Below are 64,353 nucleotides of genomic sequence, written 5' to 3' on the forward strand. Positions count from 1 at the left end.
TAACTATATACATTCTTGTATAAACTAGATTAACTAGTAAGTAATTAACACCTCTACTTTATAGTAAGTGAATGAAAATTTACATTTTCATTATTTTTTTAGAGAGATATGTTGTTTCTTTATTTCTTGACTTACGAGTTTAATCTCCCTACTTTTTTCGTCCAGACTCTATTTTCTATATTTAAAAAAAAAATTAACTTGGTCTGATATTTAATTTTGCCTGCATTTTATTTTTGTGAATTATGTATTTTAATTAATTAAATTATTTTTTATCTAATAATATATAAAGATATAAAGAGATTTCTTTTTTTATCCACATCTCAAAATATCAATTTTATCCTTTAAAATATAATTATTTATTAAATTTTTGAAAATTGACTGCTAGTTTTATAATTTCTTTTATAAAACCGTCTATCTCTGTTTTTCTCTATTTATCAACCATTATTCTCTCATCTTTACTAATATATTTCATTTTATTTTTAATAAATATAATTTTAATATATATATAATTTAATAATATTATATTATCGTCATTATCTAATATAATTTCATATATATTTTAAAAATTTGTATAAATCGAAACTAGTGATATTAAAAAACGTGTTCAATTAGAAAGAACAAATAAGTCCGTACTTATGATTTTTTCGGTCTGTCTTTTCAAATTACTCAAATACTTTTAATTTACTTTGAAATTTTATTTTAAGATGTATATAATTATTCTTTTTGGTAATTATTTATATTAAAAAGTTAACTATATATAATCTTTTAGTATTAAACATTAATATTATCATACTTTTTAAAAAGTACTTAATAAAAATTATATTCAAAACAGAAGAGAATGCGACACAATTCTATGACAATTAAATATGAAAAACAAGATAAATGTACCTTTTTTTTTTCAATTCAGAACAATAAAATATATATTCAAATTAAAGCATCTGGATCTTCAATTAATAAAGAATAACAAAAGCAAGTGTTACTTATTTTTATTAGTTCAAACTACACAACTTGATAATTATATTTGCACTGAAATTATCCATTCAAATTGCGCAAAAGATTAGTACAGTGGTTAAATTTTTTATGCCTAGGCAAAAATTAATCTTCTATTAGAAATGAAAAACTGATATTTTTATTAAATTAATGTTGGAGAAAATTATGAAAAAAATATACAATGACATCTCTAGTACATTATAGTAATTTTATTAGTCGTTTGCAAGAGAAACTTAATTAAATAGTATTGGGCCATAGTTTAGATTAATTTCTTCATGGCATGTAAATAAATAAATGATGCAGAAATTGATTGAGACAATACATAGATTGCAGTTCTAAATTATCTAATCATTTATATTTTAAAAGGCCCAGAACACGACCCTAACTTTTTTCTTGCTGCACCTCTATAATTTGTAAAAGGACCATTTCACTTTTTGTAAAATATATTTGAATTACCTGTCTGAGATTTTTTCTAAAAAGAAAATTTTTAGAATTTCCAAAATATGATTTTTGAAATAGAATTTCCAAAACAATTTTTTTTAAATATGATTTCTGTAACTTTTTTTTTTCTTTTACTCTGCAATGGAGAACAGAGGTACAATAGAGATGACGCAGCGGAGAAGACGATTATAGTGGCAGTGAAATCGGTTGCATGATTTATTAAAATAGGGTATTTAGTAATTTTAATTAGTAAATGGTGCAATTAGAAATAGGGGGTACAGTTAGTGATAAAGTGGCTGCAGGGGAAAAAATACCCATAACACTTCATATAAGGCCCACATTCCATTCATCTGTCCAGGTATCCAAAATACATAATCCTAACTTTTATTTTTCTTACAATTCAAACTTCAGAGTAGAATAAAATGAAGCAGATTTTACAAAATGAATTTCATTTAATAGACTAAAAAATGCAATTACAAATTTTATCATGTCACAACGTGATAGCAAAGGTTCGAATTCTCGTTGAAAAAGAGTCCAAATTCTCTACTAAAATTTTTTGGTGTTGTTCTCTGACTGAACATTAAGAACACATTATGTTTATATTTTAAATATTTTTTTAATATATTTTAAAACATCAAAAATTAGTGGTAATCAGTATATTATAAATATATAGTATAATAACAATAAAAAAAAAATTAACAGAGCATCCAAATTCGTTGAGAAAAATTCTCATGATTAATGTTTGATATCGTCTTAAACCAAAACTCAAATTATGTCACAAAATCCTTTCTCGACAATTGGAACATTGTAGATGCATATGAAGTAGAACAATGTTAAACCTAAGTAGAAAGTGAAAATAATATATATCATAAAGAATAAAAATGAGATAACTTAAGAACAAAAGAATAAATTTTACACTTTTTAATTATGTTATTTGTTTGGCTTTGTTAAAAAAAACCTATTTTCTCTCATCTTCATTATGGAAAAAGGTTTTATTATCTCTTATTGACGTATTTGAAGGAGTTGATGCTTTTGGTCTTTATTTGTTCTAACAAGTTGGTGAAGAACAGATAAAGTTTTGATTAGGTAAAACAAATATAGCCGAAAATATACTATTATTTTCCTTTTTAAACCCTTGTATACGTACCACAAGTACAACAATTCTTGTATGTTATCATTATATTCTCACTCACAGAAACTTCAACAATAGAATAATAATAATATTTTTTTTTAACTTTAACTATTATTGTCAATTTCTAGACTACTTCAACCAAGAAAAATACTTAATTTTTCAATTCTTAAATGGGAAACCTTAAAGGTTTGGTTTGGCGCATTTGTCTTTTTTTACGACCTTCCTTTCGGATAGAGTTGAAGTCACAATATGACATAGTCTTCTTTAAAGCTACCCTTTTTACCACTTCACCTTAGGAATAACGCAAACCAGGTTAAATATATTTTTTACTTCAAATTTTGGTTAAAATTAGAATTATTTCTTTTTAAAAAATTTAAACTAATTTAATATTTTATTTAAAAAAATTGTGAATTTAGTACTTTGAATCAAATTTTATTAAATTTATTTGATATTTTAAACATATTTTACTACAATATTTTAGTTTGTTGACACCGTTTGACATATTTTATTTTCAATGTTAGCTGAAAAATGTAAAATAAAAGGTAAATAAATTTAATAAAATTTGATTAAGATGACTAAATTCACGAAATTAGAGAGTTAAAGAACTAAATTGGTTCAAAAATTTTAAAAGAGATTAATTTCAATTTTCACTCAAAATTAAAAAATCAAAAATATATTTAACCCTCTATCTATATAAACTGTTCATGCATTTTTTTTTCTTTTTCCCTTGGATGATAATTAACCACGTTTTTTGAAAGATAAGGTTGTGTGTGAATTGTGTTTTGCTTCTTTTCATGACTTAGAATGTTCTTGACATTCATCCATGGTTCACGAAGCAGAATGGGGAAAACCTGCATTCTCGTGGGAACAAACACAAACGAAGTACTAAGCAATTATTGGCAACGTGATTTCTTTTCCCATCATGTATCTTGAATATACAAGTTATGAAGTTCTAAGAATTCTTTCTTGTACAGAAACAAAAAGTTATTAGTTTGAAATTCACCAACTTGCATGTTCGTCCTTTTTGTAAGAACAACGTGCTTTCAATATGCAACTATTCATATGGCTTTATGACACTTTGAAACCTGATACGGTTGAAGGAAACATCACATGACTAACTCTTCATCCATGGCACATGATCATCACATGTTTTGGTCACCAAAAGGCACAACACAAAAACGAATTCAGACATATTTGACTGACAAAGAAAACCACGATAAGAAAACACACAGACACACACATATTATTATATTTACATATGTCTGTGTGTGAAGAAACAGATAACTAGATGGATGGATGAAACACTACATGATAAGGTTTATTTAGATAACCTCAAATGGTTATCAAACAACATATCAAGATTTTCAAATGAAAGTCTATGAACACCACTTCCAAAGTTTTTACCAGAACAGAATAACCTGATACTTTGAAAAAATTGAATATACAGTGTGTTGGCAAGACAAGAAGAAAAGCATTTGAAGTTTTCAGCAATAATGACAACAACAGTGCTTGACCAGGTCAGGTAGTTGGGAAGATGGTAATTAAATAGAGTCCCGACAATAAATGTTGTCATGTTATTTTCAACATTTCTATTTTATTTGATTTAGAAACTACAAAATTAAAGTAGAGATTTATTAAACTATAAATTAATTATTGACTTACACTACTTCATGCTTATAAATAAACTTTAATCGATAATAAAATGTGCAGAAGACATTTAAGTTTGCAGAGATTAAGATTTTACGAGTATTGCTCTGAAATGTAACAGTTGACATTCTTTTTTCAACTCTGATGTCACCTTGGCAGCTTAAGGAAGCTGTCGTGTTCATGAACATAAGAGTCAAAATGTTAGCTATAATTATTAAAGAAAAAAACACGTATGATGCAGAGCCTGTTTTGGGGTGCTTAGCCCTTATCACACTTCAATCTTTGAAGAATCAAAGTGAGCAAACAAGTTATGTTTACATTGGTTCAGCGATTAACAATTTTTTCCTCTCATTGACTACGCTGTTTCCTCTGTTAGCCTTTGCTTCCACTTCTTTATCTAAGCTCATACACTGCACATTTTCTTCTTTCTTCTTGTAGATCTTTTCTTTCAAACCCTGTTCACCATTGGTGCTGTTGTTCTCTCCTCAGAAACAAAAAGATTAAAACTTTGATCATGGGAAACTGCTGCAGAAAACCAGTGGCTCATGTGTCTTCCACAAGTTTCTTTGGTCAGTTTTAATTTGGTTCTTTTAATCGTGTGTGTGTGTGTTTTTGTTTGTGTTTGTGTTTGTGTTTGCCCTCATTTTTTCTTTTCTTTAGTGCAAAATATAAATAAACCTTGAGTTATTTTTCTTCTGCTTTGATGTTATCACAACTTGGGACCGCTCGTGTCACTAGGTTGATGCATGATGATGCTTTGAATTTTAATATTTGTTTGTCATGGTGGATGGTTCCATTTTTGTGTCTTTGGTTTCCACGGAGAGAAGAAGAAGGCGATGGTTTCCAAAGGGTAAGAGTTAAAACAATAGTTCACAGGCTGTAACCTGAAAGATTATAGGACTAGCTGTATTTTAATGAACCTTCTTCTTCTGTTTTCTTGTTTTTTAGTGTTCTCAAGTCCTTGGTTTCGTAGAACTTGATGGAATTTTCTGTATTTTTGTTAACTTAAATATAAGCCTCCACAGATTGTGTTGGTATTGGTATGAAAATGATGGAAATTATGAGGCTTCTTCGCTTTGATTCAGGTTGTAAATAATGTTGAATGATTTTCGCCTTTTCTTTCTTCTTAGATGCAGTGACTGGTATGAATTAACATTGCCTTTCAACTCTTTGATTTCATCAAACTCAAAGAGTGACAATATTTGTGTATATACATGTGTGTTTGGCTATATGTTTCAAATTAATTGACAGTGCAATGTTCTGTACAAGAATATAGAAAAGTTACTGTGGTGGCTGACTGTAACTTGCATTTCATCTACTCTCAGGAGGCTCAAAGTCTCGAAGTAAGACAAAAGAGAACTCAAAATCTAGTGAAGGAAAAGCTCCTTTAAAAACTTCAGGATCAAATGTTGACAAACCCATCTCCAGTAACCTAAAGTCTTTCACCTTCAATGAACTAAAAGAGGCCACTAAGAATTTCAGGCAAGAAAACTTGATTGGAGAAGGAGGGTTTGGGTTTGTATACAAGGGATGGATAGATGAGAACACTTATGCTCCCACAAGACCAGGGACTGGAATTGTTGTGGCCATCAAAAAACTTAAACCAGAAAGTTTTCAAGGCCACAGAGAATGGCTGGTATGTCCAAGTTCTGTACAAAATCTTTATAAACTGAACTGCTTGTGTTGCTAGGCCTTGACTGATTTTCTACCCATTATGTTTGCAGGCAGAAGTCAATTATCTAAGCCAGCTTCACCATGAAAATCTGGTGAAACTTATTGGTTACTGTTCAGATGGTAAAAACAGGCTTCTAGTTTATGAGTTTATGCATAAAGGAAGTTTGGAAAATCATTTATTCAGAAGTAAGTAAAACATTTACTCTTCAACATATTTATTCTGAAATGATGCATTGGCTACCATTGTACAAAGGAGTAGAAATAGGCAAGACTAAGCTTTTGAGGTAGGCCTGAACCTAACCTGTTCTAGTTTGAGTTTAGACCTACTACCAAAGCTTAGTCTTGAAGAACAAAGGAAGTTTGGAAAATCATTTATTCAGAAGTTGTGCATTCACTCCTCAACATATTTAGTCTCCATTAATCCATTACTCCTCAACATATTTAGACTTAAACCTAGCGTAATTCATAATTGCAAAATCTGAGTCTGATCTGATTATCTATTACATGTCAATGTTTAAGTCTTAACTTTGCCTGTTTGAAGGCTCTGCTTAACCTCAAAACCTACTTACATGACCTGTTTTATATAAAGCCTATAAGTCTAGATACACTCTTATGTGCAACATGTTGTTTTTGAACTGAACCATAGTTTCCTCTTGATTCATAATACCTTAAATTTTGTTTTCTGTTTCTGCAGGAGGTGTTCAGCCTATTCCCTGGACTATCCGGATCAACATTGCAGTTGCTGTTGCAAGAGGATTAACATTTTTACATACCCTCGATGCAAATGTTATATACCGTGATTTAAAGGCAGCCAACATCCTACTTGATTCGGTATTTAACACTGAAAGTTAGGCTTGTGAATTTGTCAAGAAAAACAACACCTGTTGTTTGCATGTAAGTCTCCATTCTGAAAGAGTAGCACTATGATATATGCAGGATTTCAACCCAAAGCTTTCGGATTTTGGCTTGGCAAGAGATGGTCCTACAGGAGACAACACTCATGTTTCAACCAGAGTTATTGGTACTCATGGTTATGCTGCACCAGAGTATGTAGCTACAGGTAAATTAGCCTTTCCATTTTTCTATACCCTTTTATGAAAAATTTTAGGTTCTTAGCTTTTAGATGTTTAGATTAACAGTACCAAAAAAAGAAGCAAGGAACAATTGAGACACAAAAAGATGCAATAGTACACTGTTATTACTGTTACTGAACACTTGAGACTTACAAAACTCTAGAGAGTCTTGGAAATACTAATTAGTATTCCGGTCAAGAAGTGAACTAAAGTCTAAGTCAACCTTACAAAATTGACTTGTAAGATGAGATTTATACTGACTAATATACTATAGACTCGTTTTATCTCTGGTCAATGTAGATCAGTTTTATATACTGTGATGTTATGTGCGTGATTTGTAAAGTTTTTGAGGCTATGTTTTGGTAATGATAATAACTTGGCCTTTTGACTAAACAAACAGGTCATTTGACCCCAAGGAGTGATGTATACAGTTTTGGAGTTGTGTTGTTGGAGTTACTTACAGGAAGGCGTGTAGTCGAAGATGAAAGACCTGGATTTTCAGAAGAAACATTGGTGGATTGGGCAAGGCCATTCCTGAGTGATAGCAGAAGAATTTTGAGAATCATGGACACAAGATTAGGTGGCCAATACTCCAAGAGAGGAGCACAAGCCGCAGCAACACTTGCACTACAATGTCTAAATGCAGATCCAAAACACAGACCAACTATGGTGAATGTTCTAGCAGCATTGGAAGCACTAAGTTCCTCAAATTCATTTCCAAGGACCCCAAAATCTGGAACTGAGAATCATACAACAAAGCATTCTAGTCATTCTCAAAAATCAGCTGTAAATAATAACAGACTATGAGCTGTTTTTCCTCCCTCTGTTAATAATGCTTCTGGATCCCTGCTAGAAGTTTGTTCTTTCCATTTTTGGTGCTAAGTTTAAATAAAATTTGTTAGAAACACTTTTAGGAAGAGAAAACATGTATAAAGGAAAGATAGAATATTTTTTTTCTAGAAACTAAAAGTAGTTAAATTCTAATTTTTAAATAAATTAGTATAAAGATTTTTTTACTAAAACAATGATTACTTAAATTAGTATATCAATGCTGTTATGACTTTTAAGCTTAAAAAAAAATCTCTAAAATTTGATTTAAACACTGTAATATCCACTGTTGATGTAATCAATGATATATATTGAGTTTTTGTTAAATAAAAAATGATTTTAAGATAATATATAATTTTGGATTGTTTAGAAAAATACTTTTCATAGCAACGAAAAGAAGTATAAATTTATTTGCATTTGTATTAATTAGTTGGGCATTCAAAATAACCAACTAATGTAAGGTTAATATTAGTATATGGATGCTTTGTAGGTAACAACAATAACTTTAGGTTGGAACAATTGTAGAAAGTATAACCTGTGACACTACGAATTCCAATTATCCACGATTAAAAATAAGAGAAAACATGTCTTCATCGATAGTTTCAATTAAGCCAGAGGTTTATTTATTGTTTATGAAGCAAAGAGCAAAATACAACATTTGAACCTAGTGCATTCTTGAGTGGGTGGGTGGCTGGGTGGAGTGAACTAAGTGCATTATAATTATTTTAAAAAATAACAAAAAATAATCAATTATTTATAAATGTGTTGTAACATTTTCTAATGTTTTAAATCTGCTCCGACATTATAATAGGAAATAAGATATAAAGCAGAATGTACTAAGTTAAGTAATTCTATCAGTGGAGTAAACCTCTATTATTACAATGCTGTAATTCAAGAAAATAAAATGAAATAATGGCAATAATTAGAAAGTAGAAACTAGCTCCTCACATGACGAACAATATAAAAACAAATGACAGAATTCCACATGTTGAAATTTGTTTACTTCTTCCACAATCTATCGAAATTCATTAATTTCAGTTCCCTACCCCACCACTACCATAACCATCCATATTGAGTCTATTTATTTATTTATTTATTACTACATATTGTGGCTGTCATAATAAAGTATAAAACTAACAAAAAGTTGTACAAGGAAGTATCCTGAAAAGAATATCAGTAAGCAGCTGTTTGTAACACATTTGAAATATGCTGCTATCGTCCATACATAATGCACAGGATTCAATGAGTATAGAGAAAAAAAAAACTATAAAATCGGAGGTTCACTCTTCTTTCGTGGAGCCCTTATGATTAGGAGCACCAAACATTACTGAAGGTGCATGCACGCATCACAAAGGTTTCCAGGTACTTAATGAGAATAGTATATCTCAATAGTATACAAACCATAGAGGTCAGATCTCATATCTTCTTCTAAATAACTTGATCCATTAATAGTCCGATCTGTCTCAAATTTATCAGGGTATTGCCAAATCATAGTGCAAATACTGATCATCGTAAGAAAGTATATTTACTGCTGCCAACCATACTGCTGTTGATTGCGGTTTCCACCCATCATGTTTGAGCCACGACCAGCTGCCGAACCCCCATATGGACCACCTTGTTGGGGATAATTTGGAGCTCCAACTCCATAGCCACTGCCCCCGCCGCCACCACCACCACCGCCACCACGGGGACCACCACTAGGCATGTTATTGGACCCATAAGGTGCACCCCGCCCTTGGGGAGGATAAGGTCCCGTGCCATAACCACCACCTTGACCTCCTCGATTTGGGTGATTGTATCCTCCGCCTTGGTTTCCATTGGGAGGATATCTTCCTGGTCCACCAGATGGACCTCTAGGCTTGCCATAATGATGAGTAGGTCCTGCAGCAACTGGGGGTTGAGAGCCATGAATCTGTTGGTTTGGTCCTGACCGCATTTGACCATGTTGTCCGGGCTGCTGAATGGGGGGAAGACGACTGTGCTGCTGTGGGTGCTGCATTTTCTGACGCTTAGCCATTTCTTCATTTTGCCGTTGTTGTTGGCGCTTTTTCTTTGTCTGAAACTCATGTGATGACTCGTACTTGGGTAAACTAAGCCGTAGAGAAGAGTAGGAAGTTGAAAAGTATGGACCAGAAAACGATTAGTCGAGAAGAAACAATAAAGTAAAAAGGAAAATGAAAGGAGTGAATGAGAAGATATTTATTCCTATTAAGATGACATAGTTTCACGCAAAAAAGTAGTATTCTGAAAATAAGTAACTAAAGTACATGGAAGGTCTCTTACCTCTTGGGGTCACATGGTAATGGATCTGTCCAGAAATACTCAGCATCAAGTGCATCTTTCGCAGTAATTCTCTGAAGAAATCAAATCGACAAACAAATTTTAGAAAAGGGATCACAAACAAAATTAATCGTCATAAAATCACATAAACAGGTGGAAAATAATTACTTTACAATAAATTTTCAGGTTACGCCAACACAACTTCATATTTATCAATTACAGCACAGATAATTACTTTACAGAATTAGTCTCAACTAGCAAGCAATGTGGCATTGATGTTTTTCCGTTTTTCACAAAGGAAAAAAACAGACGCATAGCACTTTCTCTTAAGTTTACTAAGATTTTTGTCAACATCCATGATATAATATAACAAACCAGCTATTCTAGACACAGTTAACCATGTCCAAATAAAATAGATGGAGTGGTAAAAAATAAAACTGGGAAAAACAAGTATTTGAACCCTGTAAAATAAAAATTCAAGATCATTAATTAATAAATCAGACTTATAAGTGAAGAAATGATACCTGTGCTGGATCAAGTGTCAACATCTTCTCCAACAACTCGAGAGCATGATGATCAAAACTGTAAGTCATAGGGAAACAAGCTATTTAGATATAAAAAAATCCCAGAAAATGAACTACAGGTTAGCTTTTCTGGTGGAAAGAAAAACATGTATATTTTGATACTTACTGCCGGAAAACTTCCCTCAAACGTCTTTTCATTGGCCTTGTTGGCATAAATTTATTATAATAAGGTATCTTAGAAACCCCAGGCCAGTTGATTTCAGTTGGTGCTCCACACAGCTCATATATTTTATTTAATTGTTCTGGCTACAATGGTCACAAAAAAAAGCCGGCATTACATTTAAGCTGGAAAAAAATTTATCACGAGGATGTACAGTAATGTCATATATCTTAAAAGAAAGATCAGGAGCGAGTGTAATGCAACGCAATGACTAAATTTCCAAAGTATTGAGCAGGTTAAATCCAGCAATGTACACAAACACCATCATTAGCATTTCATCTTTTCTTGATGATAAAAATATAAATCAGGTAAAAATTTAGACTCAAGACCTAACACTTGTCCATTTCAGTTTCTGCAGCGAAACACTCTACATTTGAGTCCCTACATGAAAAGTATTTACAAATGAAAAACCCGGCTATTTAATTGGTAGTAAATTTGTAATCTATATTAGATACTTTATTTTGTTCTAATTCTTATACAAAAAATACACTTTGTTTTGATCCCTCATGAGAAAAAAAAAACCTAAATATTGATATCTACACCTGACACAACATTTTTTTTGTTGTCCCTCAATAAAAACAAATATCTAACACTTGTATTAACTTTAGCAAACTGAAGAGACCAATTAATGTATGGAATGTAGAGCAAAATGTTGAGTTTTTACATACAGGGACTACAACAAAAACTGGTGTCACAGGTGAAGACTAAATTTTTACTTACAGGGACTACAAGAAAAACTCATGTCACAGGTGAGGACTAAATTTTTAATTTAACCTAAAATTAACTTTCAGAGAAATGCTTATATATTTAAAATCAAAAGAAATAAATCAATATTTATTTTAATGAAACAGAAAGGTAGTTTATGCTTGTGGCAAGTATCCAGACACTGAATATGATGAGCTACAATGTAAAGAATCTCTTCTTGATACCATTTATGCATAATCTCGCTGATAATAATACAAGATAAAACCATAACTAGTCCGTTGCACTCAGTATCACATCAATTAGTCACCAATTTAGCTTCTAGTTTCTCTCAACTTATCATACATAGAATATTACTAACCTCATCTTTTCCAGGAAAGATAGGCTTCCCCTGAAGAAGCTCAGCAAAAATGCACCCAACTGACCACATATCTACAGCAGGCCCATACTTTGTTGTCCCAAGCAGCAACTCAGGAGGTCTACATATATAACAAAAACAGTCAAAATATGCATCGTCCAATCAAAACTCATGACAAAAAATGACATTAATTACCTGTACCATAACTTTTTTATCAGCATTTTGGTAATTACCTGTACCATAATGTAATGACACGATTTGTAAGATTAGCATTTTGGTCATTAGAAAATGATCGTGCTAGTCCAAAATCTGCAAGCTTAAGGTTTCCCTCATTGTCTATAAGAAGATTTGAGCCTGCAACCGAACAAAATACATACAATAAGAATAATAAACTTTTACATTCTAAACTAAAACAATCTTTTCAATATACAGACCTTTGATATCACGATGGAGTACTTGATTTACATGACAATAGTGAAGCCCCGTCAACAGTTGTCTCATGTAACACTTACGAAAGGAAGTGAAACACAATTCAGACAATAAAACAAGCAACTATTAATATATGAAATAAAACTTGGTATTAAAAGTAATACTTTAATTTGGGGAACTGTAAATCTCATCCCAGGTCGGTCAGCAAGGCCAGTTAAATCGTGGTCCATGTATTCAAAGACCATATAGATGCCACCTCTATATTTGTTACCATCTGCAATCCCAAAACAAGAATGAAAAGCGGACAAACTAAGTTTAGTATGCTAACCCCAAAGCAAATTGATGGAAATATTCACACACTAGAACTATAAAGCATAGTATATGCTACTGTCAAGCAGTCGGGCTTATAAAACAAGAATAAATGACTTGCCTGGCCTCCCCTGTTCATCTTTCTCAGGACCTGAAAGAAAAAAAAAATAACAACATTTTAGATGTATAAATAAAACAAACTTTTAAATCCTAAGTCGTCTCAATTTGATAACAAAGCTAATTTAGATCTTGAAAAAGGGTACCTGGAGAAGTCACAATTTCTTTCAGCTTGATCACATTTTCATGATGTAGTTTCTTAAGAATTTTGATTTCTCGTATAGCAGTTATAGGAAACTGCAATGGAAAAATTAACAACACAGTTCAGAGGAAAAATTGTAGCAACAGAACGTGACTGTAACTTCTGATTTAGGTCCACTGTATGGAATGTGATACATTATGAAATTTTGTAATCAAAGATATACCCCCTCTCTCTCATTGTCCATACGTATTTTCTTCAGAGCAACAATTTCACCAGTTTTGATCTCTTTAGCCATGTAAACCTGACTGCAAGCATAAATGTATGAAGGTACAGATCAATTCACTTTAGAATGCATCAGAAAGGAAGCGGATAACATTGATATGAACAATGCTAGAACTAGATGACATTTTATGTGTGATGAAGTTGGAAGCTATGTCCAAAGAAGAAATTAATGCGGCAAAAAACACCTACTTCACATAGACAAGAGAGCAAGGGAAAATAAAAAAAGAAATTGAACAAGAGTAACACCCAACAAAACCATAGAAAATGGATCGAGGTTTTAATAAAAGTTTCTGTAACCGTGATCGTAGCCACAAACATCAAGGCTCTAAAGTCCTTGCAACCACGTTGCAACTGAAATGCGGCCCCATCAGCCTCATTTTTTCAAAATTTCACACAACATCAAGGATTGCCAACAAAACTAAAACGGTGGTCACAATTTTAAACCATAGAACCAATAAATAAATTAAAAAAAAGAAGAAGGATATATTACAATTAAACCCAAAGCATCCAACAATAAATAACTATAAAGATTTCTTCACTCTAAAACATTCTGATTGATAAGAGATACATGATCAGGATCAAGACCCTAAAAGTTCAGGTTTAAGTTGCTTTCAATTTCAGCCCAGCTCAACAAAATCTACCGGATTATTCCAATAGAGTGTTGCATAGCAAACACGCTTTGTTATAATTGAGAACATACATTTTCAACTTCCATGTTCAAAAAGACAGCCCAAAAAAATGCAAAGCTTAAGCAGTACACAAATTGAAACCAACCCATATGTGCCTTCGCCAATTTGCTCCAGTTTCTCGAAGCAATCGACACTTCTGGATCCACAAGTGGGCGATTCATTAACGTTCAATTGCCCTGGAGCTGCAATAGCCATTGCTCCCTAATCTTCGAAGTTCCAAATTCGGATTCAACAGCGAATCGGACGAATCAGGGTTCCGCTTAGGGTTTCTCGCGCGCGAAATTTTCACGAAAATTACCCACAAATCAAATAATAAAGCCTTTAAAGAAAAAATTCTGATATAGGAGTTGTAAAGATATGAGTAATTTTCTAAAGAGTATATCTTTAACTTTGATTTTATTGTTCAAGTCTATTTTCCATTTAATAAAACAATCAAATAATATATATTAGGATGACTTAACTATTACTATTATTAGTTTGATTATAATATATATATATATATATATATCATTTTTAGACTAGAAAAATTACAATTGTAATATTTCATACATGTCTTTTAATGTATTTTACTCTTTTTATATCAATATATCAATCTCACTGTTACATGAGAGTTGATAAGAAAAAAATATCAATACTGTTTTATAACCCATTATACATTTTTTATCAACGTTTGAAAAGTAGTATAACATTTTATTTAAAAAATATTTTGTATTTATAAATTAATCTATGTTAATATCAATAGTATAAGATTTTATTAGAAAAATATGTTTTTGGATTAATTATACTTATCTATTAAATTATTATAAATAGTTGTAATTAAATATAAAAAGTTATCCTTTGAAAACTAATTTATGTCAATTAATAAAGTAACGCAAATTAATTTCTAATCAAACAGTAGATATGCATTTAAATATGTAGAATGGGTTTTTTCACAAAATTTTAGAATAGAAAATAATTTAGGATGGTAAATAATATAAATTTAACTTTTATATTTTAAAAAATTCTAAACTTATTAATATTGTATTATTTTTTAAATATATATAATATTATATTAATAAGTGATTATATTATAATATTATTAAATTTATATATAAAGTAAATTTATATTTATTAAGAACAAAATAAAATAAAATAAAAAGAATTATTGTTAAATGAAAAAAGTAACTGTTTGAATAATTTTATAAAAGACAATAAATCTTTAAAAAATAATAAATAATTATATAACAAAAGATAAAATAAAAGTAAATAATTAAGAGGTCTTTTATATATAAATATAAATAATTTAAAAATTATATAAGAAAAACATACTGTTTCAATTTTTCAAAATAAGAGGTTATTTTAAATTATTAGTTGTAAAATTATGTTATTTTCTAATACATATATTTTTGGATGGTAAAGAAACAAGAAATAAGTTATATTCATTAATTTCTAAAAGATAATTAACATTATTTAATTATAGTGATGAAATCTGATTGGAAAGACAAAATGGGAACAAAAATATTTGTAGTTGTAATTTATTAGTTTTTATTTTCTAAAATCTGAACTATTTAATATTATTTTATTAAATAAGGAAAATCTTTTGAAAAGATATATATGTTCAAAAGTCGCATCATTAAAATTAAACACAATGAATGTTTAAAATAATATACTTTCTTGTTTTATGCTTTTAAGACGATAATATATCATTCTTTTACCAACGCATTTGCATTTTATCATCTTTTAAATAAGAGTTTGATAAACTCTCATCAATATAGAAATTAAAAATGGTAAAATACTAAAATCAAATATTTATGTTTTTATTGATATTTCATAAAAAAAAAAAAAGCAAAATATAAAGACCATGTAGGTCATTGTTATATTTCATATATAAAATTAACATTAAATTTTCAAAATCCCCTAGGTGCTACAATTTAAATTTCACAACCAATTAGATCCAACAAATAAAAATATGATCTTTTTTTTTTCAGTTTTGAGTTATTTTTATTGATATTAAGTTATACTTGATCTTTAATCTTAGTTATTATATTAAAATTCATCAATATAAAATTAATATGGTGAATATATTTTTTAGTAATTATTTGTAAGTGTCATATGGTAAAAACGTGACCGTGAAATATTTGAGATTATATTAAATAATTGGTAATCAAACATTTAATTAACTTATAAATAAATTTTCCAAATTTAAAGAGAATAACTTGTATTGTGATGTTAAGATCAAAGGATTATTCAATGATAGATAATTGTCATTGAACTAATAAATTATATGATTGAAATTGATACTTATGGCTTAAAGAAAATATTGATAATATGATCTACATCCTCAGAATATTTATACCCCTCAATTTCTGAAATTATTTTCTTATAATTTTTTATTATGTAATAGCAATTGATAGATCACAATTACATTTTTATTTTATAATCTTATCCAATTTGCTACCAAAGTTACTGCACTACATTATTCATATGTTTTCTAAATATAAATTTCGAATATAAAATTATTATTAAGATACCATCGTATTTGGAATGTGCAAGTTTTGTTTTTTTAACGTCTAAATAAGTGAAAATTCTTATTTTATTTGACTTTCTTTGTAAGTAATATCTTAATTTTTTTATATATTAGTTATTAAATTAAATGATACATTAATACATGTATATAATTGACATAATCTTTTAGTGTGCTATTCATATAATTTTATTATATAAAATTATTATTCTTTAATAAATAAATTATATTATTTGTTAATATTAATTATATTGCAAATAGTTATTAATTTATTTTATGACTAATACATAAATTTAGATTCTATTATAGGTTTGATTATTGACTAAAATTGACATATGTTATTAGTTATTAGTCAGTTTACTTGTTGAGAAGGTTGGATCTCTACAGGTAAAGATATAATATAATTAACTCAAAGTAAGTAAGATAAAATATAATTAATATAATTGTTCATTTTTAAAACGTGTGTGTATCATAATTTTATTAAGGGTTCATTGACCAAGCATGAAAAATTGAGGATCTTAAATTTCTAAATTAGGATTCAAAAAATAATAAAGAGGTTCAATTACTTCTTTATCATTGGTCTTATCTAATTTGATTAATATAATAAAAATTTCAAAAGAACCCTAATCAGAATTAAAACCCCATTTTTTTGGAAAATCACCTGGTTGGGAATTTTTTTATGTTTTGAAACATAAATTATAAATTCCCAATTAAAAATTCAGACAACAAATATAGCAGAGTTCAAAGACCTCTCAATAGATATTAGCAACCAGGAACTTCTCAACAAAGGGACCTTTTAACATAGATTAGGGACCTCTCAATAAGTAACCAAGGATCTTACCAAGAGACTAGAGACCTCTCACCTTTTAGCAGATGATTTCTTATTAAGTGACTATGAATCTCTCAGCAAAGACCAGAAACCTCTTAACAGAAATTAGGGACCTCTTAGCAAGTGATGAGGACCTCTCATAATAGACCAGGGACCTCTTATAATAGACCAGGGACCTCTCAACAAGTGACAAATGACCTCTCAGCAAGTGACTAATGACCTCTCAGCAAGTAACTAGGAACCTCTCAGCAAGTAACTAGGAACCTCTCAGCAAGTGATCAGAAACCTCTTTGCAATTGAATAGGAACCTCTCAGGAAGTGACTAAGGACCTCCCTACAAAGACTAGGGACATCTCAGTTAAGACCAAACACCTCTCAGCAAAGACCACAAACATACCTCTCAGTAGGTGACTAGGAACCTCTCAGCAAAGACCAAGGACCTCCCAACAAAGACAAGAGAGATTTTTTAGCAAGTAACCAAGGACCTCTTAGCAAAAGACCAGGGACCTCTCAGTAGAGACCATGAACCTCTCAGAGACCATGAACCTCTCAGCATGTGACAAGAGACCCTCCAAAGATAAGAGACCTCTCAACGGAGACCAAGAATTTCTAAGCATGTGATCGGGACCTCTCAACAAAGACCAAGGACCTTTCAGCAAAGACCAAGGACCTCTTAGCAAGTGACCAATGACCTCTCAACAAGTGTCCATGGACCTCTTAACAAGTGACCGGGAACCTTTCAACAAGTGATTAGGGACTTCTTAGCAAAGACCAAGGACCTCTCAACACCTCTCAACAGGTGAGCAGGAACCTCCCTCGCAACAAGTGACCAGGAACCTCGCAGCAAGGACCTCTCAACAGAGACCAAAGACCTCCCTACAAAGACCAAGGACCTCCCGACAAAGACAAGAGGGATTTAAAGACGATGGACATCTCAACAAGTGATCTTAGACCTCTCAGCAAGTGACCAAATGACCAAGGACCTCTCAACAGAGACCATGAACATCTTAGCATGTGACTAGAGAACCCTCATAAAAGGCCAGAGACCTTTCAATGGAGACCAAGAATTTCTTAACATGTGATCAAGACCTCTCAACAAAGACTAGAGACCTTTCAGCAAGTGGCCAAGGACCTCTCAGCAAGTGTTTAGGGACCTCTCAGCAAATGACCAGGACCTCTCAGTAAAGACAATTGACCTATCAACGAGTGATCAAGGACCTCTCAATAAGTGACTAGGAACCTCTCAAAATGGACGAGAGACCTCTTAGCAGACAATAGGAATCTCTCAACAAGAGACCAGGAACCTCTTAGCATCAACCAGGGACCTCTCAATAAGTGACCTCAATAAGTTATCAAGGATCTCAATAAGTCTAGGGACAACTCAGTAGTAATTGAACATAAACCTCTCACTGAGTGAATTGAAGGGACCCTTGATCATAAATCCAATTCAAAATTATGTATTATCCATAAAATTAATAATCATGTGCAAAATAATTGATACTAATAAGATTATTATTCTCTATTCTATATATTTTTTATTAGTATGGATTAACATTAATCAATAAGTATCAATTATGTTATGTTACACATGTTATTAATTTTATGGGTAATACATCATATTGTGTTTTTGATCAACGGCTCATGATGGGTTTGGGTTTGATTGATAAGTGACTATTCAAAGATGTTATTCATTGAGAAGAAGATTCCTGATATCTGCTGACGGCTAAGAATATATAATTAATAATACAAGTACACTTTTAACATATGTCCTAAACTTACCTAGAGTATCATCTCACACACATTTTTGTACATTCATGGATCTTTCATTAATCCCTCGTACACAAATCTCTTCAACTCATACTTTAATATATTATATTTTTGTATGTTATATTATTTTCCTTGTCAATTGATTGTCTTGTTATCTTGTAATTTTAACTAATATTATTGAGTCCTTAGAGTTTGTATTGTCTTTTATCGATTTCAAGTATCACTGTAATAAATATTTGCGTGATTTTTTTTAATAATTTTATTAGAAACTAAAAGAATTCACAACGAACCACTTATATAAGTTACATTTCTTTTTAAAAAAATTATACTCGACTTATAAGTTATTCTTATTATCTAAAACAAGCTAATATTATTATATACTATTCAATTACAATTTTAATCAAACTTATTTTACTTATCATTAAATTGAAAGGTTTTTTATTTTATATAAATATTTTTTTTGAACTGTCAATTTTGTAAGTGTGCATTAAAAGTACAAAATAGAAAGTAAAAAAAAAAAAACCTATCAACTCCTACATATATCCAAATTACTATGGATGACAATGAGACAAAATGATTAAGAGTTTGATTGTCTCGTCACATTCTTAAAGTAAAAATTATTTTTTATATCCAACTAATATAAACTTTTATTACATATTCATCTCATAATTTCGTATCTCTTTATATTTTTACTCATTCTTTCCTATTTCAAATATTGGTTCAATATTTTTTGTACAAATAAAATAAAAATCACCAAAACATGGTATTATCAGATAATAGTTGAATGTTAAATAATTGTAGAAAGGAATAAAACATATTAATATTATAAAAATGAAATTAATATAAGTTTTTAGTGTTATTAATAAATTAAAAACATTTTAATATTTTAAAATAAAAATGAATGTAAAGATCGAAATATTAATACCTATGTAAAATAATAATTAGTATTTTAACATATACATATTCATCATCATCATGTCTCAGTATCTAATTTAAAAAATTAGATATTCCACACTCAAACAGTATAAAAAATTCTTATTAGAATCGAAATGAATTTGAATAATCCTTACATAAACGAGTAGATTAATGTATGCAAAAGTTTAATTGTTAAACAATAATTGATAAAGAAAACATATTATATGTTATTCATTTACAATTTTAATCAAACTTATTTTACTAATCATTAAATTAAATTGAAAGATTTTAAAAAACAAAAATTATATAAGCTAATAATATTTTACTTTACATCTCATTGTAATGCATTAGAACCTAAATCTACTCTTATATGCTCACATTTAAACAAATTCCAAAAGAAAATAACTTCATTTGTCCAACATGAATCATATTAAGAATTTATAGATTAATATAAGATACACACTTTTAACATTTATCATCTATAATAATAAAGTTTTTGTCACGTATTGTTCATCTTTTCCTCCATTGATTTGACCACCTTCTTCATCACTACCACAAATTTCATCACCACCCACCAACCCACTACAAACATTTCTTTTATCAATTATAAGATCATATATGATACACAAAACAATGTCACATATTTGTAAATAATATACAAACAACCATAGTAAATAACATAAAAACGTTATTTTTTATTTTTTTGTATTTTCAAAAGAATTAAAACAAACTACAATCACGCGTATAAAGATTTTCAAGTACAAACTATAATAAAATAAACTATTTATAAAAGAAAAAACATAAAAGGAAGAAAGAAAAAAAAGAGAGAGAGGGAAAGTTAATAATAATAAATAATGATAAAACAACGGATACACAAGAATAAAATTATATTTATTTTGATATTTTCAAATATATTAAAATATTTTAGTTTATGAAAATCAATGTATTTTATTAGAGATACATTAAAGAATAATACAAAATAATTAGTGATGAATTTAGACTCGACTACATACATGCTGCCTATAAAAATGTTGATTAAACTACCAATCATTTTTTCTCATATTTATATTACGAAAATTTACTAATTTGAATTTTCTGAAAATTTGTTAATTACATGAATATATAGTAGTTTTATAAATTAATTTGAATAAATCAACTTTGAGAGTTCATCTACAATAATCATACTAATCACATTTACCTTAATTAATATAATTATACTTTTTTATTCATTAATAATAAAAAATTAATATAACAATGCATTATGAATTTTATAAATTATACATGTAATTATAAAAGTTACTTTAAGTAGTATACTTATTGTTTTTTAAATTAAAAAAACCAGTGACATCCCAACGTAAAAGAATAAACGCGATGATCATATATAATGTGTAATTCAACTATGCAAAAGTTGTATAATATACCTATAACCTATAAAGAAAAAAAAAACAATATATATAATAATATAATTGGAAAACTTAACAGAATAACCACATTAACATAATGATAGTTATACATATAATAAAAATAACTTTTAATTATAAATTTCACGTATCACTGAAAAAACTTAAAAATATATTTAAGTTTTAGGGTGGTTAAAACAATGTGAATATTGTTTTTAAGGACATATTTAGCATATTTGAAATTTTACAAACATATTTTATCCTATTGTTTATAACAACATTATAACGAATAAATAAATTTATGTATGATATGACAATCAATATTTGCATATAATAAATTATTAAGTATAAATAAATGATAAAATAAAAATTCTGACAATGTTTAAATTTTAAAATGATATTACTACAAAACTCAAACATGATCAAGTAGTGCTTTAAAAATTCCCAATTTAGAAAAATAATATTTTGATATTTTTTTACCTCCCATTTATTTATAAGATGATTTGTTTTAAAGTCTAAATCCCACCAATACAATTCATGATATGAATACTTCAACTATTGTGTTTAGTGAAGATAGTTGACTTTGACTCTGAAACTTAATTCCCATTTGTTTTAAGGTGATTATAAACTAATTTAATTTGCAAAGAAAGATAATGGAAGAAAAACCATGATTGTTGTCTGTATTCATGAGTTTAAAGTAAAACATAATTGAAAAAGTTGAAAGACTAAAATAATGCACTATGAATTGAGTGCAATCCTATAAAGTCACATGGGCCAGTGGAAGAAAGAAGATAATGTAGATAAATCTTCAATATTTTATTTCATAAAGTTATTTCACTTTCTTCCTACAAAAACTATGCTATAATTCCCTCAGCTTTGGTGATAATGTTGCCACAAGATATATTTTAATTTAATCACTAATATTCTATAATCTATCATTTTCTGGGTCAACCACTTTTTCTCTTCTCAATTCATCTAGAATAATATAGATTAATGTTAAACCATATCAATAGGGTTTATGTTAAAATATGTTGAAACTAGTGGAGGAGAGAAGTAACATGCATGTACACAAATAAAAATATATATACTTAGTGGTCTCAAGAAAATGATCCAATGGAGCATATCAAACCCTTGCATTTAAGAGGTTACAAATTTGAATGGATCAATTCTTTTTTTAGTAAATATATTTATGTTTAATTTAATTTTACAAAACAAGATGATGTTCATATTTATATACTATATTTATATACTATATGCTAATCATAGAAAAATTCAACCATGAATATAAGTTATTAGTAAAAACGAAGATAATTATAAATTTAAGGATTAATTTAGTCTCTAACTTTAGAAACACGTGAATTTAGTCTTTTTAACTAAAAATTTGTTAAGTTTATTTGACGTTTCAAACATGTTTGATGATAATTACTAAGCTAATATTAAAGAGAGAATATGTTGTAAATGATTCAAATACTATCATGAAAGCATTCTAACATTTCAAACGTTAAATAATTTTAATAAAATTTGATTGAAATTAAAAGAACTAAATCCATAAAATTCTAAAGTTGGAGGATTAAATTGGATAAAATTTTTGAATATGAACTAATTTTAATTTAAAAAATATATATATTTAATCCTAAAATTAAATATTCATAAATTCGTTATTTTAAAGTTTTAGATATAGTATTATTATTTTTAGGTAGACTAGATTCAAGTATAAAAATAATCAAAACTCGAATAAAATAACCTCTGAATTATTTTGATACTACTTTACTAAATAAAATTATGTTTAATTCAATTTATAAATAGACTATTGTAAGGTGTAATTTATAAGCAGTATCTAATTGATTGGTAATTTGTGTCGTCTAAATTTAGACAAGTCCACGAAAATAAATCAAATTATGAAACCAATATATTTTAAATAACATTTTATTTAAGAATACCTTTCATAATTATTTTGTGGGTTCTAATATGAATTAGCTTCCTTCCATTCATGTGGATAAAAGATGACACGTGAATTGTTTATGGCATTATTCTTGAATTGTCATTTTTCTTTGTTGTGACAGTTTGTTTTATTAGCACCTTAAAAACTTTTGAATTTTAGTGTTTAACTTTTGTGAAAAATATTTTAGTGCAATCGCTTCGTTCTCTCGCAAATGATTATAATGTTCATCATAGTTGTTTTGATTCTTATCCAAAAAAGGTTATAGCTTTTGTGTTAACCCCTTACAATTCAGTCATCCAAAATATTCAATCATGGTTGACAAAGAACATATCTTTCTTCTTCCCTTGTAAAAAATTTTGTTAGAAATGAGTTTTAGGATCAAGAAAGTTCGTTAAGATATGTTTTAACTTGATTCTGATATCATGTTAGAAGTGAGTTTTATCTCTAACTCAATTATACAAAACCGGTTTGTAAGGTGAGGTTTACATCTCACTTATATATTATGAAATTGTCTTATATCTAGTTGATGTAAAACTTTTAACAAATTTTGTTTAAGAATTTGTAAAATCACCATTCTTTCTTAATTATAGTATATTTATTTTTTAAAGTTAACTCCTTTGTATTAATTTCAATAATAGATTTGGGATTGTTCATTGGATCAATTACATCCACTAAAATTTCATGACTAGTTATGATTAAAAACTCAACCTATAGCAATGGAACTCCTATTTGATGAATATTTATGCAAACATAGGAAAATCCCTATGTTAGAGTCAAAACATTTTAAGCAATTGCAAAATTTTTAAGAATTTCGATCATTTGAAGGATTTGTATTCTGTTTTGTGTCTTTATTTCTTATCGAGTCCAAATTCTCTATTGATTTTTTGATATTGTCCTTTGTGAACATTAAAAATATACTTTATTAGTATTTTTAATAAATTTTAAAACTTTAAAATTAGTGGTAATTAGTATATTATAGAAGTACAGTAAATAAATAACACAAAAAAACTCAACAGAAAATCCAAATTTTTTCTTATCATACAACATATTATCAAAATTTAAGTATAATTTACGATTTATTTATTTATTAAAACATGTGTGGTAGGTGAATCACTAATTTATGAACACATATAAATTGATTTAATTAAGAAAAAGAAAAAAAATGTGTTATTTTAATGGACTACCGAGTTCATTGTGCAACTTAAAGAAATAAATTGATGTGAGTTTTGTCTCTATTTCTCATTTTTATTATCTTTTCAATATATATAGATAACTTTGAAAAAAAAAATGTCACATTAATAATCCAAGTTACTTGTTGAGTTAAAACTCCAATTTTAATAAAAAATAGCAACAAAATAGGAAAGGTGTTATCTCAGTTTCATCCAAAACCATGAAGGAGACCCACAAAATTAAATATCGAATTTAATAAAAAATAAAAACTGGTGCTTATCCAAGGACATGGCATTATCCTTAGTTGCTCCCCAATGTGATAAACTTGCTGCTAAAAGCAGTTGTTGGTCAGAATTGTTCTTCCGTGACCAACTTGTAAATTTTTAACTTCTTCTCCAAACAGAAAAAATGACGAAGCATTATAAGCAACACTGAAAAATTGCACAAAAATTATTTTTTTAATCAACATCATTGGATTTGCTTGATGTAGTTCATACAACAGAAAAGATATGCATGCCATGCATATCCTTACATTTTCATACTATGAACAAACAAATTATATTATATCGACTAAATATAAAATTTTATTACTCTTTTATTTGTTTTTGTTTTAAAAAATATCAAATTAGTTTTCTAATTTTTTTAATCTCAATTTAATTTTATATTTAAAAAATTAATACAATTTGATTTTTCTTAAATTTATTTTCTAAACAGAATAAAGATTTCGATCAAAATTGATATTATAATTATATTAGTTACACAAAAAAAATCATATTCATTAACTACTCTATTTTTATTAAAGAATTTTGATCAATTTCAAAAAATTTATCTCAAAAGATTAAATTAAATTGTATCAATTTTGCAAAAATCAACACAAACTTAAAATTAAAAAAGACGGTTCGACATCTTTAAATAATAACAAAGATTAAAGAAGTAATTAAATCAATTATAATATATAATTAAGTTAAGATATTTGCTTTAAAGGAATTTTTAGTTTTATGAAATCGGATTTAATCTCTCACAAACATAAATTTGTAGCGTCTCATATCCAAAGTTTTGAATAATAAAAAAAATTTATAATCAATTTTATGAGGTTAAATTCGACGTAAATTCCATAAACTCTGTTTTAAGGCAAGAATGTCAGTGCCTTATATCCTAGACAGAACAAAGTTTCTGGTTTATAAAAGAAACTCCATATTTTACTTTCTTGCCTGAGAACTAGAAACTTGAAATGCAGTAACTGAGGGAGGTGTAGGTGAATTTGTACTGTTAGACAATGAGGGTTGGTGCATGATGAAGGAGTTGAAGGCAATTAATTAGGTCAATGGAATAAGCTAAGTAAAGAGGAATGAAATAAATGGAAGGTTGGTGGTGGTGTCAACTTTAGCATGAAAACGTTTTTAGTACAATCATGCACTACCCTTATGGTTGTGATGAGTTGACTTATTACATATATGATCGTGGATCATGCAAGTCCACATTTTTTACAAATCCAACTATTGGGTGAAGAAGAAAACTATGAGGGAATAAACAAAAGTGAATGGCTTGTGCCAGAAGTATACTTTTAAGTTTAACTCAATCCCACATTCTGATATCATGTTAGAAGTGGACTTTAAACCTAACTCAACTCTATAAAATCAGCTTGTAAGATGAGGAATGCACCCACTTATATATTGTGAATTAGTCTTATTTTTAATTGATGTGAAACTTTCGATTGCTTAATTAGGTGTTGTGTGTGCAAGTAATCATGATTTAGTTTTAGCACAGTACTTATCATATCTTGGACTAAATAGAAGTCACATGACTCACAGAGCATTAGTTGAAATGAGTCAAGTTTCAAACACTGGTTAGATAACTAAGGAGGCATAATAATACACTGCATATTTTGCTTAATGATAATGCAGTTGCTGTAGTTGCTTTTTGATCAAGGTTAATCATGTGTGCATTTTTATTTATCTTCACAACAAGTTGATAAGGCTTCTCTAGTGGAGGAATAGTACTCATTGACATACCCCCCACATGGGTCTGCATCACATTTTGGCACCGGTATATTGACTCTCTTCATTTGTGGGGAACCCAAAAACTTTGCATTATTCTCATCAATTGCTCTTCTAATAAACAACCCATGTCAATCCTTGTACAAAGATCACTCATCCATCCATGGTTAAGATTCTCTACTGAGGTTTCTAACCCAATGATTGATTTATAGTACGTTTGAGATTGCAGTCCAATTACATAAGAAATTGACACCATTTTCAATCCAAAACTTTAAAACAATGTTTAAGATTCTCTCTGTAAAGTTTGTAACCTCATCTTATAAGATACTGATACCACTCTTTATCTATATAGAAAGGAAGTTTAACAGAGAGATAAAACACTAATGAAACCTGAGTTCAATAACATAAAATATTGACACTATTTTCAATAAAAACCTTAAAATAATAAATTTACGTGTCTTCATCCTTTATCCTTGTATGATACTCAACTTTTTCGTTTTTATCCGATATAAAATTTAGACTTGGAATTAAATTTTTTATTATATATCAGTAAAATCTGAAGTGTGTAACTGGTGCACCACGACAACACAGCAAAAGTAAACCCAAAGTTTGATGGCAAAAAGACTCTTGAAGAGACTTTTTGTAAATTAGGCAGCTTTGTCGGCAAGTTGGGCATAACAGACCCCACTTTTGATTAATGGGAGAGAAATGGTACTTAATGTAGTATTTTTTGGACAGAACTTTTCTATATAAACATTTTGGATGAACAGGGTGTTTTAAGTACAGTTAAAGACTGGTTTTTTCAGAACTGAAATGTATAGACAAAATATTTTAACACACATTTTTTTTCTCCCTATACATACAGAAGAGAGAAAAGACCAGAGAATTTGAACTTCTCACTGCATAAAAAAATTATCTACCAATCATTTCACAGCAATGACACTTTTGTGATAAACACAAGCACTAGGTAACACCACCACCTAAAAACCATTATTAAAAAGCCTTGTACAAGAGTTGGGCCTTCCAACCACTCTTTGTTTTTCTCTGCAGGGTTCATAGTCCCCAATATTCTGTCTTACTCTGCTGAGAACTATATATATATATATATATATATATATATATATATATATATATATATATATATATATATAATACTAAGTTATACTATAGGTAGGTGAAGTAAACAAGATGTGGCGTGTTCTAGCAGCAGTGAGAAGAAACTTTCAGAGCACAAGAAAGAGTTCAAAGGTTGCAGATGAGAGCATGTTTGAAGCAGGAAACGGTGTTGAGTTATTTGGAGATGACAGAAGCAGAAGACAACATGGTTGGGGGTTTGTGTGCAGCATTCTTCAAGCACCAATTTCAATACTCTCATGTGTTTCTCACCCTCAGGTTAATGGTTCTGATGGGGTTTGGGTAACTGGGGAATTCTCACAGGTTTCTGAAATGAACCATCTCATGGTAAGTGATAGCATGAGATATGCAATTTTGATGTAGTAAATATTGTGAATACCAATTTCTGCACCTTCTTTCCAAGGATCATTTTTCTCTTTTCTTCTTTCTTCTGTTCACAGTTTGGATCATATATGTAATACTACTACAACACTAGGTGATTTAATGGATCAGCCAGAGTTATGATATGACCTACTTTTCGTGTTAATCAATGTTTCATTTTGCTTTTCACCGTTTTTTCCATTATATGGCTGTTAAAAGTTGATACCTTTTGTCCATTTTCTTTTGTTTCTCTTGATTATGCTTAAAATAAGAACAAGAAAAGTGTTTTTGTTCTGTCAGCATAGAACAACATATGACTAGGTTCATGTCCTGCAAAGAAAGAGAAAAATATTGAAAGATTTTAGCTTTAAACAGTTGATGCCTTTTCCCTTTTGCTCATTCATCACTAAATGTTGATGTAAAAAGCACACAACACAACACACTTTGTATTAATTTGGTCACTGTTCTTTGTTGTGAAAGCAAAGCTTCTGAGATCTAAGGAGCAGTTTTCACGCTGGTATTGTAAATTTAGTATTTGATGAAGATACTATGAAAAGTGGAATTGTCAGTGTTCTTCTGTCTGATATAGTGATGTCAGATTGAGGAGAAAAAGAATATAAAAAGCAATTACTCTGAGTTTTCACTTTGATTAACCATTTACACTGTTTTTTTTGTGCTCACTATTTTAATTACGAATAAGGAGAAGTGAAAGATCCTCTCTGACAAATAAAGAGAAATGGTCGGTCACAATTTTTAACATATTTTTTTATTATTGTTTAAAATTAATTGAAAAATCACATTTTTTTAGGTCTTGTCTTACCCAAAAAAAAAAAATGCATGAATGAGTAAATGCATATAGTGTTTGTGAGGTAATGAAGATAAAAATAAATTGGGAAGAGTAATGATTGATTTAGGGTTGAAAATATAATTGCAATATTAAATTACTCGAACATTTATCATTTTGTTTAAGGTGGTGGTGATAGTGAGGCGGCGCAAGAGACACCAACTTTTCTAGAATAATAATTCATAGAAAGCCACATTCAAAATATTCAAATTATTAGTGCCAATGTGTTGTGGATTTTAACATTTTATTTTCTCACGAATAAAGAAATATTAAGGGAAATTCTAACTTTAATTTTCACGCTTCTTTAAAATCATCCAACTAAAGGAACTTTAATATTAAATCTCTCAAGTAAAAGAAATTAATCTAAATTATATAACCATACACTAAATTTGAATACCATTTTTTTAATCTAATTTTTACCATCTATTTTTATTATATGATAAAAAAATAAAAAATCTTGTGATGTTATGTGTGTATGTGATATTTTGGCGTGTGAGAGCCATTTTCATTACAAAAACGCGTGACCTTACTCATTTCTCCACTATTGAAACTACCTAAGTTCGAAATAGGTGTAACTTTATTTTTCAATAGTGCTAAGATTGCACTTTTTACTAAATTTTCAAAAAACAAAAATTCGTAGTGTTCAATGTATTTTTCTAATTGTCCACATGCGGGTCACTAACTAATGCAAGACAATGAAAATCTATGTGTATTGATTTAGTTAGATGAATAGGCACTACTAAACAAATATGTAGGATACTTTATGTTTTCTCCCTAATATTGAGTTTAAAATTTTAAATATGTTAATTATGATACTAAAAGAAATCATCATTTATCTTGATCACACTAGTGAAGAATTCATGTGCTTCATAAAAATGCTCGGTAAGATTCAAGTTTCTTAATCATGTAATAATATATTTTTCATCAAAAAAAAATCTTACGAAACATTTTTTTTTTTTTGAGAAATATGCATGCTTTTTAATACAAGATAGAGACACATTTGGGTTGAATTTTCTCTTCCTATAACATTACATGTTCTTATATTTTAAACTTTATATTCATTGTGTTTCAATCAAGAATTGAGAGTATGGGTGTTTGTCTCTCAAGACACTTTGATGACTTATAAGTCATTCCGACACTCAAGACGTACGACACTTTGATGACTTATAAAATAATATAAATAACTGAAATACAATCCTAAAATACGTACGAAACATTAAATAAACCTAACAAAATTTCTTTAAAATGACTAAATCTACGTATTTTGAAAGATAAATGACTAAATTGGTCCAAAATTTTGAAATAGATTAATTCCAAAATTCACTGAAAGTTAAAGGATAAAAACATATCTAACCCTAAAATTAATTAAAGAACAAATGTGTATTTAATAAGCAATGCATATTTTAAAATTATCATGTTTATAATAATTTTATCAAATTCTTACTAGTGTGTAATTTTAATATTAATACGTCTATTTTTTAGGTTTAACAATGATGTATACAATCTTTACTTCTAACCTAACACATTTACTTAGCAACATAATATAAATGAAGTTATCATTTTGTCTTATTGTTGGTACATCCCTACAACATATTCTCATCATGAACATTCTAGAAAATTATTTTCACATAATTAGATTTTGTTAACACAAACTTAAATTATATATACAAAAGATAATGGATAAAAGAAAGTCTTACATTAATCAAAGATTATCTATAATGGTAGCTTATAGGCACATTTGCAAAGGTCTCCCATGTTATTGAATAGTTATGAAAAGCACTATGATTTGTAGAGACACATATCTACATAGTCCCATTGATGATCTCCACTTTGATGGTAATGAGTGGTAATGACTACTATGAAGTGATGAAGGACACTTTGATTTTACACATTCACCATCAATAGTAGAAGCTTAGGTGGACATGGTTTTGTGGTCTTCACCCTTTGCTCTCACAATTTATTCAAATTGAAATGTTGTCTGTGGTATGTGTTCATCATAGCAAAAGAAGAAGAGTTATTTTCCACAACAATTTTGGCCACTTATATTTCACATCAACTCTTGCTAATTGTTTGGGCAATAATGGGGGTTGGGAGAAAAATGAAGCAATAGAGCAAAAGAGGAATATGAGATTGGTTGGTAATTTTCTTGTCAACATAATAAAGTGGGAAACAATGAAAAAATAGTCAACCATTATGCCTTTTTTCTTTCTCAATTTTTTTTCTTAGTTTTAATTTCATGCCAAAGTGAATTTGGAAATGATATATCTATGTCGTATCATATTGTATATGTTTTATTACATTATTGAGCAATTAAGATTAGTTATATCATATTATTAATTTTAAACTATCATTGATGGTTAATTCAATATAATTAAATATATGAAAACTTGTAAATTACACTAAAATTACAGATTTTTTAGAAAGAAAAATACTAAAATTCAGAAGAAAAAAAACTAAGAGACCATAATCTTGGATAAAAAAAAAATATTAAATGAGAAATAGAGCTATAAATTAGGTATTGATGTATTGATGTTCTTAGTTGGTAAGTACTATTACCCGTACAAATACTGTTATATATATATATATATATATATATATATATATATATATATATATATATATATATATATATATATATATATATGTAATGATTGGGTTATTGACCTTAATTGGTTTAATTTTATAAATATTAAAATAATTGAAATTCTTATAAATTTCATTGGACAGAACATAATCCTGTTGGATGTGCCATACATATAATAACAAGTTTGAATTTTCAATGAAGGAAAAAAAGAATTAACCGTTATGTTATGGCACTTAGAAGCCACTTTTTCTTTGAAGGGAATTATGAATTATGGAATTATATAATATTTGAATTTAATATTGTTTATGATATTTTTATAAATAACTTGAAATTATTGTTTTAATTTGTATTTTTTTAAAATTAAAGCATGGCAGAATTAAAAACTCTTATCAGTTTTTCAATTATATTAAAATTTATAAATGCCGATAAAAATGTTAAATTTATAAATTTAATTAAGTTTGACATAACTAATTTATGATAATATATTTAAATTGTTGACTTTTTTAACAAGATAAAAAATATACATAAAACATTAAAATTATAGTAAATAAACTAAAAGTTAGATATAAACATATGTATTTCAAAATTATTAGTTTCTGAATTATATTCAAATTTATAAACGCCGATAAAAATGTTAAATTTATAAATTCAATTAAGTTTGACATAACTAATTTATCATAAAATATTTAAATTGTTGATTTTTTTACATGATAAAAATGATACATAAAAAATTATTATAGTAAATAAACTAAAAGTTAGATACAAACATATGTAAATCATAATGTTAAGTGATTAATACCGAGTCTTTTTTGAAATTTATTATTTTGATATGTTCTTACTATTTTAAAAACCACAGCTTACATACATTACTTCTCTAACTTGTATACAATTTTTATGGAGGCTGTTAAAGTCATGCGAGACATTTAGTGTACAATGAAATGTTCTGTTCTAAAAATATAGCCACATATATATTAAGATGAAATATTGATAAATAGAGTATAATTATTCTTTTTGATTAATTTATAACATATGTCGCACTCTACTTTAATATATTTACATTATTCACTTAATTATTACAATTTAGAAGTCAAACCATAAAAAAAAAATCAATGTATATAATGTGATTTTAATATAATTATTCTTTTGCAGTATAATATCAAATTTGAATTTTATGTTTGATTTTTTTTTTTTTGTAATATTTCTCTGTTTTTCAAAACACATTTATAATCACTGATTTTTAAAATTTAAAATATATTATATTAAGTTTTTATCCTGAAAATACAATATTTTAATAAGTCCTATTCATCGCATGTGAAATATAAGGTTTTCAAATATTATATTATCGTAAGTAAAATATGTTTTGATACCTTAATGGTTAATGAGAAGTAAAATTAGTTCATTTTAAAAGAAAAAATTTAACTTAATTTATTAGTTTAGTCTCTAAATTTAAAGAATGTGTAAATTTAATTTTTTTAAATTTAGTAAAAATTTTAAATATATTTATTTGTAATATTTGAGTGGTTTATATTTTTTGTTATATATATATATATATATTTTAATGTTATTTGAAAAACATATTTAAAATATTTAATAAATTTATTAAAATTAGGTTAAAAATGATTAAATTTACATATTCTATAAAAAGAGATAAAATTAATCTAAAATTTTAATAAAAAGATAATCTAATTTTTAACCATAAATTAAAAAAAAAACATATTTAATCATGTTATTAATATAATAGTATTAAAAAATGTGATTTAAAAATGGCATTTCTTTAATAAATAACTATTTTTCAGTCTGCGGATTTTCTTTTTGTGTCCCTCTTTTATTTTTATTCTTTGAAAGTGGCATTCCTCACTTTTCCAAAATCACTCTTCCCAGTACACTCACTTCCAATCCCCTTGCCCTTTTGTCGCTTTCGAAATTCTCGAAAGAACACATTCCCTCCAAATCCTGCCGTGGACTCATTTTCCTGTTGTTCTTTCGTGTTCACTGGTTTAGTGTTCTTTGTTCACTGATTTAGGGTTCATTCAAGGTAAAATGACCCAATTACGGGTTTTAGGGTTTTTAAATTCAAGAATTTTTTTGTTTTGTTTTTTAGTTTTCCACTTTGGTGCCTTATATAACCATCAAAGTTCTGTTTGCTGCAGGGAAAACTAGAGATAGTTAAGAAGGGTTGTGACGTTTTGAAGAAGTAATTGTTCCCTAGAGGACGTCGGATTAAACAATTTGGATGTTTGGTATGATTTTGCAGCAAAAACCCATATTTTACCATTGTCTCAAATGAATTCCTTTGTCTTAATTTTTTATGGCTTTTCAATCTGTTGTCTTAAGAGTCTTTTGACCTAGCTAGAAGATTAGCATAGGTGAATTTTGTCGCCAGAAATAAAACCAAGACCTTTTAGACCCAGTAGAATAGTGGCGGGATGCATTTTCTAGAACCATCCAATGGGCAAGGGGAATCACCAATGATGTATATCTTGAGATTTAAGGCATGGCATTTTAGTTAGGATGAGATTATCCATTTGGTTGCAGAGGAAAAAAAGATGTATGGAAAGGTCTTCCTCAGAACAGGAACAAAGAGAGGAGAAACTTAAAGTACGTGTGCTTCCTCTTGTGAGCATCAACATCAGTGAGATTGAGAATTTAGCATAGATATTGAAAAGATTTCAAGTTGGACAAAAGGCCAGAAGTTTAGTACTTGAAGCATTTAATGATGGATGGAAGATTTACTTGAGATGCTTTGTTTGGTCAGAGAGATTCTTTGAAACCTATAACTCATCATCAAATCTAGGCAAAATGTGCCATAATTCTGCTTCGTGCTTCTTCAGTTTACCTGCACCTTGACTTTAACCAGCCACATCTTTCCTTCTACTTTTTTTTCTCTGCCATTTCCTTGGTGAAAACAAAGACCAGTAGTTTAATTAGTCATAATCCTTGCTGCATTCCTGATATTTAACATTACCTATGCGTACCTAGAAAATGAAAGAGGGTAAGCAATATAATAAATTTGTTGATATTACAAAACACTTATCATTGCTAATATACCCAATACCCTCCAAGATGTAAAAACCATCTTCCACTACTCTATATCTAGATATCATTTTGGATAATTGTTTGAAAAATTATACTTTGACACTATAAAATAAAATAAATTCACTTTAACCTATTCTAAAAATATAAAAAATATGATTCGAATAATATATATTTATAGACAGATATTTGTCAAGGGTTGTATCTTTTAAGGAATGTCAACCTATTATCTCCCTAATGTTGTATGTACCACTGAAAAGTCTCATGGAGAAACAAAAGCCTTGTTGTAACAGTTGTTCAGAGCTTGGTTGTAAATTGGGTTAGCCTTTCTATTTCAATTTTACTGGTATTCCCTCGGCTGGCTTTTCTTGTCCTCACTCCATAACAGTGTGCATTGTTTGCTTCCTTTTTCTTAACAACTGAAAAAACAATCTTTGCATTAAATATCAGGGTGTGTTGTCAGTTAAGTTAGTTAAGATGCAGTTATTGTTTAGCAGTTAAATTAGTTGATTGTCAGTTAATAAGCAGTTATTTTTTATTACTGGAGGTTTGAATTCATTATCAAGTTTATATGTTTAATAGTGAGCTATATACATAGATTCAAGTTTTCTTTTTTCTGAATATTGATGCAAGTTAGTTACCCATAACAATTTAACAAGTTAGTTTCTGAACATTGATCTGGCGAGATTCATATCATGCAAGGCCCTTGAACACGTGCCCTTGACAAAGCAATAAGTGGTCTATTGACAGAAATGACTCCCATTATTCTAATCTATCTTCAACTACTAGTACATGCATACATTTCAGAGTGCTACTCGCAATTGTCCTAATCTTGTTGATGAATTACTAACCAGGGATCACTGTGTAACAGATGTTTGTTGGAAGTTCACAGTGAGTAGGTACCCTCGTTTGTTTCAGATTCCATTGGTGAAAGTGGAGTGGGCACTGGAGTTCTGCTGGCATAGATGGGTTTTGGGACACTGAATTTATCCACGGTTGTCCGATTTGAGGCGACGAATTTCAATGGTTTGCCCCCATCTCGGTCATCTACACCGTCTCCTCATCTATCGTTCTCGAAGCCGTGTTGGGTTGTGAAAACGGAGTCAAATGTTCGGAGGAAAAGGAGGAAGAAGCCGGATCCACATTGTGTGGTATGTGAGGGCAGTGGAAGGGTTGATTGCTTCCAGTGTTGTGGAAGGGGAAGGACAAACCAGACTCATTTGGAAATGCTCCCGAAAGGTGAATGGCCAATATGGTGTAGGACTTGTGGTGGGAGCGGTCTTGATTATTGCTCCCGTTGCCTTGGTACTGGAGAGTATAGGTATATCATGGGCTTCCAGTTCATGAACCACGATGATAATCAATCTCAAGAAAACAAGTCTTAGCCTTTTTTGTCTGGGTTGATGGTTACTAGATTCAAGGTATTAGAGAATGTCTAGGTGCAATAGCTTTACTTGTAATTGCTGAATGACAATCACAGTATGAAAAACCTTGATTTATAGATTGTTTCCAAGTCTCACATCCCAGTACAATTTTATCTTGACTTGTAGGTAATATCATTTAAATATTTTCTTCTTGCTTCTTAGTTTTAGGAGAGCTTTGAAGGATGTCTCTAATCTTCGTCCACTTTTAATGCTACTGTTACTTTCTCTTATAGTTCTCATATGATTAAGAATGGAAATAAATGAAGCACACAACACACCCTGCTTTGCAAACCCAGTTTTACAGTGGAGTCAATGGCAGTTGCTTGATTCTCTTCTACCTACCGGTGGATTTGCTCATTCGTTTGGCCTTGAAGCAGCAATTCAGACTCGCTTAGTGTCTGATTCCAATGATCTTAAGACATTTATCATCCATATATTGGAGAATACAGGAAGCTTACTGCTTCCATTTGTGCACTCAGCTTGCATTTTGCCCAATTTGGAAAACTGGCATAAGCTTGACAAAATATTGGATGCTACCCTAACAAATGAAGTGGGTCGGAAGGCATCAATCTCGCAAGGAACTGCACTAATGAGGGTGGCTTCAGCTGTGTTTTCTGAGGTTCCCTCCCTCAAAACCATGAGAGATGCTTCTCTGGGTTTAGGTACTGTGTCGTTTCACCATGCTCCTGTCTTTGGACTTGTATGTGGAGCACTAGGATTTGATAGTACTAGTTCTCAGAGAGCTTACATGTTCATCACAATTAGAGATGTGATTTCTGCTGCCACTCGGTTAAATTTGATAGGACCCCTTGGTGCAGCACTGTTGCAGCATCAGGTTGCTTCTATTGCGGAAGTTATATTAGAAAAATGGATGAATCGTGCCGCTGAGGAAGCATGCCAAACAATGCCTCTGCTAGATACTGTGCAGGGTTGCCATGGTTACTTGTTTTCAAGACTCTTTTCATCTTAGAAGGCAAAAAGTTGAATATTGCATTTCGTATTCTGTTCAGTTATATCAGTTTCTTGTTTTAGAACTTCAGTGTTACCCACACTTTGATGCGGATTATGTGATTTGGGAATTATTTGTTAGTTAATAGTTATCATGTGTGTATGACACAAAGGTGTGTTCTGTTTTCTTCATTACTTGGCATTCAACGACAAAAAATGTGGCCATTTTTGAAATTTTACGAGACTAATTTGGTAACAAGGATATTGGTGGTGGGTCATTCAATTTTTGAAACTGTGTGAGACTAATATGGTAACATTCAAAGAAACAAGACAATGCTGGATATAGATATATTTTTAAATTTACGCATAAAACATTATTACTAAGATTTTTTTTTAACTTTAAAAATATTTTTATCTTCTACTGCCCATATGATTTTATTTAAGTAGAAGTTCTGCAGAAAGAAAACAAGCCTTTTCTTTGGAAGGGTTCTGACTGCATTGTTGTTTTATTTTCTTAGTTCTATGACTCTTAGTTTAGACTTTATTTGATATAATAGAATGTTTAATAAAATTCCTTGTATTCAGTTGTTGTTTTGCATTTAAATAACCATTTCTTTTGTTGATTTTAGAGTAGAAATCAATCTAGCTTTGGTTAATCCATAGAAATTTTGGGTTTTGGAGAAAAAGAAATTTCCGCATAACTAACTCGCCAATTTTGGGGAGTATATGCGATTTGCAGAAACTAAAGAAAATTCAAATTATTATTTATTCAAACGATTTTTTTTAAGGACCAATGTTAATATTGAAGATGTAGGATCAACATCACAATTGACGTAAGTTTAAGAAATTTCATATTCGTAAGATAAAAAAATTTGTATTGGTCAAGGGCAGTGGATTTAGAAGTTCGTGAAATAATGGTATCCAAATCACAAATTATAACTCAATAACGAGTAAATAATTGAAATTTAAATCAATATATAATTTATAATAATACTTTAATATCACAATCAACCAGCTTTATTGAGTTTTTTTTTTCTTTGTAAAATAATAACATTAAGAATTATTTATTTATTTTCTTTCTTTAATATACTTTATTTTCAGCCTTTTAGTTTTCCCTGTATCTTTTATCTTTTTTGGATAAATTTTATTTTTCATATTCTTTATCGGGAATAACTATATTTTTGTAAGATAAATTACTTACTAATATTTATCTTTTTATTACTTTTCATAAGTCATGGTTGTTTTAAAGTTATAACTAATTTATTGACCTTTTAAAATTAGTTTAATTATAAATTTGAGAATTAAATATCTATTATTATTTACCTTCTGCCAAACAAACCTTTTATTTATTGAGGCAATGTTTTACCTATGATAATCTTAATCTTTTCCAAAGTGACATGTAAAAGAAGAAAATAAGATAAATGAAATGAATCAAAAGTTGATTTATAAAGATTCTCCAATTTGAAAGAGCTCTCCTACGTTACTTATCCAAGATTATGAGAAGCTTTTTACCTTTATCTTTTTGTATAAAATGAATATAAGTAAAGAAAACATAACATAAATTTGGGACAATGTTTTACTTTCTCTGTCCCGTAAATTTGGAACAATGTTTTACCTTCTCTGTCTCTTGAAGGAATTGGTACAAAATTCAAGCAACAAGAAATACAATTCAGTGCAGAAAATACAGAATTCAGGGATTGCATCTTTCTTAGCACCCTAAGCAAAGCATATATTTCACAATGCAATGCAATTAAGAAACATCATAATGAGAATTTTTTTTCAGAAAAGGGTTTGAAAAACTTGCAAATAGCATCTAAACATAGCATTTAACAGTTTATGGTTCTATGTCCAACACAACAAAAATATAGGTCAAGGATTCCCAGATAAAGCCATCCAATTTTGACCACATATTGTAAGATTGGCACAAGTTTTGGCTGATTTAGCATACAAACCCACATACAAGAGAAATAAATACTATATCATCTCAGTTTAACTTCAGCTTTCCACCATTAATCTGACAATGGAACTATTACTTGGGACCAATGTCGTTAAGGGCACAAATCTGCTCCTCTCCTATAGCAGACATAACAGACACAACCAGATCTTTCGCCTCAACAAATCCATCCTTGATCTGCATGATGCAGATTAAAATTAGTATAAGAAGGAGCAAATTATGAAAGCTTAACAGATAATCAAGATCATGCCAGTTTCCTCACTTTGTAAGGACAAATAATGACATCACCAAATATTCATTCTTCATAACCATAATGTCAATTTTGTGCAAATTTCAACATAAAAAGCAGAATAGGTATCAAACAATCTAACCTGCGTAAGCAGATTTTCATCGGTTGGAAGTCTAAGGTCATTTTCTTAGTACCAGGGTCTTAGTCAGCAGACTCACCTAACATATTCAATGAAAGGGTAACAAACATTATTAACCAATTGTATAACTATATTAACCACAATATCAGAAAGACGGTGAAAAACGAAACCAAAAAATCATATGGATATGATAAAGATGAAATTTCAATCATATATATGGATATGATAAAGTTGAAATTTCAATCATATATAGTTTATTCACTACACATGCATCAATCATTGATCTGGCTACTTTAATCATTTGGTCTGATTCTGCAACTTTTAAGAAATTTGATCATGAAATAAAGTAATCCAAACATGCAATCAAAGAAAATCAAATAACCATTTGACCTACCAAAACAACTTTATTTACATCACATCAAAAATCACGTTGGGGTATCAATAGAAAAGGGGAAGGAGTAACAGATAAGTGTAATTGAAATCTTACAAATCCATCATCTGATATATCAATGCGCTGGTAATCAGTACGATTGACATGAGGAACCTGTTGTAACCACAAAAACACATAAATCAAACCATAATAAACATATTAGTGTTCTAATTAAAAAGGTAAAACCCAAATCCAAAAGACACTCATGCATACATCACAGTTATGGGAAGATGGCACAATATCCTCAAGCTTTTTGCCAGTGAAGATGTCAATTCTAACAAAGTGACACTTTCAGTGTCCATGCTTGCCAGTTTTGGAAGTTGAAACCTCCACAACGTGTCCAGCCAACACAACGTGTCCATGCTCATAGATTTTGGAATTTAGAAAAGCAGCCAATAACATGTAAGAAAAGGTTAGAATAAATACTTACTTCCATTAGAATAAATAACATGTAAGAAAACCCACTTCTGTTTAAAGTTCTCAAGAGCAGTTGTCTGTTGCTGTTGTTTTAACTGAACCGGCATTTTCTTTGGCTTCTAACACGTTGGCAGCAGCAGCAACAAAATTTTGATAGGCATTATTCAGAGAATCAATACGCTGTCCTTTGGGCTGCTTGTGTTAACCAAATAAATTCTAAGATTCTTGTAACTACAGATCCTAAGGAAAAGTAACACCAATGAAATTAAAGCTCAAGAACAGTAGCTACTAATATTTCAAAGCTATTTGTCTCCTATCTTGATACTGTTCACGGAAAATACACGTCATATTTATATGCAAGACGAAAACATCACTATGAAACAAAGCACGGTACGAATTGTTGAATTATCAAAAAGAGAAATGTGTTATAACCAAAAAAAAGTATCGGATCAGGAATAGAAATATTATAAAGTAAAACAGAATTGCTGGTTATGAGTCTAATACAGTAAAACTAAAACCTGCCAAACTCTGATTATATAAATTACTCAATTAAGAACATTTTGATTCAACTTACAATTGTTTAAGGCACAGTGAACATGTTCCACAATAACCATTCAACATAAATTTTAATTGATTGAGGCAGATTCTTATGACATAGACATTGAACTATATTTCTTCTCAAGAAAGGCATTCAGATTGATACCACTGTTATCACCAGATTGATCAGCAGCATTCTTAGGATATACACATGCTTAAGAAATCCACTTAATCATTGAATCTCATTGGCCTATTTCAGATGATGAGGTGCAAATACGACTTTTAACTTAGAAGGCCACCGGAAAACAAACCAATGGACAAGCACACCTTGGATTAGTTTAGTTTATCTGACCGAGCATCGGGGAAACAAAATTCAATTAAACACTGTTTAATATTTCTATATTTGAGACAATGCTAATAAAAATGTATCATACACAACCCCAATTTGCAGTGACAGACAAATAATCCTTACCCTACCTCTAATTCACACCAAGAAAACATATATCATTGGCAATTCATGATGCAGAACACAAATCTGCTGAAGAGAAACCGTTTCGCTTTGGCGACTGGTGCAGGACCGAAGGCATTGTTCCACTCCATCCTTAGTACCCTTATTCATGTGACCAGTTTATCATTTGTAACATTGTCAATCAATACCTTCAAATTAAGGACAAGTTCTTTTTCAACAATACAGCATGGAGAATAAGGTGATGTATAAAAGCTATGTCAAATATCATAGCTAATGTCAATCCAGTGTGATAAATAATACAAGGTGGAAACATAATTTATTTTCCAATGCTTCCACAAGAAAAAAGGGGGAGGAGAATAAAAGGTACAAGGATTGTTTAAGAATAACAATTTAACAGAAAAACTAAAATTAATGTAGCCCATTTTCCAATAAATGGTTAAAAATCATAATATCCTTACCAAAATTGGGTAAACCATGTTACATCTTCAACACATTGATTGAACACAGACCAATTGTCCTTAAATGAATATTCTATTAGATTCTATCCTCAAATCAAGAAAGTCCTGTTCGGAACATTTCTTCGCTCCATCGCTTAGCCTCGTCTTTCCTTCCATGATTTAAGAAACCACGTACCATGATATCATACGTCCAACCATTAGGTTCATAACCCTTTTGACATATCCGAGCGAACAACAAACGAGCTTTGTCCATATCACTCTTGGATAATTCTTTAAGCAACAGATTGTAGGTGAAAATATCAGGCGGAAAGCATGTCTCTATTAATCGTTCCAAGTCCGAAATATAATGGGTCACTCTGAGACAACCAGAAAATGCACCAATCACCAAGTTAAGTGTTGAATTACCAGAAAATCCCTCCTCTTCCACTCCTCTTAAATAAACGCATGTATCGTAGAGTTTTGGTGAAATCAAAGAATGTTGAAGAAGTACATTGCCGATAAAAGAACTAATTGGGCGTCCCATTTCCTCATATGCTTTAACAATACGTATTGCTTCCTGATATCTTTGCAATGAGCAAAGCTTCTGCACAAGAAGCTCATAGCATTCAAGACTTGGATTCAATCCAACTCTGAGCATGCTCAAAAAGAATCCAAGTGACATGTCTATCCTATTGGACTTGCAAAGACCAACAACCAAGGTAGTATACAACGTCTTGCGTGCCAAACCCTGGCTCCGGACAACATTAAAAAAACTCAGAGCATCAGAAAGTCTCCCACTGAGCAAATAACCTCGCAACACAAAAACACGAGAGAGCAAGTTGGGTTCAACACCATTTCTTTGCATCAATTCAAATACTTCCCTACACAAGTCAGGCTTCAGGGCACGTCCAGCTCCTTCGATGAAAAAGTTATAAGCGTGACGAGGAAGTTCGCAACGAGTGAGCATCTCCAGTAAATTGAAAAAGCGCCCTCTTGAATTATCCATGTTAAGTAAGCAGCAAATTACAGCTGTACACAATGGATAGTTCAGCTTATGACCCTTCATTTTCATTTCAACAAGAAGCCGAGCAGCAATATCTCCCCTACCCAACTTAACAAAACCCTTAATCATCTTAACATACGAAGCCCTGGCAGCAACAGTCTTAAGTTCCCCATGTACCAAATAACCATCTTCCACTCTCCCAGCCTGGCACAGAGCAGATATGAACTGATCATACATTGAAGCAGGAGGCACGATATTCCGCCCGACAGAAAGATTCATCAACTCTTTCATCTCATCAATCTTGCACTCCCTACACAATGCACTCCCAAGCGTGCGAAGTGTCTGCGCATCAGGAAAATAACTCTTGTCAACCAAGCTTCTGAGAACGTTGTACGCCTCCACAACACCTCCATCCCAACACAAAGTAAGTATCAAATACTTGCATGCCAAGTGATTGAGAGACAGACCAAACTCAGACCGCGAATTGTACAACTCCCGCGCAACATCAGCCATCCCCACTTTGCAAAAAAAGCACAAAACAGCATTCATGGTAACCGCATCAGGGGGAATGCAACTTTCATTCATATCCATCAACAAATCATGTACCTGATGAAGCCGATTCTCCCGCAAAAGCCTATAAATCAAAATATTATACCTAAAAGTGGACATACAATACCCTTCAGAATCCTTCTTCTGAGAGAAAAACTCCAATGCTTCATCCACCCTACCACCTTGAACAAGACCCTTTACCCAAGCCCCATAAGCATGATCCAATGGAACCAACCCCGAGCTCCCAAATTGCTTAACCAACTCAACCGCACGCTCAAACCTAAAACTCTCACACAGAGCACCAACCAAAAAACTCACTTCAGGCCCTTTTAACCCCTCCCCACGACACATCAAATCGTTGAGAAAACCCTCAGCCTCCTCCAACCTTCTCTGTTTGCACAAATGCTTAAGAACAACGATATTGGTAGCGTGATTCTCGAAACCCCTGGCGCGAATTTGCCTCAAAATGATGTCAAAAGCGTTGAGGTAGTTTTTCTCAACGAGGGAGCCTAAAAGGACGTGATAAGCAAAGGAGTCGAGGTCCAAGCCGATGAAGCGCATTTTGGCGTACGCGTGGAGCGCGTTTTGGGGCTTCCCGGCGATAGCATAGCCCACGACAAGAATGTCATGGAAACGGACGTTGTGGAGGAACGAGCGGCGGCGGAAGGCGTCGAGGAAGTCGAGGACGATGGGTTTGTGGTTGGCACGCACGAGGATGTGGAAGATGGCGACGAAGGTGATGCGCGTGTGGTGGAAGTTCGGTTGGCGGCCGGCCCAGTCGAAGAACTTGAGGCAGGAGAGGATGTCGCGGTGCGTGGCAGTGTAACGGAGGACGCGGAGGACGAGGCACTCGGAGAGCGGGAGGGAGAGCGCGGAGAGTGCGGCGGATAAGTCGTCGTCGTCGGCGGAGGTGGTGAGGAGTTGGTAGATGCGGTTGACGAGGGGGTCCAGCTGGAACTTTCGCGTCGCGAACCACGTCTTGAAGGAGGACGCCACGTCTTTTTTCGTGACCAGAACTGAATTTGAAGTTGAAGGCGTTGATGGAGAAGGTGATGCTGCGAGAGAAGCGCATGCAGCATGGGATGAGCAAGGGTTGATAATGGAGGAGACCAACGATTTGGATCTGAGACGGTGTTTGGTCACATGTTTGATTGGTAGCATAATGGTCATGGATCAATGGGGTTGAATTCTTCTTCTTCTTCTTCCCCTTCTCTCAGGGTACCTCCAAGTGTTTGTGTATATGTCTGTGTGAAACTCCCCGTAACATGAAAAACCTCAATTTCCTAGTTCTGGGTTTAGTGGAGGTTTCACCTTCTCTGAGTAAACAAAATTAACACTAACTAGGTTTACCTCAGCTACACCAAACTTTTAGAATCTACTCACTCTGCTTTTTTACTCCATCCACCAAAACCTCTAATGTCAATATTTGTTTCAAATTTCGCTAATAATATTGGCGGAACGAATATATTAGTCCTAAGGTTATTTGACACTGTAAGAATTAATACTGTGACACTGCTGTGGCAATTTTATTATATTTAAAGTATAATTTTATTATTATTTAAACTATAATTTTATTATTATTATTACCTATACAATTTTTATTTAAGTAGAAGTTTTACAAACAGAAAACCAAGGCTTTTTTTGGAAGGCTTCTATGATCTCACATAAACAACCTTCACATTCCAATTGACGCTTACAATTATATAAGATAAATTATGTTTTAACTAATTAACCATTTTACAATCCACTTTTTTAAAAAAAAAGAAAAAAAATATTAATAAATGATAAAATAATATAGGGTTAAATATGTTTTTGATATTTTAATTTTCAGTAAATTCTGGAATTAATCTATTTCGAAACTTTAGACCAATTTAGTCCTTTATATCTTGAAATATGTGGAATTTGAGTTATTTTTACTGTTTGACACATTTTTGCTTTAATGCTAAATCAAATACAATAATAAGACGCGCTTGAAATATCAAATAAACTTAACAAAATTTGATTAAAAGAACTAAATTTATGTATTTCAAAAGAGAAAGGATTAAATTTGTCTGAAGTTTCGAAATAGACTAATTTCAAAATTAACTTAAAATTACCAAAAACATATTTAATCCAATAACATATGTACAAGAATTTCACTTTGTGTTTTTTTCTCTCAAAATCATTCATTTTTATTTTTATAAATTGATCGTCTAATCCAAACACATGCTGACCGTTTTCACTACTTTTTGTTATTTAAAAGTTATAAAATTTATATCTTATTTTCATTTTTATCAAGTTCATAAGCATCTTACTCTTTATTGTTTCATTTTGATCTAGTTACATGTATATCATATTATACATGCTGGGTTAAACTTTTTTTATAAAAAAAAAATATTATTAATAATTTAATAATAAAAAGATACATATTTCCTACTTTTTTATTAGCTAACAAAGAAAGTTATAAATTAAATTATGTATATATATTTTGTTTATATACTTAATCTAATATAACTTTTGATAAACTATTTTGCATATGATTTTCACGACCTAATTCAGTTTATCTAAGAGAGGTTCAAATTTAGATTTTGGAGAAAAAGAAGTTTCAGCATAATTCATAGATCAAATAGTTTTTATTTATGTTTACGAGTTTATGCAACTAGGAGTGATGATTGATTGAAATTTTAAAGAGGTATAAAACTGTTTTCTCTTTTTAATTTGGTGAAGAAGCATGAATTCTGGTAGAACCTCTTTGTTAAAGTGTGATATCTTGATTCAAAGTGTTTAAATTTGCAGATTTCAAGAACACCTGGATACAATTTAATAATTCTACTGAGAATAACAGTTGATAAAATAGATTTAAAGAAGAATAGGATCTATTAACACAAATGTGGAATGAATATAGGTATAAATTTGAAACTAGTTCCTTACATGAAAATTACTCAAACTGAAATATTGTTCACGCACTGTGTATTCTTCGGCCTTTCCAAGAAAAAAGTTTTTAGCACCACCAAGAGATGAGGACCTTTCTTCTTTCTGTTTTCTTTCCCTGTTGCTACCACCACAAGTTATGTCACAGTTTTCCTCTTTTAACTTCAGTTCAGGTTTTAGGTCCTTCTCCCTATTACCATGATTTCTGCTTGCTTTTTGTTCTTCATGTGTTTGATTAACCCTTTGCTCACTGCTCTTTCTTTCTGTGCTCTGATCAGGAGTTGAATACCATACTTCATCATGAGGACTCTTTTGTCCCTGTGGTTGTTTCTGGTTCATTGAATAATCTGTTACTGTACCTGCACAGGTAGTTGGTACAAGGCACAATTCTTTAACATGTTAACCCACATGTGAATGCAGAAATGAAAAGTTTAGAAGATGATAAAGAACACAAGTTAATATCATGTGTACATGCAACCAGAGGAAGTATGAGAGTATTGGAGTATTTACTGTGCGGAGAAGTCTCAGTGCTGAAGAGGTAAACATGTTCAGCTGAAATGTCTGGTAGTGGGATACTCTCGGTGTTTGTTTCATTAGTGCTGCTACTGGGGCGTGATTCATGGGGGAGGTGTAGTGGTCCTCTTAAACGTGTAATTTTATTGAAACGCCTTACTCTTAATATACCACACGAAAGCTTCTTGAGGAAATACTCCTCATCATTCTTCATTTTCCTGTCACCAGGTTTTAGCAAGATCATTCACTAAAAAAAGTTTCCATTTTACAAACTATATATCAGATTTAACAGTCTTCAGATGAAAAGTTTCAAAAGGGTTATGCTGTTCTTGCATATCTAGTCAATGTATAATTTCACATATAGTTTCTGATAGCAAGTTTAAATTAATCTTATTACCTGTCTAGTATAAGCCATGTTGCCTTTAACTTCAAGGCTGATTTCAGTGCAACTGCCTTCAATGACGACCCTAAAGCCATTTCTATCTTAAATCCAACCTGAAAATATGGTGTGCAAAGTTAACAAGATTAAAAAATAGAGGGTTTATGGTTTTCTTCACTAGTATTTATAAATCATATCACCTTTTCTGATTTGTATTGCTGAAAAATACGAGCAATGTCTTCATTGTTCATATACTGTTCCTTCTTCCTTGCAACTTGTGCCTCTACCATCTTCTGGTTTGCTCCAATCATTAATCTGCAATCCACACTGCTTTTGTACCCCACTACAAAAAATCACGTGTTAAAAAGTGAACTTCAAACCTAATCGACTTATAAGATAAGGTTTGCATCCATTTATCCATTTATATACTGTAAATTGATCTTTATCATCAGTAGATGCAAGACTTTCAACCCATCAGAACCAGAAAAAAGGATTAATATGCTTTAGAGAAACAGACAGATTAATCAACCCAACAAAACACTTATTGACTCATGGTGCTTTGGTTTTCCATTTTCTTTCTTCCAAAAACCATTTCAAGGGGTGAATAGAACAACATCATAAGAAGCTCCCTGCAATCTGAGGAAGATTACTCACTGGGAGTCACAACTTGATGCATGACTGCAATCAGTGTGAGAACATCTCCTGGCAAAAGAGACAAGCTACGCAGAGACCATTCCAAAATTCTTACATTGATTTCTCGAGATGCATCATGAATCACTACCACACTTTGCCCCTCCATTGCCCTACCCTTGTTGAGGAACTCCACCTTTATTTTTTCACTTTTATTGCAGTGTTGTGTAGCAAAGTAAGTTTCAGCAGCTTAATAAGTACGAGTTTATCACCTTCACAAGGTGCTGAAGACAGTGTGTGTCCAAATTCAGATGATATCTTATGACATCATTTCTTGTGCTTATCGAGCATCCTAAGTAACCCCTTCAAAGTTGTTATTCATGATTGGCCTTAATGGCGCAGCTTTGGTAAAATCTAAGCCAATTCCCCTAACCATTGTCCTTCAAGAATTGTCACATAAGTAGGACAAGAAATTTGACCAAACGTTCGATGAGAACGAATGGTTTTTTGGTGAGGTAACGAAATTACCAAGCCTGATTCTTCTGCATGATTATGCTCTGCAGCTGTAGAAGCTTCAGGCTTGTGTACAAATTTGTGTCTTTGACATACATGAAATGTGGGAAATCGTAATGAAAAGGGTTGGACCAAAACTCAAGTTGAATCTGAACCTATGTGATTGTACTATTCACCAAAGGTTCATTCCAGAGACAGCAACATAGCTAGGTAGGGGTATTGTAAGTTCCGTTTTATCTATGTTTTATATAGATTACAAGATTTTGACTGGTTTGATACTTTTATATCAGATCAATACATCAAAAGGTCTTTTTGACCTTATTTAAAATAAAATAAAACCATGATATTAACTTTTAAAATTAAGTTAGTCCATAAACTTGCAAATTGTTCTTGAAAAAACAAAGAGTGACTTTAATTTAGACAACTTTTCTTTTCCAACTTAATTCAACTGCATTGATCAAACCTACTTTACCATTTACCATTTGTGTATAAAAGTTTGGATGGTCACTGTGATTAAAGATTCTAGCAAAATGAAAAATATTGATGTGTTTTTTACTTAATCCCTTCATTTTTTTTTTTAATTTTCAATTTCTATAACTACTAAATTTATGGTTTGTTCATACAAATTTTGATTTTTTTTAAATAGGAAGAATCATGCATGTGTGGAAAATGAATACCTATCTAATTTTTAAAACAGAAAGTACTTGTACTCTATGAAAAATCTTTTGGTAACACCTCAATTCAAAGAGCACAAATCACAAATGTATGCTTTGTAGTAATTCAATTTGTTATGTTTTTTAATTAGTAAATTTGTCTTTTATACTTGTCTAGCTTTTGGCATATATATATATATATATATATATATATATATATATATATATATATATATATATAGGTATAATTGAGTGTAATGTATAGTTTGTGGAGAGTATGTGCACAAGATTCAGCATGATCTAGAACGTTTATTATGTATTATGATGGGTGTAAATTGTTTTTTCAATATCTTCTAAAGTTAAAGGACCATAATATTTATTTTACTTTGATCTTTAAAATTAAGGGTCTTAATCATCTAACAAATTACAATTAAGAAACTGAAAACAAAAATTGTTAAAAAAAATCAAAGAATTAACAACTATCAGGTCATCTTGAACAATACTCACAGCAGCAGAGTCATTATATTGTTTTATAAAAATTACCCTTTCGAGTTAAAAAAAGTAATTTTTGAAGGGAAAAGAAATAATTCTATGAGTAACCTTGAATTTTCATTTTAACGAATAGATTTATTTGTTTGAAAATAACTCATTTTGTTATAAATTTTATCTTTTAAAAATATATATATTTTAATGCCTTTTAGTCTTTATAACTTTAAAAGTTAAAGACTTAAAAAATTAGAAAGTATAATTACAAGAATTAGAAAAAGGTTAAACAAATAATTAAAATCTACGTGAATTTCAGTTCAGAAGTCTAAGGTTGGGACTGATCTAGGGTTTGTGACTATGCAGACTATAAATATCAATCTTTGAACAAAGACAGAGGCCTTTTCTACTCTTACCACTCCTCACTCTGCACTGACACTCTTCAATTCAATCACACCGATGGCCGTCACCTTCTCAGATCTACACACCGAAGAGGGTATCAAATCCCTCGATCAATTCCTTTCTGGGAAAACCTATATTTCTGGGTAACACTTATACCATTCATTCATTTTCCATTAAAAAACCAATCTTTCACTGTTTCTGATATTTGGGTGATTGAATCTGTATGTGGCTTATTTTTTGTTTGAGTTCAGGGATCTATTCACAAAGGATGATATCAAAGTGTATGCAGCTGTTTTGGAAAAGCCTGGGAACTCTTTCCCCAATGCTGCCAAGTGGTACGAAGTTGTCTCTTCTCATCTTGCCTCAAGGTTTGTTCCTCTCTCACTTCATTTCCTCTTTTTTTTTTTTTTCTGCTGCAAATTCTGCATCTTTTTCTTTGTCGGATTTTGCCATTTTTGTTAATATTAAATTTTATTTGAGTAGCTTCCCTGGGAAGGCTCAAGGGGTTAGATTCAGTGCCGTAGGTGCTCCAGCTGAAGCTGCACCTGCCAAAGCGGTATGTGTTTTCTCTAATCTTATATTTGTGTTGTCTCAGTGTAATTTTCTTTTGAAAAAATCGTTTCTTATATTGAAAATGCATAAATAATTTAGTCGTAAATCGTGAATTTTGTTTATGGGAATGAGAGGCATGGCACTAAGGGACCTGGATTCCCTTCTGTCTGAAATGTAATTGCAGAGGATCTTTAATTGAGCCATTGGATTATGCTGCAGGACCTTGCACTTGCAGTTGCTTTTTGTCACTGCTGGGAATTTGGGTCCTATTTCATAGAAGAGTTAGGAAGTGGCTTGCATGCACTCACAGAGTGTGTGTGAAAGTATAATCTTACCAGTTTTTTTGTTTTGTTTTTCAGACTTTATAAGGTTAATAGAATATAAATGAAAGGACCATCTTGGGATTATGTTTGTAGGGTTGGCTGAATGAAATTTGAATGTAGAGAATCCAGGTCTGAAAGAAATGGAGGATGCTGACAATCATTATCTCCGTTTCTATTAGCATGTTTGTGCTGACAATCATTATCTCCAAAACACCCTCTTTCTAAGGATGGGATATAGCTGGTGTGATAGCGAGGGATACAATAAGTTCAATAAATCTCAATAAAATAGGTTTTGAATCATCTTAAAAATGGAAAATATAAAAAAAAAATGTCTAAAACAGTTTAATTGCCTCTTAGCTGATTCATTCATAATTTTTACATCAGTTAAGTTAACCCCTCACACTAGTTAAGCAATTCTGACACTATTAAAACTATCTTGATTGGGTTCATCAAGATGTGTCTATTAAGTGAACTCGTTATCTAGGATAACAATATTAGAAGCAGTACACGTATTCTAGAATTCTAGAATATAAACTTTTGGCTTTGTAGTATTCTGATACTTATTGTGAAATGCTATATATTATTGTGGCTGTGCAGTAGCTGCTAAGTGGACTTATTCAACTGATGTAATCATTGGGATTTATTTGAATTGTCAGGCTGCTGCTGAAGAAGATGATGATGATCTTGATCTCTTTGGTGACGAGACAGAGGAGGATAAGAAGGCAGCAGAGGAAAGGGAGGCTGCTAAAAAGTCTGCCAAGAAAAAAGAGAGTAAGCTTTCTTAAGAGCATACAACATTGATAGAAGCTGTTCTTGACTTTGTTTAAGTCACGTAAAATTCTCTTGCTATTTGGGAAAGGTAGAAGCTAGGCATGTTGCTATACAGTACAATAATAGGTTGAAATTTATGAGAACTTGTCACATACAGGGACTTTTTCTTATCTCTATATTTTACTTTATTGCTGAAATTGTTGGAAACTGTAACTAAATGACATTGTATAGGTGGCAAGTCTTCTGTCCTACTCGATGTTAAGCCTTGGGATGATGAGACCGACATGAAGAAGCTGGAAGAGGCTGTCCGCAGTATTGAGATGCCTGGTTTATTGTGGGGAGCATGTATGTTCAAAGTTTCATAAACTTTTCTCATGCAAATTTGATGCATTCACTATAATGGCTATGAACTGTCTGTAAATTTTCGTATCCTATCAGTCAATCAGAAATCAGTGTTAACATGATTTTTAAGATAATTATTGTTTAAGTCCAAAGAAAGCTACTTTACATAGTAGTTTGTGATTGGATGACATTATCTTTTTGTTGAAAACATTAGAATGTGTATCTAAAATGGCTTGTTTGAATTGATACAGCCAAACTGGTGCCAGTGGGATATGGAATCAAGAAGTTGCAGATCATGATGACTATTGTGGATGACCTTGTGTCTGTGGACACCCTCATCGAAGAACGCCTTACAGTTGAACCATGCAATGAGTATATCCAAAGTTGTGACATTGTTGCATTCAACAAAATTTAAGTTTTCTTGTTGGACTTTGAGTTTGGCCATTTTCAAGCGGCTGATATGTTTGGTCTGTTTCGGTAGTGGTTTTGTTGCAAGAATTGTGAGAAGGAAAAAAACAGATAGATATATCGAGTATCCATGTTATGGTGTAACTTTGAATATTACTTTTTTATTTAGATATTAAGATAAATGAACGATGTTCTTGCATTTAATTGTTTATAAGTTTCTCAACTCTAGTTTCATTGAATCTGCTTCTTCAGGGTGTGTAGCATGAAACAGGTTTGGTTCTGACACGTTGTAACGATTATATACTTTCTTTTTAAGCTATTTTGTTGGTGCTTAATTGTTCTTGGAACCAACCAAGAATATTCCCTTCACCAAAGCCAAATTTGCTGACTTTGGCTTTATCAACTTCACCGATTACAGCCACCACTGCAACTGCAGAATTGTGATTTCATTCTTCTGTAGTATATTTCTAGAATTCTTCATACTAAAGTATATTATTATGTAGATTTTACCTTCGACTAAGATTGTAGTTTGGTTGGAATTCAATTTTGGTTTAGTATTTAATAACTAAAATTTTGGTGTTTGAAAAAGTTGGATGACAGATTAATTTATATTATTTGAATTTGAATTTATTTCAAATGAGTACAAATAATGTTTGATATTTTAAATTGAAGATGAGATGAACATACCGTTTTAAATGAGTAAAATATCATTAATTTGTTATGTCATCTTAAAACACAACTTTTTTATATATTTATTTTATTTGTTTATTTCTATTTAATTAATGTTTGATGTTTTTATTTTATATTTATATAGTTATAATTTTTGAGATTTTTTATATTAAATATTTGAGAATATTACTTTTTATTGTGATTTTTATTTTCTATAAAATTATATAATTAATATTTAGAAAAGTAAAACATGATATAAAAGTTTGAGTATATCTGTTTTCTAAAAAAGTTAGAATATATATATATATATATATATATATATATATATATATATATAGATCAAAAATTAATTTTTATTTCAAAATTAAAATGATCAAATCTAAGCCCCCTCTGTCTCTGATATTTGATGAGTGACAAAATGCTTAAACAAATGTGATTAATGCATTAATAAGGCACTGTTGGATCCATTCATAATTGATGTAGGTCACTTCTATATTATATTATCTGTCTCTTCTACGTGTCTTTCTGGAATTTTTTTTTAATAATAAAATAAATAGTTGAGTTTGAGAGAAATGAAAGTAACCAAACAAATTTAACAAAGTTGGTAAACAGTTGACTTTCTTAAATTTATTATTGCTTAATTTTTTTATTATGTGTACGAAGAAAATTTTGTTTAAGAAAAGTTTACTTTGTGATTCGAAGATTATTTATTACTCTCAAGTGTCAATTAAAAATATTTTGATGTAAAAAAAGAAAAGAAATAAATGTTAGTAAAGTATTGTTCACATTATTGTTTTAACGTTTTTATAATGAAACTTTATGATGATTTTGTCAAATAACTGCCGAGTTCATTATTTATCAGTGAAATTTTAAAATAAATCCCAGACATATTTGCCGGAAATATATAAAAATATGCTGCTTATGTTTTTAATGTGAATTTTATTTAAATACATTTAAGTATTCACTAAAAAGAATTGGTTGCACAATATTCATAAAATACAATGCATCACATTTTTATTTTCAATTCTAACTTACTTAAGAATAAAAATGGTAAATGTTTGGTGTTTTTGAATTAAATGTTATTTTAAATGATTTCATCATTTAAAAAAATTCAAAAAATATTAATTGTTAATTTTTATTATTGAAGAGAGTTAACCCATAATTTTTTATTTATTTTTTATAGACAAAACAAAAAAAATATATTAAAATGATATTTTTGATATTAAAAATAAACAAAAAGTATATATTTTTCTGAACTTAGAACTTTATCAGTGATTTCTAAATTCATTCGATTAAAGATCAATTTATAAACTTATTTTAATTTCTTCGGTAATTTAGTACTTAGTTCCAATCCTATGTTCAAACACAATGAAATCTACACCATCCACGTTGTTCTCTTAACAAATTTCTGTCTCATTTTATCAGTTTTTTTTTTTTTAATTATATGTACTTTCAACTATAAAAATGTATTAAAGTTGTAGCTTTTTTTAATAATAATATTTTTATTTAGATATTTCAATTTACATTGTACAGTCATTTTCGCTATAAATTTATATTTTTTTATAAATATTAAATTTTACCGGTACCTATTTGACATTGGATATTAAATATAATTTCACATTTAGACTCAATCATATTACTGTAGTAATAGTAGTCAATCTCCTCAAATTTGTGAGTCAACTTCCTATGGTAAGTTGACTGATATATTTAAAAATATTAAAAAATAAATAAACAAGTTGGCCAATTAGTTGAATGAAAAAATATAAAAGTTAGATACTTAGTACAACAATAACACAAATATTAAAAGAATTACATTTTAAAATATTTAAATTTATGAGATACTTGCAACTTAAATCAGACATTTATCTATAAAAAAACAAAGAAAATAGGTTACATAGTATGTATTATTGACACATTAGTTTGATCTAACATATTTATTGTCACTATAATATATGATTTTTTTACACTAAATTAATATTTTAGCATTTTTTAAAAGTCCCTTCCTTAGTATTTTTATTTGGTTTATTATGTTGAAAATAACGTGGAAATAAGAAAATCAAAACCAAATAACACTTACCCCTAAATTAAAAGTTATAGTCTATAGTTAAGACACTTAAGCAATTCAAAAATTGAATTTATAATCTTAACTTTTAAGCAATTCGAAAATTGAATTTATAATCTTAACTTTTAATATCAATTGATAGAATCAAACACTTATTACTAAGTCAAAAACTATAATTTATAATTAAGGCATAACAATTTTTACTTAAGAGTGTAAACACTTTTCTTATACAATTGCTCCTCATTTTCTTCTTAGTTATTTCAAAAATTGTTAATAAATGCTTCAATATTTGAGTTTTTAATTAAGGTTTGATGCTCGATTTTTAACTTCAAATTGTAATAGGAGGTACCATTTTATTATATACAAAGAAATAAAAAAAAAATTTAATCTAATGAGAATAAAATTATGTTTTTATCAATACTATATTTCTTCTTCTTTTTTAACTACAGAATTGTATATCTGTATTTTAAGAGTGTATATATCTAACCCAATTCACTTAATTTTATTGTGTTGTGTTGAAATATATTAGATATTCAAATTTGTTTTATACTTTGTTATCCTATAAAATTACAGAGAAGGAATAGAGAAGGAATGTTGAGTTTATATTTTTCATATGAAAAATTGTAGTCATCGAAAGATCATATATATATATATATATATATATATATATATATATATATATATATATATATAACATTAATTTTACATACATAAAATTTTTAATATTATTTTAAATCAAAAATTTTAAACAATGAAGTTATGTTTTACTTTTATATAGTTTTTTATTTATACTTGAATTATTCTCAAAAAGAAATAAGTGTTTAGATTGGAAATAATATTTTTTATTTAATTAAAATGATTTCTCTTTGGGATCAAGTATTTTTCTTTAAATAAGATACATAGTAAATTAGTCATACTATTTTAAGTTATCTTTTTTATCTGCATTACTAATTTTTATGCTGATTAATTTTTTAATTTTTTTGTTTTTATATTTACTTTTAACTCAATTGATTTTTATATTTGTTAAATATAATTAATGTGATGATTTTCTTAAATTAATATTAATATTGTTTGAAATGTATTATTTGTGTTAAAATTTGAAAAATATCATATGTTAAACTAGGAATCTTAAGTTGAAAGATAATCTAAATTTTAATATTTAATATTTTCTAAACAACGTTAAATATTAATCTATCTGAAAAAATTAAATTGACTATATTGTATACAAGTTTAATTAAATAAAAGATAAATATTAGAAATAAAAACAAAACAAATCAAATCAAATACTTATTATCAAATTATTAATTAATTTTAATTTTAATTTCTTAAAATATTAAGCCATTTTTATTACTTAAATGGACATTATGCCATCACATCACATTATGCAAAAAATGTCGATTTTTATGATAAAAAAATTTATAGAGTAACAAAAAAAATTGAAATAATTTCCAAATATCTAATATATAATTGATTTTTACTTTAAGTACCATAATTTTTTAAGTTGGGTATCAACTAATAAATAACACATTTTAATTTGAGTATTTTTTTTGCGATTTGTGTCATTTTTACTGTTCATAAATCATTAAAGTTAAAATATATGCCATATTATTTAAATTTGAAGTGTTAAAAATTGGTATACATTAAGTCGCTTAAAACCATATTGATTATTACGATAAAATATAAGTTGAGAGACTGCACAAACATTAAAATATTTTAAAATTATCCAGCATGGATAATATAATATTATATATTATAGACAAAATATAAATAAACAATTTTTTTCATGAATTTAAACCAAAAAGTAAAATATTTGATTTAATAGACACTTAATTTAAAAAAAATCACTAAATTTTAAAGAAAAGATAATTATGTCTAAGAAATTTAAATCTTTTTAAGAAAAATGTGTGTTTAAAATGTTATAATTATGTAAGAAGCTAAATCATATCTTATCATAGTATTCAAAAGAAAATACTTTCTTGGTGTTTCTTGTTAATCCTTACTCTATTCTCAGTATTCAAAACAAAATACTAATTAAAATAAAAAAAATTAAATAAACAAGAATTATATTATTTTACTTAAACGTGAAACAATTTTTTATACTATTTAAAGTTTTTCCTGTCAACAAATTCAACTCATTCATGTTAGATTATTATAAGGTAACAAATAATTTCGTATTTAAACATAGGATTCACAATTGTTACTTATGTCTATGAAGATATTTGTCTTTGCCAAAAATGTTACCCTCGATTTAAGATAGAATCATAGAATGAACTCACAAAAACGCAATAGGAATGTTCTAAAATGATATTAGCAATAAAAAAAGTTTATAAATTGATGACAAAATCAAACCAGATCACCAAATAAATAGTTCCGTGTTGTGTTTAAATTTGATTCATAAGGTTGTACAAGATAACTCGTGTAACTGCAATTCTGCAACAAACACGGTAAAAAAAAAATGGCTGTTTCATGAACTATTCCATGGAAACTGCTGATAGTTTGTGTTGGAAATTCCACTATGTTTCTTTTCTTCCACTAGGAATTTTACTTTAGTTTATTGTATAAAAGAAAGAGTCCCAACACAAATTCTGAAGTGGTAAAAACAAGACTTTTGCATCATCGGAACAAACCTCAGAAGCATAAAAGGTCATCTTCTCTCTCCCTCTCTCTCTACTTTCTCTCTCTTTTCCTAAAACTCGGAATCTTTAGGTACTAACCTTTGAGTTCTTGCTTCTTCTTTTTTCCTTTGATAAGTTCACTATGATGAATTCTGAACCTTTCTGAACTGATGCAATTTTTTTGGGTTTATACCTCTTTTTTGTGGTTGATTATGTATGATTTCGAGCTTAATTTGGCCATTATAGTAACTGGGTATTGATAAATTGAATCCCCATTTGAAAAAAACCTCTTCTTTTTTAACAAGTTTGTTGCTATCTTCTTTAATTTAACTTGGGGTTTAGGTATGCTTTCTCTCCACTGTTACTGTTTCTCACGATAAGTGCTCTCTGAATCATGGATGAGTTTTGTTGTTCCTTTATTCATCTTTGATAATTGTTGTAAATCCTTCTAGGAAAACCTTGATTTCATTTCAACTTTTCTATTATGATTGATATGCGAGCATTTCCCCCTTGTTACTGTTGGACCTGATTCCTTAAACTGTTCTTTGTTGTGTTGAAGGATGGAAGCATGGCTTCTCTAGAAAGCAGATTGTTTCTGCAATTGTTCTTTCTGTGAAATTTTACACTGATATCTAGCATCTGGTTTTGATGATTACAATTTGTGATTTGTAAACTGTTGTGAAATTTAGGTGCACTTGCAACAAAATTTCTGTTACATTATATAATTATGGTTAAAATATATTGAAAATCTCTACATTATGAGAGTAAGCCATTAAAAAGGTGTGACCAGCACCCTTTCTTGAGCCCAATAAACTTCAGTTTTTTTTGCAAAAACAATCAAAGAATATGTGGCTAGCTTTTCTTTCATCAAATTTGTTCTAGTGTTTCATATTTTGATCCGAATGTATATGTATAACTCTGGATCAACAACTCCTTTGTTCAGATTAGTCTTGACTGTTGACTTGTCCTTGGTTCAAATTTTAGTGACAGGACAATTTAATGTGCTTCTATGTACTGCATGATTGACTTGGCCTTGACTTGTTCCTATGAGTTACCAAGTTATTCTATAATACTAGCATAGTTAATTGGTGTATTGAATCTTGTTTACTGATTTCAACTTTGTAGCTATTGTTGTGATTAATCAAATCAATGTTATTCATTTCTGAATATGAGGGTGTCTTTCACACAAAACGTTGAATCTTGGTGCAGATTTTACAGACTAAAAAATCGTGTTAAAAAGAAAGATGTCAAGTGGAGCAACACACTGGTGTTATGCATGCAGACAACCAATTGTGCTTGATGGGGGAGACACTCTCTGTCCTTACTGTGATGGAGGTTTTATACAAGAACTTGATGAGTTGCGAGGAGCAGCGCCGGCACCCCAGCACACATATTCTTCATCACAGTCCGGAGAGTTTCATCAAATGCCCGACCTTTTTGATGCCATACATGCTTTCATGGGGCAGAGAGGTTCTGACCAGAGATTCGGGCTTATGGATGCTGTTGATAACTTCATGAGGCATAGAATGGCTGGAAGAAACTCAAACTTTGATGTTAGAGCAAGGTCAGGTTCTTTCCCAGTTCCTGAACAACAGGGTTGGGGTGTTTTCAGTTCTGGTCCTTATTTGATATTTCATGGCCAAGTTCCTGGATTCACCTTGGCCACTGGCAGCCCTAGAGGTGGTCCTAGGCGTGTTGATTTTGGTGATTACTTCATGGGTCCTGGACTGGAAGAACTCATTGAGCAACTCACCATGAATGACCGGCGAGGTCCACCGCCGGCGGCACGATCTTCGATCGATGCTATGCCTACTATTAGGATCACACAGGCACATCTTCGCTTGGATTCTCACTGTCCAGTTTGTAAAGATAAATTTGAACTTGGCACTGAAGCCAGAGAGATGCCATGCAATCATATCTACCATTCTGACTGCATTGTTCCTTGGTTGGTTCAGCATAACTCGTGTCCTGTTTGCCGTGTTGAGTTGCCACCTCAAGGACAGGTTAGTTCCCGCGGTGCTCGAAGTTTGGGAGGAAGGAATGCCAGCACCAGCACCACCAGCGGCGGTGGTGGTGGCAGTGACAGCAGCTCCAGGAGCAGGGAGAACAACAATAACAACAACAACAACCCTCAGAACCATGGAAGGAGAAACCCCTTATCATTTTTGTGGCCATTTCGCTCCTCTTCTAGCTCAAACAATAGTCATTATTCTGAGAATGGTGGAAGCAGCTCTTCAACCACTCCTGATCAGAATAATGGAACAAGTTATAGTGGCTGGCCTTTTGATCACTAGAAGTGTACCATTTCTTCTCCTGGATAAGTATATTTTCCTGTCTAATAATGCTTGTAATTTAAAATGCCTTAAGAGTTTATTAATATTGTATTTCAAACTTAAGCTCATGTAAGGAAGATAAGATAGAGGCTTCTTAAAATCTTTGTACATGAAATTGTCTGCTCAGTTGAATCTCTTTGAAACTTCAACGTTTCACCTGTCATTATGCAGTTTGATTGTTTCTTGCTGTTTAGTTTGTTTGTTTGGTTTCTTTAGGGTCTTGGCAGCAAGCACAAAATGCCAAAGATCATTTGTTTGTTAGATGAATCTCTTTTGCTGAGCATTAAAAATACATTGAAGTTGGTATATTAATTTTTTTTAATATATTTTAAAACATTAAAGTCAGTATCTGTATTTTGAAGACACAACAAAAGAGTATAGAAAAATCTAAAAAAGAATCCAAATTTGAATGTTGTCAAGCTAATTATGTATATATGTGTTAGCTTGATTCTTGCAAAAAGTTTGGTCTAACAATGAAAGAAGCCTTTAGGAATGATTTGGTTTAGTTGGCAAAAAAGCTTGGTATTTTGATAAGTTTGGTTTGAGTTATAGCCAAAATAGAATTGGAAATTTGTTGGAATTCTGCAAATTGTCAAGGAATGTGTTAGACCTTGCATGCATGCCAATGATGATTAGGTTTCTGTTTGGTTTAACTTTGAGAAAAAAATAAACAAATATTGCACCCATTGACATGACTCTGATGAATAGGTAATTTTTTCTGTCTAAATATCTATAATTCTAACTCTCCTTTGATGCAGAAAAATGTAATACGTACTGCATTGGAAGTTTAATTAACTTTGCTGTATAAAACTGAGGATAAGTCACTATATTCAGTCAATTTATAGATTAAGGAAAGGAGAAAATATCACAGTGGGGGCCAAATTCTAAAGGGGTTTGGAACTTTGTGATGCTTGTTCATATTTGTTTATCTTTATCTTTTAATAATTTTTTGTTTTACCTGACCTTTTCATTCCAGTTTTAACTACAAGTTAAAATCACTGTTATCAACATTCTTTTTTATATATTTTATATTCTATTTAAAATTATAAAAAAACTATAAGTATAAAAAACAATTAAATTGATGAAAAAAAAAATAATAGCATGCTTAATTAAGGAATATCGTATTTAATTAACGTTACAAAACTAAAACTTGAGAAAACTAAATGTTTTTATGAAGATATTAAATGCAATTCTTAAAAGTAAAATAATAATGATAAATATATAACAAGAAAAGGAGGAGAAAGGAAGATCATAATTTCTTGGTTTTAGTTTACATGGTAATAACACAAAGAAATGGATTGTGATTCTTATTTGGGTTAATAATAATAAAAGTGTAAATTTGTAAATAATCACAAGATAATATAGTTGATTAAGGTTATATTAAACTAAAAGTAACTTCAGACAAATAAATTTGACTGTCAAAGCTTTTTCTCAAAGCATAAAAGCAGAACCATTAAAACGTTACAATATTATCACTAAAAAGCTCCAAATTAAAAATAACTATCATTTATTGCTCAAACTTTTCTTGTTTATTTTAAACAAATTTATTTCTTAATTAATATTTTTTTCCTACTTTTTTTCCTTATTTTTTTCACTCCAATTCCATTTTCTTTTCTATTTAGGAACATTATCACTCTAATAGAAATTAAACTATGGTTTTGTGATTTTGTGATGTACACAGAAAGACAAAAAAAGTGGGACTTTGTTGGCATGCATACGTTAATTACAATGCCTAGGAGGAGTCACAACCACCATCATTCTCTTCCTCCCGAGCTTTATCTCTCACACTTAATAAAAAAAAACATCATGGCTCACACTCCACCACCAATTTGGGAAACTAAACACGATTTTACTGGATAATGACATTTTGACTACTAAATTTTAATAACTTATTTTTATAATCTTAAATAGTTTCATTTTCTTTATTTTTAATATTCTAAAATTTCTTAAAAAATACCACATCATATTATAAAAACAAATAATTAAAATTTAGTAGTCAAAAAATTATTTTTCATTATATATTACCATTTTATTTTCAATTTCATAGTCCCAAAACCCCTTAACTCCACAAAATAAAAAATACTTTATTTTTCTTTCTCATCAAGTGAAAAAAAAAAAAACTAAACAAAACTTAGATTATTATACATACTGCAGATTTTACTGTCACAGTTACATGTGTTACTGACATAATTTTTCTGAACATATTCTTATACTGTCATAGAATGAAGCTGGGGCAGAGTAAACAGAGGAAGCATATGGAGGTTCCATCAAACCACTACTTTTTTCTCATATCAGATATTTTTGTACTACTTTTGGCTTTGAATAATTATTGAAAGCAAAATCAACAGTTCTCAATCTCTTTGTGTGCTTTAATTATATGAAAATTAGAGGAAAAAAAAAGTTAAAGAATTGACCTTGCAAACAAAATAGAGCCAACTGTGATGCTGCCAACCTGGACAAAACTTTATCAGTTGTTATCAATGGAACCAACACTAGCCGCAAAATGCATAAAGAAAAACCAAAATATCTTGTCACATTAATTTGTCTCTTTATTATTATTATCATTATTACTGCTGCTGTTCTTCCTTTTGAGTGTTTCATCTCCGATCAATTTGACAGCTAGCAGATTCACTACCACCATTTATGGCATCTTTACTGTGGTAGAATTTCAAACTAAAATCTTGATTTTGGCAGTGAAAAGAAAAGGTGCTAATGGATGTGACACAAAGATTTTGATCCCACTTATTTGGTGCTTACAGATAAGGTAAAACTGGAGACAGATAAAAGAAAAATAAGACATCATATAATAAATAAATAAATAAACAGAGAAAATGTTATTATGTAAACTATTTATAAATAGCTGTTTGAATAATAAATGTTTTAATTAAGCACAACTAACATGCATGCACACAAGCTGTCTCCATAGTTTCCTCCCACATGGCTGTTTCTGTCTTTTTCAAAAAGGTTACTTGAATTCAGAAAAAAAAAAATTCTTTCTTACTATAACTGTCAAAATAGGTTGGAATCTGCGATTTAATCTGACTCACCACGGGTTCAAGCCGGGTTGGATTGAAATTCTTTTACAAGTTTCAATATGGATTGATTTTTTATCTGGCTCATCCGGGTTGAATCCTTGGTGAGCCAACCTGGCTCACCAACCCGCAAATAAATTGTCATATAGTATTTTTTATTAAGTTGGATTTTACATTTGAATTATGTTAGGTTGTTTTTTTAGCTAACACATAGATAATTTGTATTTTTATGATTTTAGTTTGTATTTGGATTGTATTAAAATTTATTTAGATTTTAATTAGAATTATAATTTAGTTTTGACTGAAAAAAAAAGTAAAAAAATTGTATTTTTTTTTTTAATTAAGTGAACCTGTGAGCCAACCCGTTTAACCTACTAACCCGTGGTGGACAGGGTCGGGTTTGAATTCTTTTAGCTCGCTAATAAGTAAACCGGATTGAATTAACTCACTAAATGATCAACCCGTGGTGGATCGAATAGGATCAAACCGGATTACTCATTCTCATAACTCCATTTTTTAAAAGTGCTTGTGAAAGAATTTGATAAGAAAACATACATAGCAACTAAAAGCATGCAAAAATGTGAAGGAAAAATAGCTGCATGTGACTTTTTCAAAGAGTCTGCAATGCAAACTCTGGTTTAGTTCAAAAAGATGAGTTTGAGTTGAATTTGAGAGGGACAATGCAGCATGAATAACTCCAAAAAGCAATAGAACTGTCAGTGACTAAAACTTGCCATGCCAAAACTGAAAACTACTTTTCAAGAAATAACTATGAGCTGCATATATGTTTGTTGTATAAGAAGATTATGGTGGTCATGAAGAAAAAAATGAGCAATCAAAACATTAACACATGCAGGTAGAAACTATTTTTGAGTCCAACAATGAGACTGTGTGTGTGTCAGAGGTGAAACTAAAGTGAGTTTGTGTCAGAGGTTTGTTCTGAGTTGTTGGGAGATTCACTTACATTAATTCTTGGGTTGAGATCCTTTTTCATAACTAAAATATACAAAGAAGTAGAATCATGTCAGTCTCCAATATACTTCACAATCTTGGTAAATGGGAACCCAACGAACCAATTCCAATCAAAAACAGGTTTGAGACAAGAGGACCCAATGACAACATTACTTTTTCTTATTACTAGGAAAAGGGTTAGTTGGGTTAGTTAGAAAGACAATTAAGAAACAATTGTATAAAAGAGTAAGAGTGTGAAAAAAGGAATTCCTGGTTAAGCTTTTATATTTTGCATATGATACTTTATTTGTATGTGAAGCTGATAAAGAAAACATTATTGTGAGAAAAATTGTATTGAGATGCTTTGAAATGGTGTCACGTTTAAGGATGAATTTTTATAATGTGTATAAAGAAGGAAGTAGTGACAAACTTTGCTAAACTCTAAATTTTAAATCCTAAATAATTCAAAAAAATAACAATTAAATCCTAAATAATTCAAGAAAATAACAATTATGATAAGAAGTTTTAGGAAAAGTTAGAAAGAAGTTGTCTAGATAAAAAAGAAAAATATTGTCTTTTAGAGGAAAAGTGTGCTTAAGTTAATTATATCTGTCTTACCACTATTTTATTTATCGGTTTTTAAAATGTCAAAAATTGTATGTAAAAACTTCACCAAAATACAGAGAAAATTTATTTGGAATGTGGTATTATGTAAGAAAAAAACCTTAATTATGTTTTCTACAACTATATTTAAGTAGAATGACCGTTTAAGATATTAACGTTAATTGAAAATTTTTGAAATTTTGAGAATTCAATAAATCACAAAAATTTAATAGGGACTTAATTGAAAATTTTTAAATTTAAGAGGGATTTAAAACATAATTAAGTCTATTTATAATGATAAGACTTAAATATAATTATGTAAATAAATTATCTATTTAAATATATTGATAAATCTTAA

At 30.1% G+C, this 64,353-nt stretch overlaps 9 protein-coding genes and 1 pseudogene across 13 annotated transcripts; 6 read left to right on the top strand and 4 right to left on the bottom strand.

Annotated features, from left to right (window-relative positions):
- Positions 1-4,313: 4,313 nt before the first annotated feature.
- Positions 4,314-7,824, top strand: LOC114194612 (putative serine/threonine-protein kinase PBL2). The gene is made up of 6 exons (XM_085665477.1): positions 4,314-4,779; positions 5,536-5,846; positions 5,935-6,070; positions 6,579-6,715; positions 6,821-6,944; positions 7,358-7,824. Exons 1-6 carry the CDS (start codon positions 4,725-4,727, stop codon positions 7,762-7,764), a joined length of 1,170 nt encoding a protein of 389 aa, XP_085521603.1. The 5' UTR covers positions 4,314-4,724; the 3' UTR covers positions 7,765-7,824.
- A 1,074-nt stretch (positions 7,825-8,898) lies between these two features.
- LOC114194610 (cyclin-dependent kinase C-2-like) lies at positions 8,899-14,218 on the bottom strand. Its single transcript, XM_028084948.2, has 12 exons — positions 13,923-14,218; positions 13,090-13,171; positions 12,871-12,961; positions 12,729-12,758; positions 12,463-12,572; positions 12,304-12,376; positions 12,103-12,223; positions 11,873-11,990; positions 10,756-10,895; positions 10,590-10,647; positions 10,069-10,139; positions 8,899-9,875 (listed from the first exon to the last, which is right to left on the bottom strand). Exons 1-12 carry the CDS (start codon positions 14,030-14,032, stop codon positions 9,311-9,313), a joined length of 1,569 nt encoding a protein of 522 aa, XP_027940749.1. The 5' UTR covers positions 14,033-14,218; the 3' UTR covers positions 8,899-9,310.
- Positions 14,219-27,176: 12,958 nt separating this feature from the next.
- Positions 27,177-28,020, top strand: LOC114193840 (uncharacterized). The gene has a single exon (XM_028083787.2). It carries the CDS (start codon positions 27,549-27,551, stop codon positions 27,855-27,857), a length of 309 nt encoding a protein of 102 aa, XP_027939588.1. The 5' UTR covers positions 27,177-27,548; the 3' UTR covers positions 27,858-28,020.
- Positions 28,021-33,134: 5,114 nt separating this feature from the next.
- Positions 33,135-35,900, top strand: ENA (DnaJ/Hsp40 cysteine-rich domain superfamily protein). 2 transcript variants are annotated; one of them, XM_028085728.2, is made up of 3 exons: positions 33,135-33,317; positions 33,433-33,522; positions 35,187-35,900. In XM_028085728.2, exon 3 carries the CDS (start codon positions 35,281-35,283, stop codon positions 35,698-35,700), a length of 420 nt encoding a protein of 139 aa, XP_027941529.1. In that variant the 5' UTR covers positions 33,135-33,317; positions 33,433-33,522; positions 35,187-35,280; the 3' UTR covers positions 35,701-35,900. The 2 variants fall into 2 exon arrangements, with proteins under 2 accessions (XP_027941529.1, XP_027941530.1); XM_028085729.2 differs by having other exon boundaries at positions 33,224-33,317; positions 35,170-35,900.
- On the top strand, positions 33,138-36,859 carry UREF (urease accessory protein F). The gene is made up of 3 exons (XM_028085727.2): positions 33,138-33,317; positions 33,433-33,522; positions 35,973-36,859. Exon 3 carries the CDS (start codon positions 35,990-35,992, stop codon positions 36,707-36,709), a length of 720 nt encoding a protein of 239 aa, XP_027941528.1. The 5' UTR covers positions 33,138-33,317; positions 33,433-33,522; positions 35,973-35,989; the 3' UTR covers positions 36,710-36,859.
- A 1,857-nt stretch (positions 36,860-38,716) lies between these two features.
- LOC114195401 (eukaryotic translation initiation factor 5A-2) lies at positions 38,717-39,841 on the bottom strand. Its single transcript, XM_085665724.1, is given in 5 exon segments — positions 38,717-38,818; positions 39,013-39,054; positions 39,056-39,088; positions 39,497-39,553; positions 39,653-39,841. Coding segments are annotated over 5 exon segments (423 nt in total).
- Positions 39,842-40,673: 832 nt separating this feature from the next.
- LOC146884472 (Pentatricopeptide repeat (PPR) superfamily protein) lies at positions 40,674-44,285 on the bottom strand. Of its 2 annotated transcripts, none has more exons than XM_085665723.1 (2): positions 41,321-44,285; positions 40,674-41,003 (listed from the first exon to the last, which is right to left on the bottom strand). In XM_085665723.1, the coding sequence occupies exon 1, from the start codon at positions 44,019-44,021 to the stop codon at positions 41,415-41,417; it is 2,607 nt and encodes an 868-aa protein (XP_085521849.1). In that variant the 5' UTR covers positions 44,022-44,285; the 3' UTR covers positions 40,674-41,003; positions 41,321-41,414. The 2 variants fall into 2 exon arrangements, with proteins under 2 accessions (XP_085521849.1, XP_085521848.1); XM_085665722.1 differs by having other exon boundaries at positions 40,674-41,050.
- Positions 44,286-45,749: 1,464 nt separating this feature from the next.
- LOC114195156 (uncharacterized) lies at positions 45,750-47,452 on the bottom strand. The gene is made up of 5 exons (XM_085665431.1): positions 47,308-47,452; positions 46,854-46,996; positions 46,672-46,769; positions 46,272-46,492; positions 45,750-46,120 (listed from the first exon to the last, which is right to left on the bottom strand). Exons 1-5 carry the CDS (start codon positions 47,450-47,452, stop codon positions 45,750-45,752), a joined length of 978 nt encoding a protein of 325 aa, XP_085521557.1.
- Positions 47,453-49,249: 1,797 nt separating this feature from the next.
- On the top strand, positions 49,250-51,934 carry LOC114195552 (elongation factor 1-beta-like). Its single transcript, XM_028086060.2, has 6 exons — positions 49,250-49,477; positions 49,586-49,702; positions 49,818-49,890; positions 50,866-50,980; positions 51,212-51,325; positions 51,574-51,934. The coding sequence occupies exons 1-6, from the start codon at positions 49,392-49,394 to the stop codon at positions 51,735-51,737; spliced, it is 669 nt and encodes a 222-aa protein (XP_027941861.1). The 5' UTR covers positions 49,250-49,391; the 3' UTR covers positions 51,738-51,934.
- A 4,917-nt stretch (positions 51,935-56,851) lies between these two features.
- On the top strand, positions 56,852-59,602 carry LOC114195194 (putative E3 ubiquitin-protein ligase RHC1A pseudogene; annotated as a pseudogene). Of its 2 annotated transcripts, none has more exons than XR_014983972.1 (2): positions 56,852-57,104; positions 58,286-59,602. The product of XR_014983972.1 is annotated as a putative E3 ubiquitin-protein ligase RHC1A pseudogene, transcript variant X2 (transcript). The 2 variants fall into 2 exon arrangements; XR_014983971.1 differs by having other exon boundaries at positions 56,893-57,167.
- The last annotated feature ends 4,751 nt before the right edge of the window (positions 59,603-64,353 follow it).

The sequence above is a fragment of the Vigna unguiculata genome, chromosome 8 (assembly GCF_037176805.1).
Source record: "Vigna unguiculata cultivar grain cowpea cultivar isolate G323 ecotype 2 chromosome 8, ASM3717680v1, whole genome shotgun sequence".
NCBI classification, from domain to species: Eukaryota; Viridiplantae; Streptophyta; class Magnoliopsida; order Fabales; family Fabaceae; genus Vigna; species Vigna unguiculata.

Excerpts from the sequence above, each read along its gene's own strand:
- LOC146884472 (XM_085665723.1), bottom strand. The coding sequence starts at position 44,021 with ATGACCATTATGCTACCAATCAAACATGTGACCAAACACCGTCTCAGA.
- LOC114195156 (XM_085665431.1), bottom strand. The coding sequence starts at position 47,452 with ATGGAGGGGCAAAGTGTGGTAGTGATTCATGATGCATCTCGAGAAATC. Across the intron at positions 46,770-46,853 it reads AGCAATACAAATCAGAAAAG|GTTGGATTTAAGATAGAAAT; the intron begins GTGATATGATTT and ends CCATATTTTCAG. Across the intron at positions 46,493-46,671 it reads ACATGGCTTATACTAGACAG|GAAAATGAAGAATGATGAGG; the intron begins GTAATAAGATTA and ends ACCTGGTGACAG.
- LOC114193840 (XM_028083787.2), top strand. The coding sequence starts at position 27,549 with ATGTGGCGTGTTCTAGCAGCAGTGAGAAGAAACTTTCAGAGCACAAGA.
- LOC114194612 (XM_085665477.1), top strand. The coding sequence starts at position 4,725 with ATGGGAAACTGCTGCAGAAAACCAGTGGCTCATGTGTCTTCCACAAGT. Across the intron at positions 5,847-5,934 it reads AAGGCCACAGAGAATGGCTG|GCAGAAGTCAATTATCTAAG; the intron begins GTATGTCCAAGT and ends TTATGTTTGCAG. Across the intron at positions 6,071-6,578 it reads GGAAAATCATTTATTCAGAA|GAGGTGTTCAGCCTATTCCC; the intron begins GTAAGTAAAACA and ends CTGTTTCTGCAG.
- LOC114194610 (XM_028084948.2), bottom strand. The coding sequence starts at position 14,032 with ATGGCTATTGCAGCTCCAGGGCAATTGAACGTTAATGAATCGCCCACT. Across the intron at positions 12,224-12,303 it reads ACTCCATCGTGATATCAAAG|GCTCAAATCTTCTTATAGAC; the intron begins GTCTGTATATTG and ends GTTCGGTTGCAG. Across the intron at positions 10,140-10,589 it reads TGACACTTGATCCAGCACAG|AGAATTACTGCGAAAGATGC; the intron begins GTATCATTTCTT and ends TGATTTCTTCAG.
- UREF (XM_028085727.2), top strand. The coding sequence starts at position 35,990 with ATGGAAATAAATGAAGCACACAACACACCCTGCTTTGCAAACCCAGTT.
- ENA (XM_028085728.2), top strand. The coding sequence starts at position 35,281 with ATGGGTTTTGGGACACTGAATTTATCCACGGTTGTCCGATTTGAGGCG.
- LOC114195552 (XM_028086060.2), top strand. The coding sequence starts at position 49,392 with ATGGCCGTCACCTTCTCAGATCTACACACCGAAGAGGGTATCAAATCC. Across the intron at positions 49,891-50,865 it reads AAGCTGCACCTGCCAAAGCG|GCTGCTGCTGAAGAAGATGA; the intron begins GTATGTGTTTTC and ends TTGAATTGTCAG. Across the intron at positions 50,981-51,211 it reads GTCTGCCAAGAAAAAAGAGA|GTGGCAAGTCTTCTGTCCTA; the intron begins GTAAGCTTTCTT and ends GACATTGTATAG.